The sequence below is a fragment of the Acomys minous genome (genome assembly GCF_964271855.1).
Source record: "Acomys minous genome assembly, chromosome: 15".
Lineage (NCBI taxonomy): Eukaryota > Metazoa > Chordata > Mammalia > Rodentia > Muridae > Acomys > Acomys minous.
Genome location: NC_140497.1, coordinates 69697758 through 69769846, shown reverse-complemented (window position 1 = coordinate 69769846; position 72089 = coordinate 69697758). Strand labels below are relative to the sequence as shown.

The 72089-nt window shown below is 40.4% G+C and overlaps 2 protein-coding genes across 8 annotated transcripts in view; one reads left to right on the top strand and one right to left on the bottom strand.

The window, feature by feature from the left end:
• Window positions 1-3266, top strand: part of LOC311584100 (UDP-glucuronosyltransferase 2B31-like) — a 15024-nt gene extending 11758 nt beyond the window's left edge. The window contains exons 5-6 of the mRNA XM_084758188.1: window positions 337-556; window positions 2353-3266. Of these exons, the coding sequence (XP_084614314.1) occupies window positions 337-556; window positions 2353-2632 (500 nt within the window). The 3' untranslated portion in view covers window positions 2633-3266. The remainder of the gene's footprint in view (window positions 1-336; window positions 557-2352) is intronic.
• A 13666-nt stretch (window positions 3267-16932) lies between these two features.
• Window positions 16933-47372, bottom strand: YTHDC1 (YTH N6-methyladenosine RNA binding protein C1). 7 transcript variants are annotated; one of them, XM_084760160.1, is made up of 18 exons: window positions 46952-47371; window positions 42808-42843; window positions 37226-37327; window positions 36190-36518; window positions 35655-36078; window positions 32870-32959; window positions 32331-32384; window positions 31673-31767; window positions 29837-29945; window positions 29628-29745; window positions 25029-25113; window positions 23891-24057; window positions 21392-21474; window positions 20363-20399; window positions 20227-20290; window positions 20070-20132; window positions 18459-18593; window positions 16933-17907 (listed from the first exon to the last, which is right to left on the bottom strand). In XM_084760160.1, the coding sequence occupies exons 1-18, from the start codon at window positions 46977-46979 to the stop codon at window positions 17683-17685; spliced, it is 2244 nt and encodes a 747-aa protein (XP_084616286.1). In that variant the 5' UTR covers window positions 46980-47371; the 3' UTR covers window positions 16933-17682. The 7 variants fall into 7 exon arrangements, with proteins under 7 accessions (XP_084616286.1, XP_084616287.1, XP_084616289.1 ...); XM_084760161.1 differs by having other exon boundaries at window positions 20227-20266; window positions 46952-47370; XM_084760163.1 differs by lacking the exon at window positions 32331-32384 and having other exon boundaries at window positions 46952-47372.
• Window positions 47373-72089: the final 24717 nt, after the last annotated feature.

Sequence of the window (72089 nt, the reverse complement as noted above, 5' to 3'; positions counted from 1 at the left end):
CCAACCTATCACAAGCAGGGCAGCAGTGATGACCTCACTGTTCCTTTAGAACATATCCACCTGAACCACAGTCTGTCCTTGCCCATGATGATTGCTCCACTTGGGTGAAGCTCTGCCCACTTTTTCCATTGCACACAATCCTTTTACTGCCACACTCCACCTCCTCTATGTGGTCTTCTCTTAATGCTCTGTGTGCTTGCAGTGCTCCTTGCTCTAAGACTTGAGAGGAGAAATGCAGTGTCACGGACATATAATGTTATCTAGAGAACAGTTCACTGTTTTGTGCCTGTATTAGACTTATGATTAATACATTGTCTTAATTTCCTGCTTTCCTAGGTCACCCAAAAACCAGAGCTTTTATAACTCATGGTGGCACCAATGGCATCTATGAGGCAATCTACCATGGGATCCCTGTGGTTGGCATTCCTCTGTTTGGGGACCAGTATGATAATATTGTTCGTATGAAGACCAAAGGAGCAGCTGTTAAACTGGACTTTCTCACAATGTCCAGTACAGACTTGTTCACTGCACTGAAGACTGTCACCAATGACCCTTCGTGAGTACACAGTTTCTTCACATGGTTACTAGACAAGATAGGTCCTATCTAAGGGAACAGTAGCATTCATCTGATCTTTAGCCTAATTGTGAAAGCAACAGCAGTAAACATAAAACTTATTTAAACACCATGGAGTATGCTTTACCTGTCAGTTAAGACTGTAACCACCCTATAGACTCACTGTAGAAGAAGTTTATTTAGGATATTTTGATGCTGGAAATCATTTTCTCTTGCTAAATGAAAGTACACAATTTCTACAAATAAGATCAAATTACATCACAGCACAATCAAGCTAAAAATAGGTCAATTGTTTCGATTCAATGACTAAAATATCTGAAACTCTTATACTTTGTTTCAGTAATCCTCAATCATTGCCCAATTTAAAATAATTATGCATAAATGTATATATAGATATAAGATATGCAATTACCAAATGTGAAGATGTGACATTTCCAGCTCCTTAGACATTTGTAATTTTATTATTATCAATGCTGGAAAAAAACCCTTCTATGATCCATTAGTTACAATAAGACATGAAATTCTAATTCAGTCACTGACTTTCAATACCCTACTATTCTGCTATCCCGGGTCAGCATGTATATATTAGCTGACCCCTCTGTCCCCATACATTGTCTCCCTTCCTAGATGCCAGTTACCAGTGGTCTACTTATACTTCTATGAAATCACCTCTCCTAGGTCCCACACAGTAGTGAGAATGGGCAGTGTTTGCCTTTTGGCCCTAGTTTATATGATTTAGTAGAATACCCACCAGTTTTACCCTGTTCGTTGTAAAAATGGGATTGCATTCTGCATAATGGTTGAATAATATTCAACTATGTTTTCAGACCACATTTTTCATATGTATATACCAACAATGGACACCTCATCAGTTCCTCTCCTTACCTATCAGGACTAGAGCTCCAAAAACCATGGACATTAAGGTTTCATTGCTATTATGATATTTACTATTTCTTTAAGCACATTATTAATAGTAGGAAAGCTAAACTCCGGGGAAATTCTGATTTCAATATGTCCCATAAATCCACACTCTTTATGGAGTTGCTGGTCTAAGTTGTGTTCCTGCATTCACTTATGTTAGTAACAATTCCATGCCCTGATGCAACTGAATAGCCTGAAATCCTGATTTAATCCCCAGAAACTGCATTGTGAAACAGAGAATTGACCTCAACACATTTTCCTCTGACCTCCACACATGATATATGGGGCATGCCACTTCCCCAGTGCCACAAACAAAGAAATAGAATAGATACCTATTTTTAAAGTTGAAAATTCTGCTTCCTCTGCATCCTTATAATTACTGTGCTTAGCACTATGGGTTGACTTCATGCCATTGAGTATCCTAGCTGGATTATCAGTGACCTACATCTCAACCTTATGTCATCTTGGGAAAATATGTCCCTTTCTTACAGTTACCCATATTTAACCATCAATAGTTTCTATTGAGATTTCAAAGGATGTTGACAGCATTTCTTCTCAAGGGAATCAATGTGATCATCTTCAAATTACATTGAACTGCCTCCCTTGCAGAGCTTGGAGCACCTTACATAGGTTTGCTCTGCTGGAAAGATTTACTTCCCCAGGTAATTTTTCATTCCACTTTTGGTCAGAATGCCCCTCAGATAATGCAAACCTCCAGGCAATCTTCCAAACATATCCCAGTAGAAACACCTGCCATTCTCCTACTCAATCTATTGAGACTCATGACGTTTTCCTTGAATCATCCATAGGCTTGATGTATAAAGTAAACTAATAGTTCTCAATGTTGTTGTCTTTAGCTACAAGGAAAATGCCATGCGGCTATCCAGAATTCACCATGAACAGCCCGTGAAGCCCCTGGACCGAGCCGTCTTCTGGATAGAATTTGTCATGCGCCACAAAGGAGCCAAGCACCTTCGTGTGGCAGCCCATGACCTCAACTGGGTCCAGTACCACTCTCTGGATGTGATCGGGTTCCTGCTGGCCTGCGTGGTGACTATACTGTTCCTCATCACAAAGTGCTGTCTCTTTGGTTGCCAGAAGGTTACCAAAGCTGGAAGGAAGAAGAAAAGGCAGTAGCTGCACTGGAGAGGAATAACAGATGGACCACCTCTAGGCCATTGCTTCACGGGAGGCCAGGATGGCAGGACCCTTTATCCTGTGACAACCTTTCCTCTCCTTGCCTCACTAAATCACAGTATCGCTTTCAGAATTGTAATACTCAATGATAAGTTAGAAATATTTTTGGCCACAGTTCAAAGACCTAGAAAGCACTAAAGATCAGACGATATTAGTGGTTCTTTTAAAAATTCTTCTGTGCCGCCAGAGGCAGTGGCACATACCTGTAGCTCCAGAGCTCAGGGAGGCAGAGGCAGGTGGATCTCTGTGAGTTCAAGGCCAGGCTGGTCTACAAAGTGAGGCCAGGACAGCCAGGGTGACATAGAGAAACTCCATCTTGAAAAAACCAACAAACAACAAATACTTTTTTGATGCTAGAGAGATGGCTCAGTGGTTAACAGCAACTTGGGTTTTGATGCCTTATTAGAACTGACCACATAATGATTTAATATCAATGCAGGCTAGCCCTCATTGGATAATAAATACTGAAGGGTTATTTTCTAAATTCTACATGTAACAACTCCTTCCCTCTAACATATATGTGTTTGTGGGTGTGTTATAATTTTTTAATTAAAATTCATCAGTTTTCCTTTCATCTCTCCAACCCTCCCAAGTATCCCACCTCACTTTCTTTCCAATTTATGGCCTCTGTTTCATTGTTTTATAAGTGTGTGTGTGGGTGTGTGTGTGTGTGTGTGTGTGTGTGTGTCAGAGATTCTTCTTTGGGGAGGAAAATTTCTCCCAGACCTCATTGATACTCTAACTCCCATCATGCAATGGGACTGCAACATTTCTAGTGCAATGGGATTGGCTGAGGCTGAAGAAAGAGGACTTAGTTCCTGCCAAGGGGGCACTATGGTGGCATATTCAGGCATTAACTCTTCCAACCTCTCTCATCTTGCTATATGGGTTTCTGGAAGGTCCTGAGAGACCACTGTATGCTCCATGATGATCATAGCTAGAGTGAGGGTAATAGCATTTGGTCTGTATGTCTATAGTGAAGCCACTGCTGGACTGATGTGTGTGCAGATGTTGTGGCAGAGGGGAAAGGCATTCACTGCTCTCCCACTGCCCCCCCCCCCAGGCCCTGAGTCAAGCTCTCCACAGAAATACTGTGGCTTGGGCCAAACACCTTCCTGTGTTCTCATTTCATGATCCAAGTGAAATGCGGATTACTGTTGATTGAGGCAGTAAGTTACAATCAGAGATGCCTGAATGGCATCTAATACTGGGCTCATGTTAAACATGTAATAATGATGAACCAGGGTGTCAGAGTCCTTGTTGTTTCTTTAGTAAGTCGTAATCGTTATGAGGGTAAAAAGGGACTTTTCTTGTAGAGGATCTGCATATTATACCCTGCACCCACAGGAGGCTCATCACCATCTGTAATTCCAGAGTCTCTGAAGCCCTCTCCTGGTTCCTTCAGGAACTGCATGCACATGGTGTACAGACATACATGCAGGCAAAACACTAATATACATAAACAAAAATAAATACATCTTTAAAGAGCTGCAGTAATGTATGTGTTACACTGCCATAATTTACCAGGCTTAACTTCAATTCACAGGTTGATGTAGTCCTTTAAAAATCTAAATTAGAGCTGGGTGGTGGTGACCCATGCCTTTAATTCCTACACTCCAGTGGCAGAGGCAGGCCGGTCTCTGTGAGTTTGGCCTATGGATTGTGTTTTAGGAGAGCCAAAACTATACAGAGGAACCCTGTCTCTAAAGAAAAATTTTAAATAAAAATAAAAACAATCCACTCTTAGTGACTATATCGTTCTGAAAATACTAAGCATGTGTTAGCTACAGGGTTCCAAAACTGTGTAGCTTTTACTTTTCCTTAACAAGATGTCAAGGCCTTCTGCTTTGGGCTGGTTTGAATGAAAATGGAGTGGTGGCTCACGCCTTTAATCCCAGCACTCCGGAGGCAGAAGCAGGCAGTAAGCAGGCAGTAAGTTCAAGGACAGCCTGGTCTACAAAGCAAATCCAGGATGGCCAAGGGTTACACAAAGAGACCCTGTTTCGGAAAAAAAAAACAAAAAACAAAAAACAAAAAAACACAAAAGAAAAAAAAAGAAACAATAGAAAAAGAAAGGAAAGAAAAAACATGTCCCCAAAGACTCATAGGAATGGCATTATTTGAAAAGATCAGGACTTTCCCCCTAGCCCAGCGGCCTTACCAGGCCACAGAGGAAGAAGAGAAAGACAGTCCAGATGAGACTTGATAGGCTGAGGTCAGATGTTAGGGGAGGAGGACTCCCCCTTCCTAAGGACCCTTTCTGAGAACTAGGGGAGTGGAGGAGGGAGTACAAGGGAGGGTAGGTGGGACCAGGAAGCTACAATAGGGATGTAAAGGGAACAAATTTAAATAAGTAAATAAGAAAGGAAAACAAGTGTGTAAAATTGTATATTGCAATTAAAAAACAAAAGATTAGGACTTGTGGCATTGTTGGTGTAGATATGTTGGAGAAAGTGTGTCAGTAGGTGTGAGTTTGAGGTTTCAAATGCTTGAGCCTGGCCTAGTAGCTCACTCTCCTCTTTCTGCTGTTTCCTAATCCAGATGTAGAACTCTCAGCTCCTTTTCTAGTACAATGTGCTCATGTGCGCCACCATGTTTCCTGTCATGACGATAATGGACTAACCCTCTGAACCTGTAAGGCGGCCGCAGTTAAATGCTTCCCTTTACTAGAGTCACTGTGGTCATGGTGTCTCTTCACAGCAGTGGGACACTGACCTAGACACCCTTCCAATTGGTTTATAGAACAGGGGTGCTGCTTTGCTGCTCTTGCACTCCGACCTCAGGGTCACTTCTTTTCCAAGCGACCTGAAACTGTCTTTACCTCATTCCTGGTGGAGTCCTCTCACATTAGTATTAATTTACAATGAGAAATAGGTTCACTACCTGCCTCCAGCTAAAACAGCAAACTATGTGGGAAGGGCTCTTTGGCTTTCCAACACGTTCTCTTTTTCTTTAAGACTATGCACCTGGCATGGTGGTGCACTTCTTTAATTCCAGCACGGGCTAGGCAAAGGCAGGTTGATCTCTATGGGTTTGAGACAAGCCTGGTCCACATAATGAGTTCAAGGACAGCCAGAGCAATGTAGAGACACCTTGTCTAAAAAGTAAATTAAAAAAAAGAAAGATAAAAAGGAAAAACCTATTCACCTGGTTACTGTTGTTATCATCTTTAGCCTTTAGGGACAGAGGTAAACTCTCAATTACAGGTTGTGATACTATAGAAATGCTACTCTAAAGATACTTAGGGCATTCAGGCCAGGGAGGCAGGTCGCCTAACTGAAGAGCTTCACTTTCAGAGGCAGAGAGGAGCTGGGGTAGTAGAGGGAAGAGAAACTGTAATCAGGATGTATCATATGAAAAAGAATCAATTTTCAGTGAAAGAAAACATTACATTTGAAGAAAGAGACAGTGCCTTTCAGTGTTTTTCAATGTACAAGTACGCATATAAATCCACTTTGTTCAAAATAAGATATGGTACTATTTAGTTATCATACTGAACTATTTAGAAATTCATTAAGTTTATGATAAACAGTCTACTATCGCATAATATATACTTCAGAAAATATTGTCTAATTTTCATCTCTTTTAGAAGCTTATTGCTCTATGTCTTCCATGACACTTATATTTGACATAATTAAAAATGACATCATTGGCACTCTCCTTTAAGGCCCCATCATAATGTTTGACCACAGTGAGTAACAATAGGGTGAGTAGAAAAGCACCTAAGTCATATGGGAAAAAGGTGAATAAAATTACAAAGGTTAGAAAGGCTTTCCTTTAAGCTACATACTGTGCGAGCCTTATGAATACTTAGTTGTCTTTCCCAAAACAAGGACCTTTAAGCAACTGAAAAGACAGACACAGGGATAATGCTAGTCCTGGAGAATGCATGTTGTGAGACTCTGATAGTGCTTTTTTTTTTTATCAGTGAAAACATTAAATGTTCTCTCCTCTCTCTCTCCTCTCTCTCTCTCTCTCTCTCTCTCTCTCTCTCTCTCTCTCTCTCTCTCTCTCTCTCCCTCCCTCCCTCCCTCCCTCCCTCCCTACCTCCCTACCTCTCTCCCTACTTGGTCAGGTCTTGTATATATACCAATAGTGTTGAGGTATTATGAGTAAAACATCCCTATGATTTCTAGGAGACAAGATCATAGCAGCTTCCTGGTCTTCTGCCTCTTGAGTGATATTTATCCTATCTTAAAGAACTCCCTCGGGAAAGTTATGGGTTTCAGGTTATTTAAAAAAAAAAAAAGACTGTAGCATTAACGAAAGGGATGCTGTATTTGTTTTTATTATTAGAAGCTCTTCTTTCTTGTTGGAGGCTAGACTGGATTGGAGATGGCCCCAGAGGCACTGATGGGATGTGAGCATTTTGCCCCTCACCAAGCCTGGGTAATGTCAGGCACACAAGCTTCTGTGCCTTCAGTTCCTAGGGAGTTGGCACCCTCTTCTGGTCTGTGAGAACACTGCATGCTCTCTTTATGTACACAGCTACATATGCATGCAACCAAAGCGGTCATACATAACATAAAAATAAATCTCAAAAACGCATCACCCACATAACTGTCCAATTACAAATGATGCTGCACAAGTATTCAGTGGTACCTCCATGCCACATGACTACAAGAACAAGGACCAGAGTAAGTTGTACCTTAAAACATTAAAAGTAAGGTACTTGTCTACACAGAAAGTTCCAGGCCAGCTAAGGCCATGTAGTGAGGCTTTACCTAAAAAAGGAAAAAAGGCAACCTATACAGAGTAGAAGACACTGGCACCGTATATCACAACCCAATAATGCTTGTGTCATATATATATATATGTGTGTGTGTGTGTGTGTGTGTGTGTGTTTCATTCATATATATGTGTGTGTCATTATGTATATTGTTCAAATAAAATATAAAATTACCAGAAAGTAAATATGGTTAGTAATAATTTTATGATAAGGCTGGTGAGATCAGTTAGCAGTTCAAGCACTTAATGCCTTCTCCGGGGACCTGGGTTTAATTGCCACTAGCACCAACATGGTGACTCATGACCATCCATAACTCCAGATACAGGGGATCTGATGCTCTCTTCTGTCCTCCATATCACCAGCATGCATGTAGTACACATACAAGGCAAAACATTCATATACATAAAATAAAGAGTTCTTTTAAAAATGAAATACGTTTATGAAAAACTGCTCAATTTCACAAATTATGGACATGGAAATTAATTTTTAAAATTAAGTAGCAGTATTCTCCTCTCAGACTGTAAAGAACTTTAAGGACTAATAGGACTACATAGTAAATAAGCAAGCCTCATAGACTTCTGCAAGTACAAATAAATTTAGCAGGCAATATCTATCAAAATATTAAATGACCATCTTATGTCATTTCTAGATCGCTCCTTATCTTACAAAGCCTAACTTTAGTAAAATACATACAAGAACATGCACTTTAGCATTCAAATTTCTAAGTAAAATAGGTGTTCAAGAATCAATCATTTTAGTTTAGAAATGATGAATTTATTACAAAGGCAGTCAAGATACAAAACCTGCAAAGTATGTTCAATATACATTAGCCAGTGGAAGGTGGTCTACCTAATGAGGTAAAGGGTAGGCAATTTAGTTGTATAACCATAATTCACACTAAGATGACTCCCACTTCATTCGATGGCATACACATTACAGGACAAGAGCTGCACATATAGTCTGTTGTTGACTAGAACACTATCACAAAGTACATGAAAACATTCTCCCCACTTTTAATAACTTAAAAATAATAAACGACAATAAAATGTAGACGGATGCCTAGAAGAAGTCATTGAATGAGGCCCAGTGAGGCCCAGTGAGGAAAGGCACTTGCTGCCAAGCCTGATGACCCCGGGTTTGCTTCCCTGGAAGCCACATAGTGGTAGAAGAAAACAGAGTCCTGCCGGTTGTCCTCTGATGTCCATATGAGGACTGAGGCAAAAACACTGACACACATCACACAGCTAATTTACACAGAGAAAAAAATCACTGAATTGGCTTCCTATAGGAATGAGACTGGAGCCAGGCTTGGTGGCGCATGCCTTTAATCTCAGCACTCAGGGAGGCAAAAGCAGGTGTATCGTTGTAAGCTCAAGGCCACCCTTGTCTACAAAGTGAGTTCAGGACAGCCAAGGCTACACAGAGAAACCCTTATGTGTTCATTGGGGGGGGGGGGGATGGATAGAGAAAAGAAATCAGATTGTAAAGTAAGATATTTTACATATTTTGTAGTTGCTGGGAGAAATGTTATCTTTATAGCTTCAATGTATAATTATAGTCCTTGAATTTTTTTCCAAGAGTATCACTTTGCAGAAAACAAAGAAAAAAATAACTCCTAGCAAATAATCAACCAATCTTGAAATGATATAGCTTTTTAAAAATCTGAAAAAAAAATAAAGTATAAAAGAATAAAAAAATAGAATAAACATGTGATAAAGTTGCATGTATTTGAAGCTTGCCTCCCAGATGCTATGTAGCTAAGGCTGGTCTTCAGTTACTAACCTGGCCTCCACATGCTGACTAGTGAGGTCTCAGGCATTCACCAGCATCCCTGTCTGTGACAGAACATTTGTTCAACACAGACCTTTGGCAAGTCACCCATCACCAGCTTTTGGGCCACAGCATCTGTAAGTCTCACCCATCTTCCCACAAATCTTTCCTGAGCACCTGGCCATGCTTTCATTCTCCTAGACTGCTTGCCTTCCTGTAAAAGACTCTCTGAAGGCAAATATTTTTCTATTTATGTGTCCCTCTGGTGGTTTAAAAAGAAACATCCTCCATAGGCTCAGATAATGCAGTACTTCCTGCCCCAATTGGTGATGCTGTTTTGGAAGATGATGTAATCTGGTTGGAGTAGTCATTGGGGTGAGGCTCTAGGGTTTATAGCCTCCCCCTACTGCTGGTTCACTCTGCCTCCTGCTTACAAAGATGTCATCTCTCAGATTCCTACTACTGCTGCCATACCTGCAGCTTGCCACCATGCCTATCCATCATGGTGGACTCACCTGGATGTTAACGCTACCATAAGTTACCTCTTTAAAAAATGCATTAATTTATATATTAACTTTATGTCTTGGTCACAGCCCCCTCCCCTTCTCCTCCAAAAAGGGGAGCCCCACCAACCCATGCCAACACATCAAGTCACATCAGGACTGACTGAGCGCATCCTCATCCACTGAGGCTAGGCAAGGCAGCTCACCAAAAGCAGGCAACAGAATCCATACCATAAAAAAGCACCACTCAATTCACTAGGGGACACACAAGAAAATCAAGGTGCCCATCATCTATACATGTGTACCAGGCCCAGGTCCAGTCCATGCATGCTCCTTGGTTGATGCTTCCATCTCTGCAGGCAATGGTCTAGGTTAGTGGACTCTTGGTCCTCTTGTGGCATCCTAGTCCCCGACATGTCCTTCCCTCCTTCCCCTCTTTCCATCCCCTCCCTTGCTCCCTGCCTCATCCCACTCTTCCACAGGACTTCCCAAGTTCCACCTAATGCATGGTTTGCATGGCTGTGAGTCTCAGTGTTTATATCAGCTGCTAGGTAGGGCCTCTTAAGATAGTTATGCTAGGCTCATGTCTGCAAACATAGCAAATTATCACTAATGGTGTCAGGGGTTGGCTCTTTCCCATGGGGTGGGTCCCAGGATAGCCTTGGTTTTTTGTTTTGTTTTGTTTTGTTTTGTTTTGTTTTGTTTTGTTTTGAGACAGGGTTTCTTTGTGTAGCCTTGTCAGTCTTAGACTCACTTTGTAGACCAGGCTGGCCTCAAACTCACAGTGATCCACTTGTCTCTGCCTCCTGAGTGCTGGCATTAAAGGCATGCTTCACCATGCCTGGCTCATGTCATGTTTAAATAGTATGCTTTACATCAACAGAAAACTATTACACGCTCCCACTGGAAGCACTTAAACAATTTCTGAATCTAATTCATGTATTCATTGATATGCTGTATTTTATACCTCTTTTCAACTAGCTAGTGTTTTGCTTTATTTTTTTTTTAACTAGAGCTCTTAGTTGTCTCTAGTAGAACTAGTTTTAACAATGTTTCTATCCCTCCTTATTAATATTCCATCTGTATTTTTTCCTATATTGTACCAGAAATGTCCCAATAGAGTAATATAAGTGCTTCCTTCCTCCTTGTAAGATGGTAAACAAGCTCAGTCTTGCAGTGTATCCATACACCCAACTAAAATTAGTTCATAGTGGAAATGCTTGTCAGTAATCTTTTTTCTGCATTAACTATGTTTGTGTAAGATGCGTGACATTTTTGTCAGTGTTTGTGCCTCCGTCATCATATGGACATCAGAGGACAACCCGCAGGACTCTATTCTCTTTCACCATGATGTGGCTTCTGGAAACCAAACTTGGGGTCTTTAAGTTTGGTGGCAAGTGCCTTTCTTCACTGAGCCACTGCACTGTCCCCAAATCAATGATTTCTTCCAGGCATTTGTCTGCATTTAGGTAATATTTTTATTCATTATTTTTAAGTTATTAAAAGTGGGGAGAATGTTTTCATGTACTTTGTGATAGTGTTTTAGTCAACAACAGACTATATGTGCAGTTCTTGTCCTGTTAATGTGTATGCCATCTAATGAGGTGGAAAACATCTTAGTGTGAATTATAGTTACATAACTAAATTGACTACCCTTTACTTCCATGGTGCCCTGCATCCTGATTTAATTGCAATCCTTTCCCCTCAAAGGAAATTGTGGAACAAGCCTTTAATCCCAGCACTGGGAAGGCAGAAAAAGGCAGAAAAAGGCAGAAAAAGTCTTTGAGTTAGAATCCCACTTGGTCTTCAGAGCCATGACAGCCAGATCCACAGATAAACCCTTTCTTGAACATCAAAAACCATAAACATTAAAATTGGCCACATTAAAGTTGTCTGCCTCCTTCTGCGGCTAGATTTTCCTTTTGTAACTCTGATGGTACTCTAGGGACTATCACCCTAGTTAAGACTTGTGGGCCAGATGTGCTAACTCCATGCAGGTAGCAGCCCCGAAGAACAATGAACCACCGGGATGCTTGCTGATACTGCTCAGTTTAATCTATTTATATGACCCCTTCCCAAATTTTACATGTTTCCCTGGTTCTGCCCATACTTATGAAACCTTTGCACCGAATGATTTGGAAATTTTTCTCAATGTTTCAAAAGTTCTACTGTGTTCGTTGTGCAGTGAACTTCTGGTTTTCTAAGAATTATCTTTAAACCAATTCCTTTGGATTTACATTCATTTCTTTTATTGCCAAGGACAGTGTGTCTTGTCCACTATTCTCAAAACAAGCAAACTATTCCTAGCAATTCTGATTTCCCCAGGATGTCGCCAGCCTAAGGACTATACACACTGTCTAGTCCTCAAGAAAGCCATGACAAAACAAACCCTAGCGGAGTTCCTGAGAGAACGGGACCACAGTATTGGTCAGTCCAGGGTGGATATTCCTAAATGATAGTGGTTAGGAAGAGTAAGGTGACTTATTCAAAGCAAACAAGTTTGGAAAAATAAGGCTATATTCCAAGAAATTAGTAAATTTACAATTATTAGTTACATTGGTGGAATCTCTGCTAGAAACACTGTCCTAAAATTGTGTCCTGTAGCCATGACAATGTATCTGCAGGTTTCCTACATGGACTTCTAAAGGTGTCTTCAGTATGAGTCAAAAAAATTTTTTTGAGACAGGGTTTCTCTGTGCTGTCCTGGACTCACTTTGTAGACCAGGCTGGCATCGAACTCACAGCGATCCGCCTGCCTCTGCCTGCTGGGATTATAGGGATGCTAAGGTACTCGCCTTGCGGAACTGATTCCTGGAAGGTTTGTTCTTGTTCTCCCTAACCTCTTTTTCCTCCTGTATAGGATAGCTGGGTTGTATAATAAAGTCAAAAATATAAGAAAACAAGAGCCATGTGTGCTCCACGTGGGGCACGATGGGTTCTGTAATTTCTAATAGTATGAGGAAAGAGTCAAATTTCAAAGATAGAGAAATGCTGTTTCTGTGTATCAGCAAGATCGCAACTATCATTGCAAAACTCCTTCATGTGCTATACTTAAGAGGGAATTTTCTATTTCTTTGTTCTTTTATTATATTTCATTCTTAGAAGGATTAGAAGAAACGCTGGTAAGATAGGAAAACCAGAAATGTCGGTAAATTCTATCATTTTGTAAAGAATTACTGAAGAGATGGGGAAAGTGCAAAAAAAGCTGGAAGGGCTGAAATAGGAGAAAGCACCTTTGGTTTAAAAAAAAAAAAGTGAAGAGGGTGAAAAACCAGAGGAAAAGGAAGGCAGACAAAGAAAAGGTTCGTTGGAGGAAAATGTCCAGATGGAGGACACCTGCAGAGTCGCTCAGACACCTTCAGCTTTTCCAGTCACTGTAAGAAACGTTCCCACTCAAAATGGTGCTCAGGGTTATGATGAAATGGCATGGCGTCCTATAGACATGAGAGATTTAAAACATTTTAAGGAATCCATCATCAAATATGGTAAACACTCTGCCTTCATTAAACAAATGTTAAACTGTTGGACCACGCAGCATAGACTTGTTCCTCAAGACTGGAAAAATTTAGTTTCAGCGGTATTAGAAGCAGCACAACAGCTACAGTGGTTATCATGGTGGCGAACTGTAAGAAAATAGGGCAAGGGAGATAAATATTAATAGAGATCAATTGAATGGTGAAGGACCATATACTAACTTAAAAGAACAAATTAAATTCTGAAGATAGAGTGATTGAACAGTGTCCTATTGCAGCCTTGAGAGCTTGGGAGCTGGTAGAAAAACCTGGGGAAACAACCATTCCATTTACTAAAGTATTTCAAGGACCCGGAGAATCCTTCACAGAATTTTTGCAGAGATTAGGATCTACTATGATAGAGTGTTACCAGACTCTGAGACCAAACAGGCATTAAAACTTATAATGGCTTGTGAGAATGCAAATACTGAATATAAGAGGGTACTCAGACCATTAAAGCAAAGAGGAGCTCCATTAGATGATTAGGTAAAGGAGACAATTAAAATTAACTCTCATGAGTATCAAAACAGTATGGCAGGACAAGCTATAGCCAGAGGACCCAGATATCATAATATCCAGTGATTTAATTGTGATAAAATTGGTCATGTGCTAAGAAACTGTAGAGATAGAAATCCCAGCGCAGAATAACGAGCGCAATGACCCAGAAGAAAACATAACTTGTAGGAGAGAACAAGGTATTTCTGGCCATGATGGTAATTAGATGCCAAGACTTCCAGGGTTCTGTAGACACAGTAGGAAAGAAAAACATTGGTCTAGGGATTGTCAATCTAAGAGATGTGCCCGGCAATATCTTTCTGAAGGAAAATGGTAGGAGGGGCCCACGAACAATACCAGCTGAATTCCCCTGGCCAGTTCAGAAGTTAATAGACCCGCAGGATAACGGGAATTGAGTATCAGAGACCTAATGCATGCCAAAGCGGCAGAACAGCCTTGGATCTGGCTTCAGATATGTCTCTTACCCTATCTCCACAGGATGAATGTTACAAATTGAGTACTGCTGTTTTCAGTCCTTTGCCTTCAGGCCCAGTGGGAACGGTTCTAGGAAATGGGCTGACTTCTCATGGTCTCATTGTGCATCCTGGTATTACAGATGGGGATTGTAAGGAGGAAATAAAAATCATGGCGTGTATGAGGGGGAGAAAAACCACAAGGACAGAGAGAGACCCAAGGACAGTGTCCCGGGAAGAGAAGAATGCTGCCATGGGTTAGATGGAGAAGCACATGGCTGGCATGGATGGAGATTTGGCCCGGATAAAGAACATTAGCAAGTATTTGGGATTATGGATGGGAAGTAGCTTGATAGAAGTTATTAGAAGCACATGGCATGGGAGGTAGTTTAGAGGATTAATGTCAGCCCTGACCCAGGTTAATATAGGCTATTTTAAAATATAACAAGTGTCTGTGTCATAATTGATTGCTAGCCGTGCATATTGATAATACAGAGAATAAATTAAAAACATTGTCCATTGAAAAACCCAAGCGCCAGAGAGATGGCTCAGCAGTTAAGAGCACTGGCTGCTCAGCCAAAGGTCCCAAGTTCAATTCCCAACAACTACAGAGATCTCATGTGTCTTCTGATGCTGCTATGCAGTGCATATATACAAAAATAAATCTTTAAAGAAAAAGCTTTTAAAGCAAACAAGCACCCACCTTCAATCCCAAACAGAGCCAGGTGGATCTCAGGTTTTATAGCCAGCCTGGTCTACAGAGTTGAATTCCAAGACAGCCATGGCTATCTGGTTAGACCGTGGCTCAAACAAAACAAAACTTTTAGAATACTCAACACTTTGAGGGACTGGGTCAAGATAAGGTCTCAATACACCCAGGCTGCCTTTGAAATGATGGCAATCCTTTGTCTCAGGAATGTTAGGCACCAGGAGAAGCTAAAACCCAACAAAGCATCTAAAGCCATAAACATCTGCTCATCATTTTAGAGATTGGCCTAATCTCTACTTTTTCACTAAGTAACTTAGTAACTTTACTCTCTGAACCTCCTGTGTGTTTAATGTGATTTACAACCCCATATTACCATCAGGAAATAACTTTACTGTCGTACAACTAATTTCTGGGGGGGGGGGGGGGAGTGCCATGCGTGGTGGTACACACCTTTAATCCTAGCACTTGGGAAGCAGAGATAGGCAGATCTTTGTGAGTTCGAGGCCAGCCTAGTCTACAAAGTGAATCCAGGACACCCAAGACTACAAAGAAACTCCGTATGTAGGGAGGGGAGTAGCATTTCTGGTAATTGCTTCTAATGAAATTATTTGGGGGTTAAGGGCTTGCAAATTGGATAGACATCACTAGCATGTATAACTTACTGATGGAATAAAAAATCCTAAGTGGTCTCCGCAAGCAAAAACAAAGAGATGAGAAAGACTTAAGACAAAAGAGCAAAGTGGACAAAGAGGGAAGTGGAGTAGTGAACAGAAAGTTATCAAATTATTAATTTAAAAATTAGTGACACCAGGCTGGAGAAAAGGCTCAGTGGTTAAGAGCACTATCTGCTCTTCCAAAGGACCTGGAATCGATTCCTAGCACCCACATGGCAGCTCACAACTTTATGTAACTCCAGTTCCAAGGGAACTGATACCCTCACACCAATGCACGTTAAATATTTTTAAGTGACACGGGGCTAAAGAAATGGCTCAGTGGTTAAAAGCACTGCCTGCTCTTCCAACGGACCCGGGTTCAATTCCCAGCACCTACATGGCAGATCACAACTGTCTGTAACCCCAAGATCTGACACCCTCACACCAATGCACATAGATTAAAATTATTTAAAAAATATTTTAAATGACACAACTTAATTTAACATCAACTAGTTGTTTTATTATACACAGCGCCAGCACTACAACCCTGGTTTCATAAGAGTTATATACTATTTCAAGTCTATCATCCCTGCATATATTTACTGAATCTACAGGCTTTAATTCTGACATTGGTAAACAGAATTGTGACTCTATAGGAAAGTATGTGGATGTTGTCAAAGTAACACTTTTTAAAAATTTTTTGTTATGGATACAGGATCCTTCCACAGTGCATGCCTACATGGCAGAAAAGGGCCCCAGGTCTCATTCTAGATGGTTGTGAGCCACCATCTATGATTGCTGGAAACTGAACTCAGGACCTTTGGAAGAACAGCCTGTGCTCTTAACCTCTGAGCCATCTTCTCCCGCCCCGAAAAAGTGATACTTTTAAATAGCGAGACTCCTGTGTTCTCTGCAAGCTTACAAAGGACAAAACGCAAAACCATGTGTTGACTTTGTACAAACTCTAAATATGAAATTGTCAAAAAGAAAACTGCCAAATTTCATATTCACAAAGCTTCGTCACTTTTACGCATGCCAAATTTCAGGTTCAAATCAAGAAATTAAAATGTAAAAGGAAGGAAGGAAAGAAGAAAGAGAAAAGAAAATTGTATAAACTTTTTCTTGTGTGGTTTACTATGTTATAGAATTGTTACAAAAAAGGAATGACCAAAAAAAAAAAAGCGAGAATCCTAATGAAACCAGAAAACTGTGAAAAAATTCATCCACAGAAGAGGAAAATATAAAAGCCTACTATGGATTCAAAAATATCAGATACACAAATAACAAGCTAAACTACTAACACAATCCCACTCCATGGGATTTTATATATTAGAGAACGAACAGTAGTGCTTATGCAGTATAAAGCTGGTAATCAGACAAGGACATAAAGCAAGTATCAATTTTTACTAATTTATTTCATACAAAACAGTAGCAATGTTGAATGTGGGGTTATCTTCTGCTGCCACACACGCAAATTGTGAACATTCCAAGCCAATGTACAGTTTAGAAGGAAGGCTAAACAACAGCATCAACCATGCTACTGAACATAGGAACTTTTTATTTAAAAAGATTAAAAATTAGATAGCAATGTCTTCTTAATATTGCTCTCATCATTGAAGACTTAAAAAAAATGACTTTATAGGTTTAAAAAAAGAGGGAAGAGGAGAAAGCAAGAGGCTGCTACAACACTGCCGTATGGTCAAACCCTCATACTTCTTGATAGCAGCAATATTTTTACTGAACCGTGTGCAGCTACATGTAAAAAACACAAACAAACAAACAACAACAAAAAAAAACAAAGCAAAATACTATGGCAGTTATTGATCAAGATCCAAAAGAAAGAAAACAAACAAAGTAACTCTAGGATGAATACACTGTAAAAAGAACATTTATGAAAAATGAATCAATATCTACATTCTTGGACTGTTCCATTCTGCCCCAATAAGAGTGTCAACTGTCAATTGTGCATTTTTGGCGGATCTGAGTTTTCCAGTTCTTATTCTACTGCATGCTTGGAACAAAGGTGATAATAAATCCTTCTACACAATGAGCTTTAAGTAGACAGCTGAAAATACATTTACTACTTGTAAACACACACAAAAAAAATACAATATTTTTATCTCCAATTAGTGCCTCCAAAAGCATGTTATCTTCGATAGCGGCCTCTCTCTCCTCGGTCTCTGTCCCGATCACATATTCTTTCTCTTTCTCTTTCTCGATCACGACCTCTGTCTCGCTCTCTGTCTCTTCTGTTATCTCTAGGGCGGTCTCGCTCTCGCTCCCGATCTCTTTCCCGGGGTCTACTTCTCCGACCACTGACAACAGCCTGTGTACGGCGAAGAAAATCATCCACCCTCATATCATAGTCATGCTAGGAAAAAAAGAGAAAGCGGATCAGCGAAGCAAAACTTTGTATGGAATTTATGAGTCCTTACAGTTGTCTGGTCAAAACAGAAATGAGAAAATACAACCATTAATTCATGGAAACTAAGTGTGGCACTTATCAGCACTAACTGGAACTTGTGTCTCTTCCTATAATTTCCTATTTAACATGAAGACTTTTCCATCTGATTCTTTAGTAAGACATAATAAAAAAACCGACTCCGTCAGAGCCATCAAACTGATCACTCACTCCATTCCTACAGGCTACACACTAGCAATTATGCTAAATATGTTCTTTTTTGCAACACATCTTTTCCGGTCTTTCAATTCTACAAAAGGAACAGCGAACGGCGAAACTAGGAAATCTTAGGCTCTATACTTTCTTACAATTTATTTATTGTTAATAGTAATTTGAGGAATTCAACAAAATACAATTTGAGAGTATGATAAATGCACACTAAAATCTATTGTGCCCAGATGTAAATCACCTACAGAAACTCTAAGCAGCCCCCTCACACCTCTGCCTTCTTGTGCACTTACTACTCGTTTATCTCTGTATCTTGCTTCATGTGGCACAGGATGGTGTCCTGAGTAAGGGGGGTGGGCTTGAGGAGGTGGAGCATGGTGCTGGTAGTAAGGATGGTGTGGGGGCTGTTCCATTCCCGGGTAAGGAGGCTAAAAGAGAAAGATTATCTACATAAAAATCTACCAAATATCCTCAGACAAATTCATTCTTAGAACCCATATTCTCAAATACAACCAATCCCAAGCAATTTCACCATTACCACTCATATACCTTGAAAACATTGTTTTCCAAAATAGCCTTATTGTTAAAGTGAAAATATGCATAGCAAAGGCGTACTCTAAGATCTAATGAGTTTCTCAATACTTTTATCATTTAAATTCTAACAGAAATTAAAAAAAAAAAAATAGGGTGCTTACTAAAACCAAAGAAAGCACTAATCCTAAGCATTTTATACTTATTTGGCATTTTATGTAGCAAATTTATATTAATCCTAAATTACAGAAAAGAAAGCCAGATTCCAAGAGGTTAAACAACTAGCCTACAGTCAGTCACACTATAGAAAGTGTCATAAAACAAGTGTACACATAGCTAAGATACAATTGCAGTGCCCTCGCCTCTAAAGTCAGTTAACTCTCAAATCTCTCTCCAAAATCAAGTACAAGAACTAATAAAACTTAAAAAACTGTCAGCGGTTGAGATGGTTCACCATGTAAAAACAGCAGCTGCCAGGCATGATGACCTGAGTTCAATCCCTAGGACTTGTACCTCTGTGTATGTCATGCATACGCCCACAGAAACACCAATAATTAAGTGTGATTGTAAAGTGCCATTATAAAATTAATAAAGGGCGCAAGATACATTACTTGAGTGTCAAGTTCATCTTCCTAATTCAGACTCAAAGAATTTTCAAATTTAAGCTGTATGTACAGGATCATGTAAAACTTGCTTCAAGTGGATCCAAAGGAAAGTTAAGTCCTAGGATCACTTAAAAATGAAATGGGGAAACAAGAAGCACAGAGGTGATTCCGCAACCAAGTTTCACTTCTTGGGATCTGTTTCCAGATAGTCTGGACATCTCAGAATATACCATAAGAACATCAAATTTCCTTGAAAACAGAAAAGGAAAACTCAGGATTCAATTCACTCTTATTTGAAATTTATACTAATTTTCACACAGGTACAATTAGAAACGTTACATGAATTTAGTCAATGTATCTTCTGCATGGCCCTACTAATCTGACACCTTTTGACTGAAGGTTAAACTATATGAAATAGACAGAATTGTTCATTTAGCAACATATATGCAAAGTAAGCACACTTCCTTATGCAAACTACTCAATATCTGTCTGATAAGCCAAAGAATAAAGGAATGGCCAGTGAACTTTATGAGTGAGGTAAACAGATGTTATCATGAAACTTGGTCCACGTGTTAAAGAAAGATGAGAGAAGAAATGTAAACACCCAGGGAAGAGCTTATACTAAACGCTACCATGGTATGCTTTATACTTATCTACGTTATGCCCTTAATTATTAGCATAAACAAAATTAACTAAATTCTTTCATCTTAACCAATTATTTTAAGTCTTTTCATGGATACAGTAATGCAGAAACAGAGCAATACAAACCATTCCTTGCCAAGGAGGTGGTGGTCCCATGTTATGAAATTCCCTCACATAATCATTGTAGGACTAAAATAAAAGATATTGTCAATAATTAATTAAAATGGATGGAATACAAAACAAATCAGACCCTAACTTTAAGTATGCAAAATTTAATGCTTACCCCATTTAAAAATACATCTCGGCGAACTCCTGAAAATCGTCTGTTGGGAATAAGATTTGTGAAACTAAATTCAGGTAATTCATAAACTAGCTCCAAGAATGCAATTCAAAGCTAAGCAAGAGTGAACCCAACTTACCTGTCAACTTCCTGGTATCGAGGATCCTTTAAATACCCTGTTCAAACATCAAGCATTTTAGTAAATCAAATTTTATGTTCTCACTATGGCATTATAATTAAACCTTCCTTACCCTTGTTTTAATTCTTCCCTTGACAAATATACTTTAAAGGATGTTATCCATCAACTACTACAGAGGCTTTTCCATGTATCATGGAAGTTATAGGCAGAAGATCAACTTGAGTGCAACATCTGAACTTGAGGACACTGAAGCAGAATGGCTTTAAACAATGTTTACCTTTCACCTTGACAACTTACAGCTAAGTTTTAGAACATGAAAACTCAAATGGACACAAAACTGTCAAAGCTGCAAAAATGAGCATATGTGTACTCCAAGAATCAAGTAACAAAACAGGTGTTTACTCCATATCTGGCTTCTTTAGGAAGGATACAACAAACTGCTATAATAAAAATGTCTGACTAGCCCTGTTTCTGGGGAAAGGTGCTTCCAAAAACCCATTTTGTTATAAAACACAAGAGTTATAATACTAAACAAAACCAATTACTAGAGTTTTACAGGTGTGTCAGTGATTGTAAATGAAATATACCCCCTTTTAATCCCTATGAACACACTAGCTGAAAATTTGCACTTGAATGACAAGCCAAGTGTTTACCATCGCATATCAAAATGGTGACTTTTTTTTAAAGGCCTAATTTCTATTTTGATTTTCAATTACTGTTGTATACTACGGGAAACCCTGCGCATCATTGGGAATAGAAAACACAACAAAACAGGTCACTCTTTTCCTACATCTTACACATGAACACATCAATTTCCAGTTTTGCAAAGCCAGCAATTTCAAGTAATTAATAAATTATGACTAACAACCTAAACACAGTAGGGGAAAAACTATTAACTATAACTAGTAATGATTTCCTACGGTTTAAAGTAATCATGTCCTAAATGTTCTTTACTTTTAAACCTACTAAAGCTTTTAGTTGTTTTAATGATTTTAAGTCAAATAATCTTCAGGATTATAAAATATTAACCTGGTCTCTGGTGAAACTCAGGGGGATAGTCAATCCTTGGTTTCTTTCTGCTGTTATGAATATCATAATCTTCTGGTCGACGCCTACACAAATTAGACACATTAGAAATTAAACGAAAAACAGCTGGTAAAACAAACAGCAAAGCAAGAGTTTTACAGAGTTGAGTACAAAGAATAGCCCAGGGCCTCCTTTTCAAAACAATTTATGTTTAAGCTCTTAAATATTCCTCAAAGGTAAACCTTACAAACTACTGGAATAGATCTCCCTGTAATTTCACACTATGAAACAACCTCAAGGATTATCTAAATCAAATTGCAAACCACTTTAGTAGTCTACACATATATGTGCAGTTCTGTAACAAGCCAGAGGTTCCTGAATGTCACCATTCTGGTGAAAACAGAAGGAAAACCATACCAGCAATTATACAATAGTTAAGTCTAAAATTTATATAGATACTGTAATTTTAGATTCAATCTAAACAAAATTAAGAATGCCTTAAAATGATGCCTCTGCTTTACACAAAACTGTATTTCATAATTATACAGAAAGTTTTCAATTTAATGAAGCTATGTTAACAAAGTTTTAAAACTGTTAGATATTTGAAAAACTAAATCTTCCAAACATTTATTCTTTAAATAACATTAGTAATTAAGGAAATTTTTTCTAGAGACAATGCCTTATAAAATGGCTCTCAGAATTGTCATATAATAAGTTAACATAAAACTAGCTCAAAGTTTAACTTTAGAAAGTGCTGTTAATTTGAGAGGGCTGCTCTTCACTGTCTTTCATAAACGTTGATAGCTAGTGTAACAATACAGCATAAAACACACTTTACTTAGCATTTAATAAGAACTAAACAAAATAAAAAGTTCCAAAACATTTAGGGAATAAACATAGGTTTTTTACTATTAGTTTCAAATAATAGTATATAATAACCTGGCATCAATAGTTTTTCAGCTATTTCTCTAAATATTGAATGTTTTCATTAACTTTTTATAACAAATCACTCAAACTGCAAAGCTAAATCCAACAAAACCAAGTACCGAGCCCCCCAACAGAACAAAACAGTTGCATCTACAATAAATAGTACTAAGAAAATTAAAAGCTGGTTTATAAAATAAACATACCGCTTTCTTGTAGTTTGGGGAGTGCATTTACGACCGGTATAAAACATGATAGTAACAGTTCATATAGTAGTCCAACTACTGACTGTAAGCCACAAACATATATGGAGGCCCTGGCAGGCTTGAGAGGAGGTGAGGTGGTGTTTTAAGTATAGTTTGCAGTCCATTGCAAAACTGAGGAAAAACTTCACTTGTATATACTGTATTGCACTGGAAACCTCTTAGCTTAAAACTTCAAAAGACATCTTGGTGATCAGTCCTTTTAGGCCAAAGTAAGGGGCTCTGCCAGGTTTCCTCCTACCTACTCGACAAAGTCCTTTTTAAGCTCAAAGAAATGGGACTCTTGTTGGATTATCTGTACCTACCACAGGTTGTTTCCACCAAAAGTAAACTTAACCAAAGGTTTCATCCCATCAACCACACATCCAATAGTCTTTAGTAGAATATTTTAGATTTAGCTGTATGCAAAGCTATACAGGGGAAGGTGTTGGGTAGAAGGGCTTAAATCAGTTCTTTTCAAAGACTTCTCTCCAATTCTGTAACAAGTTAAACCCCCTTTTCCTGGAAAATGCTGTTAAGTTCATAAGGTAGTGATCAATAAGCATGGCGATCCTCTAAAAAACACTTTAGTCCACAGGTACTGCCAGCATCTGGAAAAGTTGTAAACAGACACAGCAACAGCCCTTCGTTTTGGTTTGTTGCCGGGTCTCCCAGGGCCACTTGATCCCCTTTGGAAAGAACCTATTGTTTTCAGAAGCTCAGCAGGATGTATGAATTCACTGGGCACATGTTACAGAATATGTGGCAATGGGGTTAACACATCACGGTGATAAAATTGCAAACAGTCCCAAATAATGCTCCTCTTGAATATGAAATAACTTAAAACATTTTATCCTCTAAGTGAGGCGTCATCTTCTCAAAAAACATTAGTGATCCTTTATAAAAGTCCCATATGTGATAAGGCTTATCCAGAGACACACCTGAAAGAAAAGGCTTTTTATAAAATATTAACAATTTTTGCAAATAAAGACTTCCTCCTCTTCCTCTTTCTAGCCTGTTCTTAGCAACAAAATGCCTACCTCATTTCACTTGCGTACTGTATTCTCTGAGTACTATCTAGTCTAAACTGGTCATCACTTGTTAGTAAATTATTTTTTCTGCATTAGGAAAGATCCCCATTTTCCTCTTGAAAAAAATGACTGAGACCAAGGTGACCATGTGAAATCCTCAATGAAGCCACAAATTAGTCCATGCAGCTTGATTTGAGGATTTTCTCTTTCTTCTTTACCGCAGGACAAACTTTTGACGAATCACATTCCTCCATCATGTTATCCCGATACATGTGCCTATTATCAGTCCAAAGAACGTTTCTAACCTTCCCACATCCCGGACTGGTTCTCGACGGGATGGACGTCCTCTTGATCGAGGCTGAGAATGCATTCTTCTCTTGTGACGCATTTTATGAATGAGCTGATACAAGTCAATACTTTCATCAGGGGGAAACAGAAGACAAAGCTGAGTTCCACATTCAAGTTCAATTTCCTGGAATAGTAAAGCAACAATTAACAGACAAAACAGAATCTCTCAAAAGAACTAAACACTGATTTCTCAAAGACTTTTTCCCAAGGAGGTCAAACATGAGATTCTAATAATTTACAGGTTTACAGGAATCCTTCCAAAGTGAACAGTAGAAACAGGCTCTCATCCAAAGTGCAGCTGCTTAGAACACGTATTACCCTCTACTCTAGTCCATTCTATGAAAAGAAGTATTTGTGTAAAATACATACCTGTGTCATTCATCTTAAAACAATGAAGAAAGAGTATGTCTGAGAATCAGAATTGAAATACCTACAGAGGCAGTCTAACCTACAAGCTTATACAAAATTGTTACTTTTAACTATCGACACTTTTACTCATAAGTAATAGGAATAACATAGCTAACTGTTGGTACCAAATCACATAAAGAAGTTATAAGCACCGAAAGTTTGGATTTATTTTAAATCACTACACGTTTAATTTAATTTGCAGACTTTAAAAAGGTGTATACATCTGTTTTTTCAGTGAGCAATTTTCTATTCAGGAAAAAAAAACAGACACATTAATGCTAATTCTAAAACTATACCATAAATTCCAAAACTTTAAAAGAATTTATGAGTGCTTGCTTCATCAGCACATTTACTAAAATCAGAATGGTTTGGACAACAATATATACCCCTTGTGAAAGGAAGATGTAGATTTATGAAGCATTCCACATCTGAAATGAAAAACTACAAAAACAGGGCCATTAATCTTCTATTCCTTTCCCTTTGGTTTTATTAGTGAAAACACCATTTACCTGGATACCAATATTGTTAATAGGTATCTTACTAGTCAGTCACAATCACAGGATTCAGAAATTACCGAAAATATTCTCCATTTTTCACAAATTATATCTTCCAGACAAAGTGTTAAAGTATCCTTTAATGAAGGTCTATAAAAACAGCTGATTAATGTAGCTTAAAAATTAAACAGACCTGTCCATCACGTCCAATCTTTACTGGCTTATGTTCATTCCAAGGATTGGTGAGATGAGCTGACTTAGTGAAGGGTAGTTCACGCCTAAATATAAAACAGTGTATATTATTCTTCTGCAAAATCTTTTTCCAGTACTATTTCAGTAGTCAATAGATTACCTGTGAATGTGACAAAAATGTAAAGAACCACTTACACTCGTAGGGTGTAAAATCACCTACCGAGAGCTCATTTAAAACCTAGCTTTTTCTCCAAAAAAATCTAATACTCTGTTCTTGAAAATTCCAAAAGAACAAAAACAAAACAAAAAATTAATACAGGTTATTCTTTAGGTTAAGAAGAATTACAACTTTTGTGAATCCCTACATTGAAAATACTTTAAAGTCAAAAATACATTTACTACAATTTAACCTACCAAACACAGCTTATCAATAGATCACAATTATGGAATATGGGTTATTTATGAAACAAGCATGTGTCAGCTAGAAACAAAATATAAACCAGGTCTGGTGGTGTACACACACTCAGAGAGGCAGGGGCAGGTAGATGGTTATTGAGTTTGAGGCCAGCCTGGTCTACAAAGCGAATCCAAGTCAGCCAAGGCTAAATAGAGAAAACCCTGTCTCAAAAACAAAACAAAAGGAAAAAAGAAAAAAAGAAAATGTAAAGCACTGGTAAGACTTCAATTATCTGCCAGGCCTGGGGGTGCACGCCTTTAATGCCAGCAGTGCGGAGGCAGAGGCAGGTGGATCACTGTGAGTTCATGGCCAGCCTGGTCTACCTAAGCTAGTCCAGAACAGCCAAGCCTACACAGAGAAACCCTGTCCTGAAAAACGGGGGGGGGGGGAATTCCATTACCTGTCTCTAACAAATACCAAATTAATGAACCTACAATACAAATTTAAGTATCCAAAAGATAACCTACTGTTGGTGAAATAATTGGTATAGTACTACATGCTTAAACTTTGTTTCAGAAGTAGGTAGAGCTCCACTGATATCTGGCTTTATCCTTTTTATTTATTTATTTTATTTATCTTCCAAGTTATCAGTTTAAAACATTCACCAAGCCAGATAAAGAGGCACACGCCTGTAATCCTAGCTCTCAGGGAGGCAGAGGCAGGAGGATCTCTGTGAGTCAGAGGCTAGCTTGGTCTACAAAGTCCAGGACAGCCAAGGTTACACAAAGAAATCCTGTCTCAATAAACAAAGCAAAGCAAAACAAAAAAACAAATTCACAGAACTGAAATCCTAGAGCTAACAAAATACATTTACAGACCAGTTTCATTTTATCACCAAAGTATTAACAGCAGAATACCCAATATCCAAACTATTGGTCTTTACCAAAGCTGTCTCAATAAACAAAGCAAAGCAAAACAAAACAAATTCACAGACCTAAAATCCTAGTGCTAACAAAATACATCTACAAATTACTTTTATTTTTATCACTGGAAGTATTAATAGCAGAATACCCAATATCCAAAGTAAAGGTCTTTACCAAACCAAACATTATCATTTAAGGCTATGACTTTTTAGAATCATCAGCCATAATTAGACTGAAGAGACTACACATTGCTAGAACGTAACAGACAACTGTGATGCGCCATAGGAAAAAACAAAATTTAGCATGTATATAAATAACATCATCCTTGATCCATGCACCACACTACCTGCTCAACCAGCTACAGAATAGGGATCTAATCATTTTTTAAACAAATAAGCTATGAAAGGTGTTCATAGATGGCATTGTCAATGTTCAGCGCACCAGAAAATATGGAAGAGAAGTCCCTCTGTAGGGGACAAATTCAACAGAATATAAAACAGTGAAGCCTTTTATGTGATAACATTTGGCTATTAATGCTAGAAAACACAAGTAAGTTATTTGGAATAAATGACAAAGAATTGAAAACACAAGCAGGTTACTGGCAATAGATGATAAAGAGCTGGATAAATGGGCATTTCACAGATTACAGTGTTATTCTGAGCTTATTCCAGGTGGCAACATGGTCACTTTAACATTCCTCCTTTCTTATTTGTAAAAAGCAGTCATTCTGTTCCAATTTCCATATGCCTGTTACGTGACTGAGTTACTTGGGATTCAACAAACTTACAATGAATTTCAGGACTAAGTATTTTTAGCTGAGAGTCTAATGTGAATCTCATTTGTTTTTGTTTTTCATGACAGGATTTCTCTGGCTGTCCTAGACTCACTCTGTAGACTAAGCTGGCCTCCAACCGATCTCTGCCTCTGCCTGAGTGCTGGGATTAAAGGCGTATGCCACCACCCACGGCTGAAAGTAACTTAAAAAAAAAAATCTGTGTCAACTAAAACAATAATCTGTCATCCAATTTTCACAGCATGTGTGCATGTATGTGCATGTGTCCTAGAGTTCAAACTAGGTCCTTCGTTTCATAACATGTACATGCTGAGACATCTCACCAAAATTTTAAAGTTTGTATTATAACTTAAGTAAATTATTTTCTAAATAACTACATACGTGTAAACTAGGGAGGGAGAAAGAGTTACCAATATCACCACTAGTCTCATTTCAAAGCACTGTAATTATAATTTTTAATTTACTGTTTCTACATGTTATGGCATGGACATTTTGCAAAACAATGTATGTAAGAGACAAAACTTACTTTACTTAACCAATTTTATATTTATTTAACAAAATTTAAATGCCTTTTAATTTTAACTATAGAAAGTAATCAAAGTCGTGGGCTGGAGAGATGATCCAGTGTTCAAAGTCGTGGGCTGGAGAGATGACCCAGTGTTGAGAGACATTCTGAGTTCAGTTCCCAGCATCCAGAGTAGCCGGCTCATAGCCAGCTTAACTCCAGCTCCAGGGAAACTGATGCTCTTCTGGACTCTGGCACCTGCACTCACACGTGTACGTGTACACGTACACACACACACACACACACACACACACACACACACAAATTTTAAGAAATATGAGTCAGGTGTGATAGTGCCTGTCTTTAACTCTAACACTTGTTATGCAGAGTCAGAAGGATCGCTCTGAATTTCAAGGCCAGCCTTGTCTACATACTGAGTTCTAGGATAGCCAGAACTATATATAAATCCTGTCTTAAAATAACAAACAAAATCAAACAATTAAAATTTTTAAGTCTTTGAAACAAAAGCTATTTGTATAGCCTTTTTGTTTCTCTATTTAAATTCAAATAAATACAGTATTTCCACTTAGTTTCATGAAGTCCTGGCTAGCACATATGCAGTGCAGGACAGGATGCAGAACATGTGCAGTGCGGTACAGGATGCAGTGCATGTGCAGTGCATGACAGGATGCAATGCATGTGCAGTGCTGGACAGGATGCGGTGGATGTGTAGTTCATGACAGGATGCAGCGCATGTGCGGTGCCTGACAGGATGCAGCGCATGTGCAATGCAGGACAGGATACGGTGCATGTACAGTGAATGACAGGATTAAGCACGTGTACAGTGCAGGACAGGTTGGAGCACATGTGCAGTGCGGGACAGGATGCGGTGCATGTGCAATGAATGACAGGATACAGAGCATGTGCCGTGGGGGAGAGGATGCAGTGCACGAGCAGGGCATGACAGGATGCAGCGCATGTACAGTGCAGCACAGGATCCGGCGCGTGTGCAGTATGTGACAGGTTGCAGCGAATGCGCAGTGCGGGACAGGATGCAATGCTCACATAACATCATGGCGTATTTCCATGTGCCTCCTTTTGCCAGTCTACTTTCATGAACAGAAACAGTTTTCCCTCTTCATTTGGTTTTCTCAGTCTCAACTTAATATGAAGTTTGACCCAGCCCTTAATTCAGTGATGTTCCTGCCTGAGCCCCACAGACCTGTGCCACCAAGCTTAAGTTTCCTTATTTTTACCAATGCTGCTAATTCCTTTGATTTCTAACAAAATGAAGCTATAAACATAATCCATATAGTCCATTTCAGATATTTAATGTTAAATGTAATAAATGACTTTTTCACTTGGTTAATTAGCCTTTTCTGTACAATGACTCGATTTGGTATGAGACTAAAAGTAGTGGTAATAATTTATAATGTAAAAATTCATCACTTTTCCTAATAAACATAGTTAAGTTTTTTGGGTTTTGTTGTTGTTGATTGGCTGGTTTGGCTTTCCAACACAAGATTTCTTTGTGGAGTTCTGGCTGGCCCCCAATGCAGAGATCTATCTGCCTCTGCCTCCCCGTGTGCTGGGATTACAGGTGTGTACCACCAAGCCCTGCTGCATAGCTAAGTCTTAATGCTATTTAAAACATACCACAAAGCAGATTATAAACAGTCCCCAAAATTGCTAAGACAACTATTTTGTAATGAAATAAATATATCAGATCTTCCTAGCAAGCACATTTCTCCTCTTAGCATCCTATATTAGCTTATAAAGGCAATGAACTGGTAAGGTACATGGTTTTTATTTAAAACACAGTAATGCCTAGAACGCAAGGAGGTCTAAGAATAAGGAACCCTACCACTCTGCCCTCCCCCAAAAGAGTACAAGAGTCAGAGAGTATCAAACTACTACAGAACTCTTACATTATTCTCAATCATTGAAAACATAACAACTTTCTCTATACTAATGTAATTTACCTGCAAATCCAGTCAATTTTAAAGACGCCTCCAAGCATTTTTGCACTCATTCCTGCCGGAAGCACCCAATGTATAGGAGATCCGCCATGGTGTGATTCTGAAGACAATCTGGCAAAACCTAAGAGAACCACAATATCACAAAATAATTTATTAAGTGTTACTGCAATTATTTTTATATACCCAAAATAACAAATTACTTTTATTCTTACCTTGAAATTTTCCACTTTCTCTGACAGAAAATATTAAGATAACACTCCTTGCAGATCTGAATGCCAGATTTAATTTCTTCTCATTTACAGGCAATGTAGACCATACACCCTATAGAAATAATGCAAATATAAAATTAAATACAAATCTGTTAACTACAGTGATTAAAAAAAGTAAACATTACTATGTTGGTGTTTGAAATTTAAGAAACCCGTAACAGAAAAGTCTTTTTTCCTCTTTTTGGTTTTTTCAGACAGGGTTCTCTTGTAGTCCCGGCTGTCCTGGACTCACACTGTAGACCAGGCTGGCCTCAAACTCACAGAGAGCCGCCTGCCTCTGCTTCCCGAGTGTTGAGATTAAAGGCATCACTACCATGCCTGACTCAGGAAAATGCTGTCAAATGTAAAAATAATTTGGATGTACTTATCTGATAAAATATGAAGAAATAATCAATTTTACAGAACTTAAACAAAGGAAATTGTCGGGAAAATCTTCTACAATTACTCTAAAATCAAAATGATTTAGGTATGTGTTACTGAAAAGTGAATCATAGCTTCTGTCTTCCTAAATTGAATAGGTGTGCCCAACCACTTTTTTTTGTTGTTGTTGGTTTTTTCCAGAGACAGTGTTCTCTGTGTAGCCTTGGTGTCTTGGACTCACTTTGTAAACCAGGCTGGCCTCAAACTCAGAGATCCACCACCTCTCTGTGCCTCCCAGAGTGCTGAGTGCTGAGATTACAGATGTGCACCACCACGCCCGGCTCTAATCACATAACTTAAAATGGCTTATCAGCAGTAAAACTATAAATGAACAATGTCAAAATTCTAATTTTTCTAATTCAAAATTTTTTTATGTAAGTTGAAGAGTTTCGGTTTGGGTTTTGTTTTGTTTTGTTTTTGTTTTACAAGACAGGGTCTCTCTTCTATGTAGCCTTGGCTGTCCTGGAGTTGCTTTGTAGACCAAGCTGTCCTCAAACTCACAGCAATCAGCCTGCCTCTACCTACCGAGTGCTGGGATTAAAGATGTGTGTCACCACACCCAGCAAAGAGATCTTTATTTAACTAGAGCTGGAGTACAATCATTGGACTCCTAAACTAGCTTCAACCATTTAAAAAAAAAAAAAAGACTAAAGACAAAAGTAAGTTAAGGCAAAGCAGCTTTCATTTTCTGGGAGCAATCTGTAGTCTTTTCCGTGTCAGGGCTTCACTGCATCAGCTAAACCCACTTCAGCTAAAGATCAGTATAAATAACTGGCTAAGCTACCCGCTGACTGTTACTTTCTCTTTGTAGTTTTATAAGTAATCACTGACCCAAGTTAGAAAATATTTAATACCAACTGAAATATGGGTAGGGTTGTGCACATTCTGATAAGTTGAAAATATTACTTGATTCAAACCAAGAATTTGAAACTATTATAGTAACTGGTATAAAACACAAATGTACTTTTTTTTATTCAGTATCCTCCAGCAACTGATAAACCTTCTGGTGAAAATTGAGAGTCGTCTTTTAAAGGTATGGCTTTCCCTTCTTTCTAAATACAGGTGACTGTACTTAATACAGTAATAGCTCAATACAAAAGGAAATATTAACAAACACATCTATCACAGTATAAATGTAAATATTACAGCATAAAAACAATCTTCAACACTGTACTATGATTTCTAGAATAAAATAAAAAAGTAAATTCATGCCACCACCAGGTTTCCTTATTTGCCACAAACCAGATTTGCAGTGGCAACTGGGGAACTCAAAGAGCATCTTAGGCTACTGGAGGGAACTTTCATTTGTAACTGCATTTCATCCTTTCAGGATTAGGACTGTTTCAATAGGGCTAATACCTTAGCTTTGGCAAGAGACACGTTCTCATGGTTGTTACTCTTTATGAGGAAAAATCTTGCATCCTGAAGCACATACTTGAGTTTACTGGTTTGATCTGAAAAAAAAAAAAAAAAAAAAGAAGAAATCCATTTTTATTAACCATGGACAGTACTACATATAAATGTGCCAATTATAAGAAATTAGCCCTCCAAACCCAGCTAAACAGGAAAAACTTCAGTCACCCAGTCAGCCTAGAAAGCTCAGGCACAACAGAATAAAGCAAAGGTAATGAGAGAGAGCCAGCACTCTGCAGGGCAGCTTCACCCAGCAATGTTCCGGTATATCAGACCTATGCTAAAGTATGACAATAGCTTTAAGTTCTATAAACTTTTATCAGATTCATTTAAAGATTGATCATAGACTATCATGCTGTTAAACATACATCCAAATATGTGCCAATCATTACATTAGAAACCAAAATGGTTCTGCCTACAATTATTAAAGATAGGCAATAGAAAGCAGACACAAAGATTTCTTTCAAGTTTATAATCTTTTCTCCCTTAACACGATGTATCGGAACATGATCACATTAAAAACAACTATTAATGGAGAACCAATAAGATAAAATAATGGCTTTATGGAGCATGCAATGAAAACAATTTCAAATTTAAATGATACCTTTTCGGACAGCACGAACGGAAGATGATAATTTCTCATGCTTCTTTTCTGAACCTGTATTTAGCCAAAGTACATTTGTTCAGATTGAGCTTTAATAGATGAAGACAAAATTTCTACAGTCTTGTCACATAAAATTCTCATTCAAGACAAATTAATTCTTCCTGGGGCACCCACACACAAAAAAAATATTTCTCAATGTGTACGAGTGTTTTGCTTTTTTAGCTGATTTTTTTTTCTTTTTTCTTTCTTTTTTTTCTTTTTCTTTTTTTGGGATATTTGAACAGTTTCCCACTCAGAAAACTAGTCACTGAATCATCATCTTCCAAGAGAAAAAAAATGTGAAAATTGAAAATTTCACTGAAGCAGTAACAGAACAGATTTAAAATAAGAAAAAGCTTAGTCTCTCCTAGAATTATTACACTAAACATGCCAAAAATTCAGTACTAATGAAAGTCAATAATTCACACTGAACTACAGCCTCCATACTTCCTATAGCAAGTTACAGTCTCATCTACGATGCTAAAATTAAGTGGGATTACCTGCATATGACTCTGACGCAGAACTGCCACTTCTATCAAAAACAATGGGTGATATGCCTCGAGCTCTCTTCCTTTCCTTCTTTTTCTCATCTAAAACAAAAACCCAGACAAGTTTTTAAAATATCACAATACAAAAGAAGCTAGCATGGGTATTTCAAACGAGAACTTGTCCTGGATCTAGTCTTATTATCCAGCTCTTAAATATGAGTCATGTTTCTTTATCTTCCCACTGGTCAACTTCCTGTCTCATTAAAACAAAAACAGAAAAAAAAAAAAAAACAACAACAACAAAAAAACTGCTAAAAAGTATGTTTGACCCTGTCACACATTTCAAACAATAAAAGCACATAAACAGAAATCAGGTCCTTATTCATCAACTGCTTTATGAAAAAGTTTTATGCAAGAGAGGGAAATTTGTAAAGAAAATAATTTTCTTCAATAAAACCTAGTATATATTGTGTATGTGTCAGGCAGAGCTGTACTAAATCCTGCTAATTGTTTGAACTACACTACCATCGTCATCAGAAGTCTTATTGTGATGTACTCAAACAATTGTTCCGACTGGAAAACACACGCACATGAACATAACCAGAAATTGATTCCCCATGTCTGTGTTTTCAATTCCATTTCACCGCTGGCATTCTAGATCGTTCTTTTTGTATGCCACTAAGGTCTTAATGGTAGTCCATGTATTTACTTAAGAGAATGGGGGGGTATATTCAGTACACAAAAAAGGGTTCAGGTTATATATTATATTAAGAATTACATCAAGCTTAATTAGGAACGTTATAAATGCATGAGAACTGAAACTGAATTAGCTCGCATGTCCTTTGTCACTGCGGTCATTACTGGGAGATAAGGAATATAAAAAGAATAAAATATTTTTGTAAAAACAATGGAAATCTTAAAAAAATTATCAATGGTCACACTATATATCAGTTAACTACTTTAAAAAACTAAATTCTTTTCTCTCTTAATTCTTAGAGCAGACTCATTAAGATTTACAAATAGGAAACCTTGACAAAAACAAACAATAAACAAGCAATACTGAAGTCCCACATTTCCTTAGTTGCAAGACACAGTTTGAAAGGCAGGCCTTCAATCTAGAGAATCCAAGAATACAAGACCTATGCTCTGTTCTTCCTGGCAAATGAAAAAGAGATTTTTATAGATTTTTGTTGTTTTCTGATAGCATTAATACTTACTATGATGTGCTGTAATACAAGTGTTGCAGATTGCCCATGACACTTTTATTAATGTATGAAGCAAGAACATTCTGGCAATTTTTTAGTAATGGCACCACGAACTTGAAAGCCAGGTGGGTCATTCTAGGACTGGCTAAACTTCTGCGGTGGGGGGTTAGGGGAGGAGTGTTTTAATTATTACTACTACACCTTTTTCCAAAGCTGTAGTATGTTTTTAAATTTTTCTTCCCTAAACATTTCAAGAGTAATTCCTTAGCCTGAAAGAGCAATGTCTCTTATAGCTGAAAATCACTCACAGAGATAATGTGGTGATGGTGGTGGGGCAATCAATGCAGAACATCTTGCCCAGCTGAATTTGTAGCATAATGAAAATCTCTTAGGAAAATAAAGTTGTTTTTTTTTTAATCAACCAGTGAGTTCTTTTATAAATTACTAAAAATTCTGAGAAAAGGTAAATTGGATAAAGTAGAATCTAGAAAAGTAGTGATACTAAAACTAAATGTGGCCTGATATTTAAAAACTAGCATATCTGGGCTGGAGAGATGGCTCAGAGGTTAAGACTTCTGACTGTTCTTCCAGAGGTCCTGAGTTCAATTCCCAGCAGCCAAAAGGTGGCTCACAACCATCTATAATGTGATCTGATGCCCTCTTCTCACTTGCGGGCATAATACAACTATCATATCCAAATAAAAAACTTTCATAGTGACCCCATTTTTCTTTCAAGCAATTAAAAAACAAAACAAACAAAAAACCCTACTAAAAAAATTACCTATGTATCATGTCTTAAGTAGATCCCAATAAGCAATTTTCAGAATTCAAGGTAGCTCTTTTAAAACAGTGTATTAATAAAAATTACTGACTTGTAAACTGATCCTCTACCCTTTCAATTTAAAATTTTAATGCAAGGTAATATGAAGTACTTGGACTACAGTAACAGGTTCATGTAAGAATGTAAAAATTAAAAATATTTCAGGTCCTAACCTTTTCAACAACCACATTATTTGATCAATACCCCAAACATACAATTCCTTTAAGAAAATTTCCTCTAGTCCTAGCTACATGCGGTTTAACCCATCTCCAAAATAACTGAAGATTCTTCACATCAACACTTTTTGGTTTTGCTTTTGAGACAGTGTCTCCTCAAACCCCTGATCTTCCTGCCTTACCTTCCCAAGTACCTAAGATCACAGGCTATCTCAGTCAACTCATATGCATAGAATAAAAAGATAATCTTGTGCTTCAGAAAAAAAGATTGTTTTGGCTCTACTGCCACATGTTGGCAATTAAAGGGCATTCTACCTAGTAGAAAAGTATCATGTGAATATACATCAAAGGCCTAAGTTGATTGTTTCCAATGATAAATGTTTCCAATGTTAAAACCTGTACAAATAAATACTTTTATATATACTAAAACAATTCACAGCCAGGAAACACCCTAACTGAAGTTTGTGAATGTTATTCTAAATTATTAAAATTCAGGGACCCATAACCAACTATAAAAAATGAAAAAAAAAAAAAACCCTTATCATGTCCAAGCCCCCTAAAAGGGGAAGACAAACTGTCTCATGAAAACATAGTACCTGATCCATCCGTTCCTGAGCCAGATCTGACAGATCCATCTGTGAAGGAAACAGACTCAGAACCAGAATCACTGGCCTCACTTCGGGTGTCGTAATCATTCCCCTCTTCCTTCTGATCTCTCTCATCCTGTTCATAGTCTTCCTCTTCCTCCTCCTCCTCATCTTCCTCCTCCTCCTCTTCCTCCTCCTCTTCCTCTGCCTCTTCATCCACTTCCTCATCATCATCTACATCATCGTCTACATCTTCATCTTCATCTACATCTTCTTCCACTCCTTCCTCTTCGTTCTCCGTGTTGTTGCCCTGTTCGTCAGAAGAACCACTGCTCCCTGTCTCGTGGTCAGACCCATAGTCTTCAGAGTTCACCTCGTCCTTTGAAGACTGGCTGGATCTGCTTGCACGTCTATCAACTTCAAGCCCAATTCTCTGATGTTTAAAGAAAAAGGGAATCAGCAGTCATTAACAGACAAGGTCAAGATGAATAGAGTTCAAAGCCTCAAAAAGAACTGCTTTATTATCTGCAATAACATTTACTACCTCAGAACCATCTGGTGTAGGAGACTTGGCCCTTCTTTCAGAATCCCTTTTCCGTAGACAAGTTTTTTCTGGTTGACTCTTGTATGGGTCTCGAGAGGAACTGCTTGACAGACGTATTTTTCGATCAGCATCTAGACGCTTGTTCCTTTCAGATCTTTGATACTCTTCATTTTTATATTCTGGAACTGACTTTGCTTTTGTACTAACTATTCTTTTATTATTGCTAACAGATGAACTTAGTGGCTTAGAAATCAATTGTCTTGAATGGATGGAAGGTTTTTGTCGCTTGGTATCAGTAGATTCCAATCTTTCACTTTTTCTTTTTGATCCTTTAAAACACAATTTAAAAAGACGTGCAAAAGTATTTGTATTATTCCATTCATTTCACCAAGATTTAAAAATAACATGTATCAGGTACAGCAAGAAAAAAAAAGCAAACCAAAAAAATTCATAAAATAATTTTTACTCCAGAACAAATTTAAGCAAACGTCTTTCCAACTGCTGAACTTAAAACCCATTATTTAAAAGGTTTTAAATATTATTTTTATTATTGTACGTGCTTTCTGCCTACATGTACCTCAAGATGTGTCTGTGCCAGCAGAGATCAGAAGTGGGTGTGGGGTCCCATCTTAATTGTGAGCTGCCATGGGAGCACTAGGACTGACCTTAATTCTCTGCAAAAACAAGTGCTCTTAAAATGCTAAATCATTCTCCCATTCTTTCATCCTGTCTGTTTCCCCTCCCCTTACCCCCCAAGACAGGGTTTCTCTGTCTGGCCTTGGCCTCACAGTAATCCACCTGCCTCTGCCTCCCTGAGGGCTGCTATTCCAAGAGTGCACCACCTCACCCTGTATGTAGCCTCTTACTAGAGTACTTTTACTCACACCCATTGGGGTCTATTATGCTGAACAGTGTATTATGGGGCTTTTTGGTACAAAGTGCCAAGGTCCAAGTACAAAAACAAAGATTTTTCCTAACAAATTAAATCTCCTTTATTTAAACTGTAAATTCTAATAAAAAATAATAGAATTCTTACCTTTTTTCTCATTTTTATCTTGTTCACTCTCTGGATTATACAGTTCATCATCCTGTTCTGGCACCTCAGTCAAAATATCATCTAAAACATTAAGTTCCCCATCTGTAAACAAATATAAAAATTATCATTAACCATTTTTTTAGTACTTATTAAAAAGCATTTCAGTAATTAAGAGTGTTCATAACCTTCAAAGGGGTTTACTCAAGGACCAAACCCACTAAACCAGAGTAATCAAAGTATTAATAGGATGACACAAAACCTCCAAATACGGCCCACTTAGAAATGTGTAGTATTTTTGTGATATATACAAATTGGCAAAATATGTTTGTTTTTTATGAAACACAAAAAACTACTTCACATTATATGAAACAAGACAGATGAAATTTAGCCGTATTGGAGGCTTAACTGGAAAAGACATATCTTTCTTACTCGTAACAAATAAACAGTTGAAGAAAAAAAATGGGTCTGCATGCATATACCCACAAGGTCACTGAAGACAGATCAACTTGAAGGTAGAATAAGTGCCAGAGAGAAAATGAGAATGACAAAAGACCAACATGACAAATGATAAAAATTATAGAACGCAGTTAGGTATAAAAAGATCCTGTGTACTACTTCTGTAACTCCTTTGTCTGAAATTGTCATCAAAATAAGAATTAAAACTACTGAGACTGAGCAGGGGGTTCTCAAACTCCAGAACCAAGCCTGGCATACACAGCAAAATAAATGTTGTGCTACAGTCTAAACATTTGCAGCCTGGTAATAAAAGAGATTATTTACTTGTTCAGAAAGTAAGCTCTATCTAAATTGGCATAGTCCATGATCCCCAAAATTTAGAATTCAATTTTGTCTTCTTATCCTCAATTCAATAGGGAAATAAATCTTGAAATACATAGAAATACCAACTTAAATCAAGTATGCAGTATATGTCACAGCTCATAGCAAACACTACATCTTCCAGTATAAAAATATCTTTGCAAATTTACACTGGTAAGGAATTGTACAGCATCATAACATGATGAAACAATTACAGTAAAAACAAAGCCCAAAGCACAGTAACGTTAATAATTTCAAGTCCATATATAAAGTATGACTCCCTATCAGTCATACTGTAACACTTAACACAATAAACAAGAAAGCAAGGTTACACAGAAAACAAAAATGTTGTCTATTTATAAAATATCAGAAAATTAGTTATTGATATAATATTTGACTTCTCTGGGTACTTTGAGTATGTAGCTGGTACTTTACTTTTCTAAAATGAAGAGATGAGTTGTATTTCTTCACCTACTTGGTGAAAATCAAAGTATGTTGAGTAAAAAGGATGTCGTCATGAATGATGACAAGCACCATTTTAGACTCTATATATGGTATGAGTTAGCGGCTGGAGAGATGATCAGTGGTTAAGAGCATGTGTTAAGGACCTGTGTTCAGTTCCCAGGACCTATGATGGCTCACAATCATCCCTAAGTCCAGTTCCAGGGGAGCAAACACAACCTTCTGGCCTTTGTGAACAACAGGTACACTTGAGGTGCAGACACACAAAACACCTATACACATAAAATATAAAATGTATAACAACTGATTGGCAAATGTTTAACCATTACTGCCCAAAGCTCTTTAACAGGTCTTGAAAAGACGAAATACATTCATAGAAAACAGTAAAAATTATCGGGGGGGGGAGGGGTTGGGAGTGAGGGCCACAGATCAGTGAAAATAGGCAAATCTTTCCATCAAATAACTAATTTCAATGAGAAATAACCCCCAAAACCAGCATCACACCTCGTGTGCTTAACCTAAATATAAAAACAAAAACTATATAAATTTAGATTTCAACAGCACACCTACATCATGACTCTTTATATAAAGTAATGTTATAGTGTAACTTTTTTAAGAAACTCGAGATTGGGTACTGACTGCTGTTTTAGAAAATGTATACAAACTTTTCCAAGATATTAACCAATGCCTACTTAACATCTTACAGCTAGCATGTTAGCACTTTCATTTCTATGACAATACAAAACAATAGACAGCATGTTTTCTCATCAGGCCTTTACAGTTAAATTAGAAGCTCCGGGCTAGATAGGTGCCTCAGTAGCTAACAGCACCTACAGAGGACCAGGATTCAGTTCCCAGAACCCACATAGAGACTTAAAACATTCCTTGACTCCAGTTCCAGGTTAACTGATGCCTCTTCTGATCTCCACAGGCATAAGGCAGGCACAGACTTCCATACAGGCAAAAACAGTACTATATATAATATAAAACAAACAAATCTTTAAAAAAATAAAAAGGAAACCTGATCAAAAGTACTTTAGTGCAGATGGGTGAGTCTGAAGTTCAAGCTTTCTAAACCTACAGTTAGATGGAGACCACAACACAATACAAGTACCTTAGAATTAAATAGTAGTATGAATTTCAATTTAATGTGTCCTAAGCCTTTGCTCTGTATACCCAGCAACATTTACAACTACTTAATATAGAATACTAATCTTCTAAATGTGTTATCATTTTATTTGTTCTATAGTAATAAGCTAAGTATACAGTCTTATCAAGATATGTAACCATTGTTGTGGCTCACAAAGCCTATCCATTAATAAAATGTTTTGCTATTCCTTGGTATAAGTAACATTTTATTTTCTCTATCACTGAAGCCACTAACGTATTCACTGAAATAAGATGTATAGGAAAGAGGCTAGGAGATGAAGAAATCAGCTTATCCATCCTATGGTAACTAGGAATTGGGAAATCCAGTTTTCTGAGCTCTAACTTTTTTCACCTTTAACCAGGCGTTAATAACACACACACAATAATCTAAATAAAAATTTGAAACATACATGTGACATAAAAGAGGACAAGATGGAGGGAGCACTATAAGGACCAATGAGGTAGGGAAGACAACACACAAATAATCATTGTGTAAAGAAAAAGAAATATACTTAAACTCCTAATGAGCGTTGCAACCTATAAGCTTTTCTTACCATAGTGAGATCTTTCTTTTTTTAATTAATTTATTCAAGTTACATCTCAATTGTTTTCCCCTCACTTGTATCCTCCTGTTCCTCCCCACCTCTCTCTTTCACCCTGTTCCCCTCCGGTAGGTCTGTGACAGAAGGGGACCTCCTTCCCCACCATATGGTCAGAGCCTATCAAGTCTCAGCCTGGTGGCCTGCCTATCCTTCCTAAGTGCCACCAGGCCTCCATAAACCTTACCCACATCAACTCTTTTATAGTAACACCACAGGCTCCATCATATGTAAAGCCTGGTTCAGAGCATCAAATCTCTCAGTAAGTGTATATATGCCCCAATGGAATATGATATTGTAAGACAACATTTTTCATTATTGCTCATGTTTCTAGAGGACCACATGGGGTCTTTCCAATGTTTGGAATATGATAATAGCTGAGGCTACAAGGGTCTTAAGAATGGCTCATGGGCTGGAGAGATGGCTCAGCTGTTAAAGGCTAGATTCACAACCAAAAATCTAACAATGGCCAAAATACTTTTGGCTAAATAACATCCTGAGAAAACCCAAAATAAGCAAAGCTTTCTTGGGTCTTCTTCCACACTCACTCCCCTTTATGGCAGCTCCAGTGTGGGCTAGAGCTCTCAGTGTATCCTGTCCCAAAACACCAAGTACTAGACAAACTCAGCAACACCATCTCAGCATTTTTAGAGACAACCAATAAAAGCCTACCCAAGTTTGTAGAGAGGAAACATAACCTTTACTGCTGAGAGAAATTACAAGTTGAAGATGTTTTCGAAACTACTAAATATTTTTCATTTTACTTCCAGCAATTTTAAAAGTTACAGCTTAACAAAAAACTGGCTTAAAAAACAAAACACAATGAGCAGTGAAGTGCAGAGGCAGAGGCAGGTGGATCTCTGTGAGTGAGGCCAGCCTGGCCTACCAAGTGAGTCCAGAACAGCCATGGCTACACAGAGAAACCTTATCTCAGGAAAAACAAAACAAAACAAAACAAACAAACAACAACAAAAAACCCAAAAATCAATGAGCTTATAACAATAGGTATTATATAATAATTTCATCTGATTCTTCTGGTGACTTCATTCAACTTGTTATAAAAAGTATACTGTGCATACATTTCATTTTTCAATTTATAAGGAACTAGTTATAAAGGACTCATATTGCCTCTGGCATTTGGTGGTAAAGAAATAATTATCTCCTTATGTGATTAGAGAATAAACATATTAACTTTAGGGCTACTTTCTCTAAGGTTAATACACTTCCTATCACTCTGTCTTGACGCTTGACGTTACGTGTCAACCTGGTAACCGTGTGGGGTGAAGATACTTTCTTGTAGAAAATGAAGACATTTTCATACAGATATTCCTCAATAGGTTAATATCAAATGCATCTTTAGATTGTAATAGAATATCTGACTTTTAAAATTGCCGTTTGAGCAGGGTACAGCAGCACTCACCTGTAACCTCAGCGGAGGCAGAGGCAAGCAGATCTCTGTGAGGCCAGCCTGGTCTACAAAGCAAGCACAGGACAGCCAAGGCTACACAGAGAAACCCTGTCTCAAAATGACCCAAAAAAACAAACAAGCAAACAACCAAAAAAAAGTGCTGTTTGAATTGAGTTTTGCAGCAACAAATGTTAAGTGAAGCTTAGTTTGAGATTAAAAAGGATTTCCAACAATGTCTGAAATAACCTTAAAGCAATACAGACTTATGTGAAATGGAAAAGATATTCAACCACCTCTATTATCAAATACTCAACCAAGGTTTAATTCTTTATGTAAAACTAAAAAGAACATAGCTTTTCTCATTAGTATGCAAATGTTTTTCTTTAACAGTAAAATTACATAATAATTATTTATAAATATTTGAAACATATCTATTTTGTATACCTATATATCTAGAATCACATTAAGACTTTTTGATGAAGGTGGTCACAAGTGGTAAAAGTTTAAAAAGCCCTTTCTTACATACATTGAATATATGATGATAGCAGGACTCACCTAAGACTACTTACAGTAAAAGAAACATAGGTTGCTAGAACACCAGGTTAAAAGCTCTATAGACCTCTAATTCATGTACTGTAGAATAATCCTAATTTCTATATGATTGTGTGATTAAAGCAAACTTTTTTCACTGGGGAGTGGGAATTTGAGGCCAGCCTACTCTACACTACTGAGCTCAGCAATGCCAGGACTACACAGAGAAAACTTGTCTCAAGAAAACCAAACCAACCAACCAAACAAACAAAAAACCAAAAACCACAAACTTGTTTTCCTTTGATACATACATAGAAAACTACAGACCTAAAAATAGTTTTAAGGCATCTAAATCTATTTCAAAATTAAACTATCACAAAACATTTTATGTCAAAATATAGGCAGTGCAATAAAATTAGCTCAACAAAACTGACTTCATTCAATAATATTTCTATTTAGAACTAAGGTTCAAATTTATTCAAAGGCTATATATTAAGTCAATAAAATGAAGTGGGTTACTGTATGCTTTGTTTTTAAAAAGGCCAAGTATTTTACATAAAAACATACTTTATTTTTGTTTTTTGAAGGACTATCATTAGGGGCCCAGGTTCTCTCACCTGAAAACAACCAGCTGGAGCAGTCTTGGCAATCTTCTGTTAAAACAGAGAAGGTAACACGTCAAGACTTTTCAAGAGGTGTTCTGGGTTGTTGGTAATGAAACTACTAATACTGTCTAAACACAGGCCATGCTGGTATTTCTAATGACAAGAGCAGTATTGTCATCTGCCTTATTCTAGTATGAATATATGCTGGCAACTTATAATGCTGATGCAAAAGTCTTAAGGTTCAGTTCCGTTGGCATCAAGGCACAGAGGAACCAAAGTTTTGGTTGAGTTTATAGTCATGTATCAATGAGGTTACGTCCTGAGCAATGTGCAGCAATCCCTACATGGTTTCGGCATCTTGTAAACATCTTAACAAAATTTAAGTATCAGCGATCATTATCTTGCAAATTTTCAACATTTGCAAACTCAAATTTTATTTAAGTCAGTGTTAAGTTTAAAGGTTGCCTCAATTTTCTTAAAAAAAAAAAACTTTTTAAAGAACAAGTTAGTGATGCAGGTGCCATGGCAGGAGCCTGTAAATCCCAGCACTCTGGAGGCAGGTGGATCCTCTGAGTTTGAGGCCAGCCTGGTCTACAAAGGGGGTCCAGGTCCAGGTCAGCCACGGCTACACAGAGAAACCCTGTCTAGAAAAACAGAACAATAACAACAAAACGAATTAATTACCTCTACAGAAGGAGTCATCTGCTAATGTTTTGTATTTACATTATTTTTCATATATGAAATCACTGTTTGACAAATTGCCAGTAAACTGAGTTTTAAAGTAAAGGTACAATTTCTAGGTACAGGAAGTAAATCAAATTAACACAAACTGGAATCACCATAGAGTCTTGTCTTCACCTCAAAGAGATATTAAAAGCAACAAGGCTAATAAGCCCGCTTGTTGTAGCACTTTAGACAGAAAAAGAAGCGAGATTTTCAAATGAGCTTAGCCTTAGATGATTATGTTTTATAATAACTCTAAAGCTTGGGCGTGGTGGTGCACGCCTTTAATCCCAGCACGCAGGAGGCAGAGGCAAGCAGATCGCTGTGAGTTCGAGGCCAGCCTGGTCTACAGGGTGAGTCCAGGACAGCCAAGGCTACACAGAGAAACTGTCTCGAAAAACAAAAAACAAAAGAGTAACTCTAAACTGAAATCCAAAGAATGTAAATGACTGAACCAAAAATCTCACATCTCTACATAACTCCAGAGAGACTGGCGTGGCAGAGCAGCCTCTATCTGGGACACACACGTGACCACACAAGACTGAAGATCAAGCAGTACTATTTACTTCAGCGCTCAGCATCAGATCAAGACTTAAAGAAAACTGAGTTGTTAAATACACATTTTCAAACCTGTGCAAGGAACCACTTACTTTTTCTTCAATTTTCTTACTGCAGTTTCTACGGGGTAAAACCAAGCAACAGGATGTCCTGCAGCCACCCCCCCCCCTTTCTGCTATCATGCAAAGCACATTTATTCACAGTAGGGTAATTCCTCAAACATATTTTAGTCATTAAAAGACACTATTCTTCTAAATGTGTCAAGATTGTTTTGCCCACGTGTATGTGCACCAGGAGCAGGCCGGGCACAGGTCAGACATCGGATCCTGGAATTGGAGCTAACAACATTTGTAAGCTGACATGTGCGTTCCGGGAACCAAACTTGGGTTCTCACAAGTGGACTGAAGTGCCCTTCGCTGCTGAGCCTTCCCTCCCAGCCTGCAAACTATTACGTCCCTAAATGATGTCCAGGGACTTGGAGAGCCTTCCCATCAGTATTTTCCACCCTCCATACCACCTCATGATAGTATCTTATTACTTTACATCTCCTTCTACTACAGGAGATCCAAAATGGAGGAAGGGGATGTATACTGAATCCATACTTTTACAGAGCCTCTCCTCAGGTAACTAGCTCACAATAGTGCCAGCCACAGCATTCATATAAGTGTATACAAGCTATATACACAGCTATTTGTGTGTATATATGTGTACTACTAAAACTAAGCTATAGATTTTATACTGCCCGTGCTCAGTTATTTAAAGAGTTCAACCATGTAAATACTTAAGGCACAGAGGACACAATTACTTTAAAAGACACCTTTAAACACACCCTTAAAAAAACAAGTCTTGGGCTGATGACATGGCTCAGAGGTTAAGAGCATTGGCTGCTCTTCCAGAAGTCTTGAGTTCAATTCCCACAATCATCTTTATGAACTAGTGTCGGACTGCAGGTATACACGCAAGTGGAGCACTCATATACGTTAAATAAATAAATAAATCTTTTTTTTAAAGTCTTAGAAAACAAGAAAATTGTAATTTCTGAGTGTTACAGAATGAATTTTAAGTAGTCTCAGGAATTCCTAATGTAGTGGGCTTTGTAACAAGCACTTTAATTTCTGTAATGTTTCAGTTAACCCTCTCCACCTGGGCAAACTGCCCGTTCCCTGCTCTCGCATACTCCTTGCCCTCTTGAAGCTCCAAGTCTAGAATGTAGAAAGTTACTTACGAAATTCATATACACTTTGAGTTAACTATTCTTTGTAGAAGACACTGCAGGAGCTCCAATAAAATTCATGCAAAATGTTTACTTTAACAGAAAAGATGTGCATTCCTTCATCCTACAGAAAAATGCAGACCTGGGGCTGTGGTTCCATACTACTGTGCCTGTAAGAGACACATAACGCACAGTGTTTACCAGTATTATCAAAAAACAAACAAAAAGTCAATTGTGAAGCTTCAAACTTACTTTCTGGACAAATCATCAACACAGGAAGAGCAGAGAGCTGGTAATTTGTCCAGGTATAGAGGATTAACTGAAGCATTACAGGGACTAATGTGTTCACTACAAAGTAATACACCAAGAATTCCTGAGGCTCTTTAAAATTCATTCTGTGATTAACACACAGGAGCTGCAATTTTGTTTTCTGGCACTTGTTTAATCAAGAACTTCCAAAAATTACAGATTTATTAAAGGTCTAACTTTTTGCATGACTAAGACGGAGGTGGTTCTAGACAGGGTTTCTCTTGTGTACCCGAGCTGTCCTTGGAACACATTTTGTAGACCAGGCTTGCCTCGAACTCCAGAGACCCACCTGCCTTGCCTTAGAGGGTAACAGCTTTGTAATTTCCTGGTAAAAACATAATAAATGGTACTTAAGTTACTTAACATACTCACTTTTCCTTGTTCAACTGTTAATCGTTTTAATTCTGCCTATCAGTCATAGGTATGTGACAACGGTCAAGTGACATTAGGCACTTCCAGTAGATACTTACTAGCCCCTTGTACAGAGAGATAACCTTCATTTTAACTATAACAAAGAATCATTTGTACCAGAGAATTTAAATAAAGAAGCATAGCTAAAAAAAAAAAAAAAAAGAGCTGAGAAAGATCTCACTCAAGGCAGCAGCATCAATATCGAGATCACTCTCTAGGTTCAAGTACTGATCTGGAGCCTACAGAGGCATTTGTCCAGTCTGGAAAGTCAGTATTTCAGAAGAAATAACATTTTGTCAACTTTATCTCTCTAGGTCTCTATAATCTGCACCTATGCATTCCTGGCTGAACCTTTTGAGAGCTATGAACTCTTCTCGGAGATCAGTTACCAGAACTGGGTTTTTTTGGGGGGGGTGGGGAGTGGACGCGTTTTGTCAAGCATCTTCCTTTCCTTAGTACTCGAATAAAAAGGGGCGACGACTCTTACCTTATCCAAAAGAACAGTTAGAAGTTACTTATATGTATTTCTCGCGATTACTATTCCACCCGTATGACGTAAGCTAGTGTATCAACGCTGACTGTGGGAGGTTATTTTTCGAAAAAGTAAATCCGGAAAGTGAGTTGAGAAAATACGCATTACAGCCGCATAATCTCACCAGGAAACACGCCTGGGGAAACAGGTTAACGCATAGCAGGCCCTCTCCCAATCGCTCTCGGGGCGTCAAGTCCCGGCCGAACCAAAAGCCTTGGCCGAGAGGTTACCAGGCCCCGTGGAAGGGAGGACGCCAGGCCAGGCCAGGCCTGTCTCAGGGAGCGGGTCCCGGCGCGGCCGCCCGCCCGCCCGGCGCGAGACGCTAACCTCCAGCAGCCCCGCCCGCAGGCCACGGCTACCGGGTCTTCCCCGTCGCCCGGCCGCCCCGGGGCCCCGTCCTCTGCACTCACCTTTTTCCTCCCGGCTGTCGGCCGCCATGGCTGCCCTCCGGCTTCCGCCGCCGCCGCCGCCGGGACGCGAGTCGCGCGGTCGCCGCAGCCGCGGCCGCAGGCGCACGAGTCCGTCCGTCAGTCCGTCCGGCGGGCCGCGCGCTCCGACCTGACCCGCTCCACTCAGCTCCTTGCGCGCGCAGCCCCCCTTTCCTCCCGTCCTCGGTTTCCCTTCCCGCCTTTGCGCTCCGGCCTCCGCCTGGCCCGGGGCTTCAGCCCTTCCTTGTTGGGGGCTCCGCCACCACAGGGACAAGGGGGGGGGGAGGAGGAAAGAAACAGATGGCGACGGCGGGCGGCGCTAAAATGGAGCCTGCTTCCTGCGCGAAACAATCCCGCTCCCGAAATGCCTTGCGCTGTTTACGCTCCGTGCCTCACGCGGAACGTCACAGTGCGGAGAAGAACGGGGGGGGGGGGGAGGGAAGCGGGACGGGAGGGGGCGTGGCTTCAGCACGTCGTCCCGCCCCGCGCAGCCTGGACGTCCGGGGAACCACCCTCCTTCCGGATGCGGAAGGACAAATGATATCCTGTGTTTACTATGTCCCGGGGTTGCAGATTTACCAACGGAAATGTTTGGTAGGCCTTGCATGGTTAATGTAAAACAAAATTAAAAAGACTGCTATGTAAGTTTCGTTAAGTAGCAGTGTCTCCTGTTTCTCCTTAAAAATGGTCTTAGAGGCTGGTGATGGTGGCGCACACCTTTAATCCCAGCACTTGGGAGGCAGAGGCAGGTGGATCACTGAATTCGAGGCCAACCTGGTCTACAAAGTGAGTCTAGGACAGTCAAGGCTACACAGAGAAACCCTGTCTCGAAAAACAAAAACAAGCAAACAAAAAAAAAATTTTTCTAGGACCAGGAGTTAATATGTTTAGAGCCAGGAAGGAGGTGGTGGCCCTCCCCTCTGATCCCAGCACTCAGAAGGCAGAGGCAGAGCATCTTTGTGAGTTTGAGGCCAGCTGGGTCTACAGAGCGAATTCTAGGACTGCCAAGGCTACACAGAGAAACCCTGTCTTGGGGGGAGGGAGGGGAAGAATGTTTAGAACCTGTTCTGTGCCTTCAAGGAAGTCTGAGTCTATTTCTAGTTAAGGCAGCCAACCAAGGCTCTTTATCAGAAGATGATGGAGAACATTGAAACAAAAGATACTTCCAGAAAATAACAATGCCAAAATCTAGACTATAACCAGATCTCCGGGTACAGAAGTCAGCATTTGAATACACAATGCACAAAAGCATCCTCCAGCAGCCCAGCACTTGAGAAACAGAGGCAGGGAGATTGCTTGATTTTAGCCCACCTGGTCTACAAAGCAAGTTCCAGGATAGCTAGGGCTACACAGAGAAACAACAACAAAAAATAACAGTGGTTCAAGGTCTTCAGGGGACATAAATGGAGTGAGCCTCCTGGAAAATAGGGAGTGAAAACACCTTTGGTATTCCAAAGGGCCACTCCTATACAGTGTAAAAGCAAGCTTACACAAGTTTAAAGAGTCACACTCAGCAGATGACGGGCTCTAGTCTACGAAACACTACACATATCTGCTAACCATCACACTTTCCTCAATCCCACAACTAGAGATGTGTGTGTGTGTGTGTGTGTGTGTGTGTGTGTGTGTGTTGTGTTGTGTTTATTCCGGTCTTGTAAGAAGTGATCATCAGATCGGAGTGTGCACTCTCCTCAAATTTGTCTCTACTACTCCCTCTCACTCAGCCGTGGCCAATTTCACTGTTCCTCAACATACCCATCGAGTATGTGGATTTGTAGGGAAAAAAAATATAGTTGCCTTATCCTACCCTAAGAAGATTATGTCTGAGTCTTAAGTATCAGTATATAAAGGAGAAGCAAATGTATAATAGCTTAGAATTACCTCCTCATGCCAGATAGCTAATAAACGGTGGTTTTCAACCTTCCTAATGCTACAGCCCTTTAATACAGTTCTTCTTGTGGTCCCCAGCCATAAAATTATTTTTGTTGCTACTTCATAACTGCTATTTTGTTACAGTTATGAATCATAATGTAAATATTTTTGGAGATAGAGGGTGGCCACAGTAGTCATGATCTACAGGTTGAGAACCACTGGCTAATGAAAACTGAATTAAAGTGCCTCTGTTGCCAACTTGGGCTGTTTTGAGCAGCTGTAAAGATAAAGGTGTGTTGGTTGAAAGACATAAAATATGTTTCAAGCTATGAAATCACTGTAGTTCATTAAACCCTTTGGATGGTAATAGAAAACCAGCCACTCATTTTTATCACCTTTTATTTGTTTTGGTTTTCGGTAACGGACCTCTCTTTCTCAAAAAGTGTATGCTTGACTATCCTGAACCCCCATGATCTTCCTGCCTCTACCTCACAAGTGTTGGGCATGTACTAGCATGCTGGAGTTCATAACGCTTTGATAGAAATGATCACTTAAGCCGGGCGTGGTGGGGCACACCTTTAATCCCAGCACTCGGGAGATAGAGGCAGGTGGATCGATCGATGTGAGTTCAAGGCCAGCCTGATCTACAAAGTGAGTCTAGGACAGCCAAGGCTACACAGAGAAACCCTGTCTCAGGAAAAAAAGAAAGAAAGAAAGAAAGAAAGAAAGAAAGAAAGAAAGAAAGAAAGGATCACTTATCTTCTCTTTGCAATTCAAATTATACCTTAGGGATACCAAACAAGTAATTGGTAAAGCAAATGTCTAATAGTCAAAGAACCATATAACTAAGACATTACCATTTTACCATCACTAATGAAATAAACATAATGTAATTAGCTATGTGTAATATATTACATATTGAGAGGTCTGGTTATAGAAGTCTAGCAAAGGCCTCAGTTTCTGTTAGCTCACAGCAGGCCTGGGCCTCTATTCTTCAGAGGTGGGTTCAGCAGTCGCTGGAAATGCTGCAAAGAGTGAGCAGCCAACCAGAGACCGCCATGACCTGCCCAGAAAGAAAGATCAATTTAAAAATAGTTTTTGGGCTGGAGAGACGGCTCAGAGGTTAAGAGCACCACCTGCTCTTCCAAAGGTCCTGAGTTCAATTCCCAGCAACCACATGGTGGCTCACAACCATCTATAATGTGATCTGATGCCCCCTTCTGGCTTGCAGGTGTACATGCAGGCAGAACACTGTATACATAATAATTTTTTTTTTAAAAGACTTTCTTTAAAATAAAAATAAAAATAAAAATAAAAATAAAAAGGTTTTTACTGCTGGTGTAATTGGTTAAGAAAGATATACTGCCGATCTCGAAATCTTCTGTCTCATGATAAACTCATGACCTGGCCAGAGTAGCCTGTGCGCTTACTCAGTTTGCCTAGGATTTCTAGTTTAAATTATTATTTAAAAGCTGAGTAGTGTTCCATATGTACCACAGTTTCTTTATCCATTCTTCTACTGAGGGACACTTAGGCTGTTTCCATGTTCGGGCTATTATGAGTAAGGCTGCTATGAACATGGTTGAGCAAATTTTCTTGTTGTGTGCTGGAGCATCTTCTGGGTATATTCCAAGGAGTGGAATAGCTGGGTCCTGAGGAAGTCCTATTCCCAGTTTTCTGAGATGAGTGGGGTATGACTTTCACACGTACTCTGGTGCCTCATATTTGACCATGTCCCCTGGATGGGGAGACCTGGTGGCACTCAGAGGAAAGATAGCAAGGCTACCAAGAAGAGACTTGATACCCTATGAGCATATACAGGGGGAGGAGGTCCCCATCAGGAACAGTCATAGGGGAGGGGAATAAGGGGAAAATGGGAGGGAGGGAAGAATGGGAGGATACAAGGGATGGGATAACCATTGAGATGTAACAAGAGTAAATTAATAAAAAAAATTTTAAATGATTATTTAAGCCCCTTTTGGAATTTAAATGCTAGCACAAAGAGCCTATGTGCTCCCGAGCTCAGCAGGGGTTGCCATCCTGTCTGAGTGGTGATCCCAGCATGCTAATGATTACCTAGCGCCCCCCCCTCCCTTAGGAATTCTCCTAAAAGCCTTTAAAAAGAGCCTACAAGCTCACGTGGGGGATGCTGTATGAATGGTCACCCCAACATGTTGCATCCTGTAGAATACACACTCTTTGTTCAAAGTTTGCATTGTATTTGAGTCTGGGGTCTTTTCATCAGCATGTTCTGGACTCTAGCAATATAGTAAATAAAATAACACACTGGGTATGGTAGCACACGACTTTAAATCCCAGCACTCAGGAGGCAGAGGGAAGCAGATCTCTGAGGCCAGCATGGTCTACATAGTGAGTTCCAGAACAGCCAGAGAAACCCTGTCTCAAAAACCCAAAAAGAAAAAGAAAGAAAGAAAACAGAGACAGGAGATAGCAGATAAGCAAGAAGGAAGGGAAGAGCACTAGGCAGGGGGGCGGGGCAAGGGTGTTAGTCCCAAAAGGACAAAGAACTGCCTCTAGGTAGATAGCAAACAGACATTGGCCCATAGGCAAAAGGCGGGTTATAAAGGCAAAAGGAGAAACCCCACTTAGGATGGGGTGTTCAGTTTTAATTGGGCATGTTAATTACGTGAGCCAAAGGGGCTTTCCATTACTGGACTTCAATACTTTGATAGCTGGACCTCGGTGGTCAGCCTCAGGAGGAGGAAGTAGCCAAATAAAGGAATAGACGTTAGCGGCTAGTTTTCGGAATATGATCTAATGGTTTTTTTTAGAAAGGCAAAGGGAATTCTGGAGAAGGGCGAGGCCTGCCACAGCCACATGCCGGTGTCCCTTCAGGTGTGTCTTTGAGGTGTTGTGTAAGTGCCCTCTCCTATTGAAATGTTCCATCCTGCAGAGACATTCTGTAAGCGGGAGAAGTAAACAACTCAAACTAGCTTCAGGAAGTCATGAACCTGACCAGGTTCACTAGCTCACCTCCCCCACACCCCTTACCCCTGCCTGCAATAAAAGAGAAAGCAATATAAGCTGAGATTCACTCTTAGAAGCCAAGCTGCAAAGAAGACTCTCAGACCAGACCAGCTGCCTGGAAGAGGTTCAGACCAACTGTTGAGCTGCCTACAGCTTGTGCATTGTGTCTCAGGTTCCCAGCTTTTGTGAGTTGTCAGCCATGCTGGGGTGGGCCTTTGGTAAAAATGTAGCTGTCTTTGAGTCACTTCTGCTCCTGTAATTAACCCTTCCCCCATATCCAGTAGGGAAACCCAATGAAAGTCATTGGTTGACCAAGTTGAACTTTGGTAGTGTCTTTACTTTCTTTGGGCTCCTGGAGGTTAATAGACCTGTATACTATATTTCCCCAAGAAAAGTTTATCATATACCATGAGGGTAACTTGAAAAGATTTACTAGGAAGGAAAGAGACCCCTTATATCTGAGTGGCCCCACCACTCATGGCCAATCAGGACTGCATCTCAAGACCCTGTCTCAAAATGAAAAGGGCTCTCACTGCAGTGATAAACTATTTTTTTTCCCCACATTTTCTTTCCTGTCAGAGATTATAATTACATCATTTCTCCCTTCCGTTTCCTCCCTCCAAACCCCTCCTCGTGCTTTCAAATTCAGGTCGTTTTTTTCATGAATAGTCATGACATGACATGCATCTGTGTATATGTATAGACAAATATGTTCCCACATATAAAACCTATACAATGTTCCTCATGTTCATATTTCCAGAACGGACTGTTTGGTATTGAGCAAACAATCGGTGCGCGCTTCCCCCCAGAGAAGACTGTTCTTCCCTGCTCTCAGCATTCCTTGGTTGCCTATGGTTCTCTGAGTAGAGCGGAGGCCTCGTGGATTGCCCTATCTACTTTGGCATGTCTGTTCTTGTGCCCTTTCTCCTCATGTTTAGGCAGTCATGTTGGTGAGCTTCCAGGTGCAGCTTCCGACATTAAGAGATACAGTCTCGTTGCAAATTCCCTGCTCCCCTGGCTCACACAAGCCTCTCCACCCACCACCTCTTCCCCTTTGTTCCGCCGAGCCTTAAGTGTGAGGCTATTTTGTAGATGTAGCCATTGGCACCGATGGATTAATTGATAAGGTGAGAGGAGACGCCACTTCTAAGATATGATTTCTAGCACTGCTTCTCATTGAGCTAAACATCTGTGTTACTTAGCTAAAGGCCATGAAGTAAATAAGTCCACTTTTGTTTACAAGAGTTGAGCATGCCTCCTAACTATGATACTTTCTTGTAGTTTGCTTTTAATTTCAACAATTCAGCGTGACAACTATGATATTTGCATTAAAATTATTATCTACACACACATACACACACACACACACACACACCACAGTCTGCTGCCAGAAATCAATGCCCCCTCTGCAGTTCCTCACTCTTTTCCTCTTGCAGAGACTGGTCTGTAGCTACTTACATACATGGCTATTTAGATTTATACCTCTCTTTCCAAACTTCTGGCCCTATCTGGTGAGCAATAATTACAATGGCTAATCTTTATGGTCAAATTGTCTGGACTGAGAACAGTCCCCGGGTGGTAGTGGCACATGCCTTTTGTTGGGGGGTCAAGCAGAAGGAGCAGCAAACAGCTCTAGAATTCATGGAATACAGTCCACCAGTTAGCACACCCATGATGAGCATGTCTCAGCAAGGCAGAAGCCCAAGAACTGCGTGTCCTAAGGACTTCATGCGGCTATGGAGCACAGCTCTGCTTCTTAACTTTGCAGTTCTTATAATTCCCTTAATGTATGGATTGTGTGAGTACTATAAAGGGGGCTTCCAGCCCATCACTGGGCAGTATCACTGGCAGACGCAGTAACAACGCTTGATCTCTTCCAGGTGTTGCTGCTGGAGCAGATTAGTGATTTAACCATCACCCTTGAAAAGAACCTGCAGATGTAGATTGCTAGCAGTAACCACTGTCCTAGGAAAGAATTTGGAAAAATAAGTTGTTTAGCAAGGTTAGATAAAGTTGTTTTTGCTAGTGGGTCTGATGTAGAAAATCTTAGGGAAAAATAGACTGTTCAGCAAAGTTAGGTAAAGATGTTTTTGCTATTGGCCCTGATGCAGGAAATCTTAGGGGACAATTGAAGTTAAGGAAAAACACATTCTTAATAGTAAAGCTAGGGACTTTTTGTGGTTGGTGAGCGAAGACAATACCTCAGTTAGCACTAGCTAACGTGGCTCTTCTCACTGAAGCTAGGCTTCACCGTGACTAACAACTTATACGTATTTTTGCCCTTCGTTTCCTGATATGATTTAATAAAACATATTGAGTATATGAGCACCTTTAGGATTTAAAGTAGGAATGGCTTATTTTTATATAGAAGCTTAGATTTGTGATTCTTTTATGCTTTTTATTAGATGACTTTTTAAGATAATTGACTATTTATAACCACAAATTGCAGCCTGCCAGTAAAGAAAGGCTGGCTAAGAATTTACCTTGCTGGCTTAGTCTCTGTTAATTTATAACAAGTTTCTCAGTTGCAACTGTATGTGGGTTCTTGGAAATGACTTGGTTTTTTGTTTGTTTCTCACCCATAATACATAAAGCATTTGATCATGCGCAGGTCTTGTTTTTGCGAAGAACATATTTTTCTTACATACACTCATAGTAATCACTCACTTAAAGAGAAACGGAATATAAACACCTTGTGGTTTTTGTTCTGCTTAAAAGATCTTGCTGGGACATATAAGGTGTGGGAGAAATAAGGAAGTTGTTGGAATCTTTTTCCACCCACAAAGATGTGTGTATATGTATATGTGTATAGGCATGTGAATAAGGTTGTTGGAATCCATTTCCATCCACCATGTGGATGTGTGTGTGTGTGTGTGTGTATGTGTGTGTGTGTGTGTGTGTGTGTGTGTGTGTGTGTGTGTGTGTGTGTGTGTGTGTAAAGTAAGAGAAGCTTAAAAAGAGAAGTTTGTTGGAGCCTACCTACTGAAGTCTCTCTTACTACATCAGCAAGTGTGTGTGTGTGTGTGTGTGTGTGTGTGTGTGTGTGTGTGTGTGGTTCTTTTCACTCCTTTTTCTTTTTTAAATGCTTGCCACCACCAATGGAAGCCCCCACAGGAGCCATTCACCCTAGTGCTTGCTTACGTGGTAGCTGTAAGGCCCTGCCAAGAAGCTATCAACACTGGCCTGCCACCAGCAATTGAATTCTGGCCCCTTTGTCCACCACTATCAGTGGAAGCCTTTGCTTCCATCAGTTCTAGCCTAGAAAGTTGGCCTCAGAGAAAGGCTGCAGGGAACCCAGGCAGCAGCAAGATGCACACCCTCCCTCGGTTTTCCTAGTTGATGTCAATGCTGGACTTCAGTATTCTTCGGTAGCCTTTAATCCCAGTACTCAGGAGGCAGAGGGAGGCAGATCTCAGTGATTTCAAGGCCATCCTGCTCTACAAAGTGAGTTCAGGACAGCCAAGGCTACACAGAGAAACCCTTTCTCGAAAACCAAAGAGAGGGAGAGAAGGAGAGATCTTGGTGCATTTGTGAAAGTCATTTCTAGGAAGGATTAACTCAGGAGGGAAGGCCTACCCTGATCATGGGCAACACCACCTTATAGGCTAGGGGCTTGACTAGACTAAATGGGAGAAAGAAAAAGGCAGCTAGTAAACTGTTCCTTCATATGACTGGCCAAGTTTAGTTTCCACAGAGTAGTGGAGCCCCTACTGGAAAGGTCCCCAGTTCCAAATCGGGCAGAAACAACAATTTACTGCTTGTAGTGGCACCCACTTTAACCCCAGTGCTTGAGAGGTAGAGGCAGGAGGGTCTCTGTGAGTTTGAGACAGAATTACATAGCTTTCATCGCGTCTCCTTTTTTTCACAGCTAGCTTTTCTCTTTTCCTATATAGTCTGTCAAGGCCCCTAGCCTAAGCGCTGGTGTTGCCCATGTTCAACCTTACCCTGTTACAACAACTTGTTATAAGAACTTTGTGTTGTAAATAAGATATGTTTTTGTCCTTTACAATCAAAAATAAATAAATAAACATGAAGCAAAAACTGAAATACCAAAATTAGTTTAATAATAGTATAGTACAAAGTGAGAAATGTTCAGTTTCTCCACTTAAAAATGCAAATAAAGAACTCTGCACTGTTTGGTAGATAGTGAGCATTAGACTAACTATATGAACACTTTTCTGAAAAAATATTACAATCAAAATAGTTACTCCTATTGTGATGTGTTTGTGGATTTAACTGCTCCTCATTATTATAAACAAGAAAACAACATGGGAATCATATTATCTACTACATAGAATCATTGTGCAAAATTAGCATTACAAATTACACACACACACACACACACACACACACACACACACATACACACACACAATCTGGAAAGGAGTACTAGCAAATGGTAAAAAAAATATGGTGACTGTGACAATAGTAATCACACTTGTGTTCTTAGTATTATTACATTCCCCCAATTAAAGGAAGTCAAGACAGGGACTCAAGCAGGGCAGGAGCTGGAGGCAGGAGCTGATGCAGAAGCCATGGATGGGTGCTGTTCACTGGCTTGCTCCACATGGTTTGCTCAGCCTGCTTTGTATAGAGTCCAGGACCATCAGCCCAGGAGTGATACACACAGGAGTGGCTGGGCCCTCCCCCACTGATCCCTCATTGAGAAAAATGCCTTACACTTGGGTCTTGTTGAACCATTTTCCCAACTGAGGCTTCTTCCTCTCTGATGACTCCAGTTTGTGTCAAGTTGACACACAAAACCAGCCAGCACAACTGACTCCTTGTCAACTTGACACACAAACGCATCACTGTTAAGCCATAAACTTTCCCTTTTTTTGTTCATCACCAAGACCACACATTAAAAATATAAACAACTTTAAAAGTCACACAGTCTTTTCTAAATTTAAACGTAATTTTAGTCCATTTAAAATAGCCAATCTCTTCTAAAATCTAAAATATTTTTAAAATTCAAAAGTCTCTCAACTGTGGGCTCCAGAAAAATGCATTCTTTCTTCAAGAGATTTAAAAAAAAAATTCAGAGCTGTGGGACCTGGAAACTATGTGGGGGAGAGGGGCACAGCCTGGGACAAGAGGGAGGTTGAGGTATATCCAAACAATGAAAATCCCATCTTGAGACCAGCAGGGATAGGACATTTCCCTCCCTTCCTTGGGCCTGTAGCCACCCTTGAGGTAGTCACATAGCCTGGTGGCCAGGTTATAGGTTAAACTTCCTCTCTCCTTATACGACCATGCCTAGCAAGTACCTGGAATTCCTCTTCATGAAAGCAAAGCACTCCTAGCACCTTGGCCTCAGCCAGTGATGTACATTCAACCGCCAAAGCCTCTGTCCACTCCCCAAAGGTTTAAATGGCCTTTGTCCTCCCCCCCCCCAATTAAATGAGCTGTCTCACCGAAACTGTCTTCCGAGAAGGCTGTTTCTCGAGTTCTCAGCACCAACTGAGATCCTGCATTGCATCCAGCTAAACTTCCCTCCCTCCAGGCCTCGCTTTGTGCACAATGAGCCTGGATATCCCAAGGGGGAAGCAGACCCAGGGCATGGTCACAATCAAACAAAGCAAAAGCAAGCTCAGCTGTTCAATGTCTGGGATGCATTCATGATCTTCTGGGCTCCTCCAAAGTGCTTAGATCACGTCCCCAGCTTTGCCCTCTGTAGCACAGCTTGCCTTGTAGGCTCCAGCTCGCTCTACTCCACTGCTGTTGCTGTTCTTGGTGATCATTCCATGGTATTGGCATCTTCAAAAGGCTAGGGTCTTCTGGGGCAACTTGGGCTGCATTTTCACCAATAGCCTCTCAGAGGCTCCCTTCATGGTGCCAAGCCTCAACTTCTCTGCATGACCCTTCAATCCTGGGCCTTCCACTGCCACTGAGGCTGCACCTTCACCACTGGCCTTTCCTGGTTTCTCACAGTGCCAAGCCTCAGCTGCTGTCCACACCCCCTTCATGTTTTCAATACTGAAACCACCTGAGTAACTCTTATGATATCAAGTCTGGATGCCAACATGAGGTACAACTGTGGCTGCCTCTGGAACACAGCTCTGTCCTCTCAAGAAACACCTCCCAAAAGATTTCACCTCAGTGATGCTGGTCTTTTCTTCCTCTTCTTCCTCCTTCTTTTTGTCTTTTTCCTCCTCCCTTCTTTCTTCTCTTCTTTTTCTTCTCCCCCTCCTTTTCTTCTTCTTCTTCTTCTTCTTCTTCTTCTTCTTCTTCTTCTTCTTCTTCTTCTTTTCTCCTTCTTACATTTCTTAGAGGTATTTATTTATTTAATCTCTTGTTGATCTCTTCTTAATCACCACTAATTTCTTAGCTCTACCAAAGGTTTCAATGGTGCTGGTCTCTTGTTAATCGTGGCTGACTCTTCATCTCTAGTTGACCAGAATGACAGAATCTTTATTTAAAGTAGCAAATGGCTCTGATAGAGTCATTACATTTCCTGCTTCAATTTCACAAGCCAGGTTTCCATTTCTGTACTCCTCTCAACATTCTTATCTTCCAAGCTTCTAAAGAACGCCCACTGAGGTCTCAACACTCAAATCGTTATTCTAACCCAAAGCTCCAAAGTCTTTCCACAATACTGTCAAAAACATGGTCAGGCCTATCACTGCAATACCAACTTCTGTCCTAGGGGTTACTATGGCTGTGAAGAGATACCATGACCTCCATAACTTTTATAAAGGGAAAAAAAATCAGCTGGGGCAGGCTTACAGTTCAGAGGTTTTGTCTGTTATCCTTGTTGTCATGGTGGGAAGCATGGCATTATTCAAGTACACATGACACTGGAGAAAGAGCTGAGAGTTCTACAGCTGGATCCAGAGGCAGCAGCAAGAGAGTCCCACTAAACCCAGCTTGAACCTTCTGAGACCTCAAAGCCCACCCTTTAGTGACACACCTCCTTCACCAAAGTCATACCTACTCTAACAAAGCCACACCTTATAAGCCCCCTTCCTATGGGCCTATGGAGGCCATCTTATTCCAACCACCAAAGCATGATTTCTCTAATAGTCTGGGCTCCACTCTTCCTCTAAAGCTCCCCTTCCTTCCATCATATGGTTGCTTTAATGCTCTGTGGCCACCTCCATGTTGGTTTAACTTAGAAGACATGGCTCTTTTTCCTTCACATCTTCTTCTCCCTTTCCCTGGCAGCAGGTGAGATTTGTATCTTGCTTACCCTGGGGTTTTTCTTTTAAACCTTATTAAAGTTACCCTCCACCTTTATTTTTGACTTGGCTCTTAAATTCTTTTATTAATGAGACCAAGAACCCCAAGAGGGGACTCCAATTTCACTTATAATATGAGGCACTCGTGTGACTCTCCAAATTTTCTAATAACAGTTCTTTCTCAAAATAAGTGATCTTACTTTTTTTTTTAATTAGGAATGTTTTTTATTTGTATAAAGCCTTAAAATCTTCTCAACAGTTTCTAGTCACTTTCAACAAACTCTTCACGGTATTCCCTAGACTAATTAACAGTGTCCAACTATATTTTATGGCCTGTAAACCTCAAGTGCTCAACTAAAATAAAATAAAGAGCTTGGAGCATGGAATGGGGATAAAGGAAAGGCCAACAGATACTTTTGAAGCCACATTGGTGGTGACTGTGCTGCCAGATTTCTGATGACCAAATGTTTACGTTTAGGTTCAGAAGTGTTTTTGCAATTCTTTTTAAAAGACAGGAGATTGCAATGAAAGAATCCGAGGAACGTGCACAATCATTCTGTACAGTCAAACAGGGTGACCAGGATCAAAGCCCCATTTTCCCCCTGAGCCTTTAGTGCCTCTGTGACCTGGAGCACAGCAGGCACCATGGAACTTACTACTTAGTAGGAGGAGCAGTTCGGAGATGGAATCAAAAGCTAGCCAGCCAGCCAGATACTTAACTAGTATCAAACTTGTTAGTTATTCAGAGTCCCTTATACTGAAAAGTCATAACCTCCAGACTGCTGAAGCAAGACAGGATCTGCTTACTGAGATGCTCTGACTCTGACTCTGATCACTTGGGTCAGGTTTCATCTTGGTCTCAGGTACCCAGGCTTAAGACTTGCTGTGACTTGCAGGGAAAGGCTTCACATAAGCACATCTCAGGGTGGCCACTTCTGCTGTCCACAGTCTTCTACTTCCTTTTCCGTCTGCTAGTCCTCCTCCAGTCTGGTTCATCATCTCCTTTCCTGCTCTTGCCTTGCTCTTCTGATCTGCTGTTGTCCTTCTTTTGCTCAGAAGCTTCCTTCTTGCCTTTCTGCTCCTGCCTGTATGCCTGCAGGCTGAGTTGACCCTTCCGCAGGGGTTGCATATCAGATATCACTTACACGAGTGTCCATAACAGTAGCAAAATCACAGTTACGAAGTAGCAATGAAGATAATTTGTGGTTTGGGGGGGGGGCGTGTCACAACACAAGGGACTGCAGCATTAGAAAGGTTGAGAACCACTGTTAGAGCTTCCTTCAGTGGTTAATGAACCATTGGAATTCCATCTCTTTTACAGCCAACAGCACATTCCTGGCATTGAGAGTCTGTGCCTCCCTTTCATACAGAACAAAGATGATGGGAGATGTCAGTCTGGGCCTTCTTGGAGACATTGACAAAACCCTGGGGTGCCTCCTCGAGGATCTTCAACATTGGGCAAGTTCAGGTCCCTCTGCCTTTCTGCCATTGACCCCTCTGGGAGCCAGGCCACCTCTGCCTGCCTAGTCCTCCTCTTCAGACAGCTCTGTCCTTACCTTTCTTTTTTGTTTGTTTCTTTGTTTTGTTCTGTTCTGTTTTCGGAGACAGGCTTTCTCTTTGTAGCCTTGGCTGCCCTGGACTCACTTTGTAAACCAGGCTGGCCTCGAACTCACAGCGATCCGCCTGCCTCTGCCTCCGGAGTGCTGGGATTAAAGGCGTGTGCCACCATGCCCAGCTCTGACCTTACCTTTCTTTGACCTTTATTCATGCTCTTTTTCACAAAGATGTTCACAAATAACAGGCTGTGATGAACTCTTTAGCCTTGTGTAATAGATGGAGGAGGAGAAAAAAGAAGAGGAGGAAAAAAGGAAAGAAAGAAGCAGAACAGAACAAAACAAAATGACAAAAAACCCAGCCTCTACCTAGCAACTGAGCTGAGCAAGACTGTTGGCTGCTTCTTTTGCAGTCAATTCTGAGTGCTAGGTCACGCAAGTAATTGCTCCAATATTAAAAACAACAACAACAAAAACAAAAACATCTAACCCACAGTTCCATTTCCATTCCCAAAACAGGTGGGACAGTTGAAACCATGAGGAAGGTAGGTGCACGCCTTTAATCCCAGCACTCGGGAGGCAGAGGCAGGCAGATCTCTGTGAGTTCGAGGCCAGCCTGGTCTACAAAGTGAGTCCAGGACAGACAAGGCTACACAGAGAAACCCTGTCTCGAAGGAAAAAAAAAAAAAGGGAGAGGGGGGAGTGTGGTCAGAGAGTCTACAGTGGACATGATCTTGAGCCATGTAAGGGAAGGGAAGAGGGGAAAGCCAGACCAAGAAGCCAAGAGGGGAAATTGTAGAAGAAAAGAGCAGGGAACCAAAATGGCTGGATTAAATAGAGAAAGGCATCTGGGGAAAGAGAGGGCAGCCCAGACCCTGGGCTGGAGAAGTATAGGGTAGGGGCAGGGTGTGCAGACAAGGAGACCCTATAACAGGTAGGAAGAGAGGGATGCTGGGAGAAGCTGCTGACCCAGTCTGCTTTGGTATGCTAAATAGGCACCTCAGCCTTTTGTCTAAGGCTCCAGACCACTTAACAGAAAGCACATTTTTTTAAAAAAATTGCTTTTGAGGGAAATCGGACAATATAAACGGAAAATCATAGTTAAGCTAAGGTGGGAAATTATTTTTAAGGGTTCTGAGCTACTGTTTTTGCACCAAAAAATACAGGCTCCTTGTGAAGAGAATAGTTACAGAATAAATAGCGATTGATAAGTTATAAATCATTAAATTAATAAATGAGTTAATTAGAACTTGGGAGTGTTAGCCAGGTGGTGGCGGCGGGGCATGCTTTAATCCCAGCACTCAAGAGGCGGAGGCAGGTGGATCTCTTGAGTTCAAGGCCAGCCTGGTCTGCAGAGTGAGTTCCAGGACAGCCAGGGCTACACAGAGAGACAGTAGTACAGGTATAGTACAGGTAGCTTATCGGGTATGGTACAGTGGCAGACCGTTCCTTGAACAGGAATAAAGATATATTAGTGGGTTATTGGATGTTGGACAAACTATTTGGAATTGTCAAAACAGCCACTGTGTAATCTAGAAAGAACCTCTGCTCGCCCCCCCCCGCCCCCAATCACAGCGGGCAGTTTAAGAAGCAAAACATAAACTGAAGCAGGCAAACCTTCAAATTAGAGGCCAAGGCATACTAATCTGCCTAACAAAACAATCAGAACCCAGCTTCACAGCATCGAACAGCGCGCCAACCTGTGGCATCTGATTGGAGAAGGCAACCGCTAGTGTATCTGGGAAATGTAGTTTTTAACCTCCCACCCTCCAAGGGCCTGAGAACAGAGATAGGTTTTAAACTCCTTCCTGTAATTCCAGCTCTGAGGAGACCTAACCTGCAGAATTAGTGGAAATTCAAAATCAGACTATGTCTCAAAATCAATCAGTCATTCTTAAAACCTGATAAAAAGTGGATCATATTAAAAAAAAAATAACAACAGAGCAACATATTGTGTCATTTAGCCATTTGAATTTTAGAGTTTCAGGATTTTGCACATTTTTTTCTGTCATAATACAATAGATTCTACACAGATTCTCGATCGAAATAATTCAAGTTATTTTTTTATATCACAATTGGAATATTGTCCTCTTGAAAACACCTCTATGTGTATGTTCTACCCAGCTATGCTTGTTCCATACTGTCAGTCATGATTAATAGGATTTTCAGACGGGATAAGGCATTGAGACATTGCTGAAAGGCCTGTGGCAGAAGTTGCATACAGGCACTGGCTGTGCTATCCAACCTCAGTTGGAGTCATCTAACAGGATGTTCCTGGCTCTGGAAAGACCTCGGAAAAAACCTGAGCCAATCAGCCACCAATGTGACCATATATGGGTCTGGACTGTAACGCTGGTGGCTATTCGGCCCCAGCCTATCAGCGTATGCCCCTTGTGATTACTCCTTAGTCCATGCAATCAAATTAGAAGACAGTGCACCCTCTTAGAAGTCTCCTAGTTCCCCATCAAAAGGCCTGCAGGTCTAAACCTGGGTCACAGTCATTTTGTACGGTTGGCTGACCCCTGCATGCAAGCTGTTTCTGCAGAACAAACACAATTTGGTTTTACATGCTTTTGGAGTCTGGGGTCTTCTTCCTTCATCGACTTCTTAGACCTTTACAGAATGTTTAAAAAAAAAACTTTGAGAGGGCAAGGCGCGGTGGTGCATGCCTGTGATCCCAGCACTCAGGGAGGCAGAGGCAGGCAGACAGATTGCTGTGAGTTCGAGGCCAGCCTGGTCTACAAAGTGAGTCCAGGATGAAAGATCCAACCTAACTCTGTTTTTAAAGGAGGGTCAGAAAAAAAGACAGGCCTTGAGAAATTCCACCCTGCAGAGCCGACAGGTTTAGCTTGTACAAACAGGAACGTATCCCACTTGCCCCCACCCCAAGACAATTACCTCCATAGTTTCAGAACCACCCAATAGAATTAAAGGTCATTGTTACAAATCTGCCTTCAAAAAAGCATAAAGCTCAGTGCTTTTGTTACTTGGGGTTGCCTCTCCCTTGGGTGCAAGCGGACCGGTAAACTTCCTCTTGCATCTGCATCGAACCGGCCTCTGCTTCTCATTTGGTTGTTTCCTGGAATAGACTCTCCCGATCAGAGTCTCACAAGGACAGCCAAGGCTACACAGAGAAACTCTGCCCCCAAAAGGCAACAAAACAAAACAACCAAACAAAAACTTTGAGAGGCTTGCAAAATGGCTCAACTGTTAAGACACTTGCCGCCAAGCCTAAGCACCTGAGATGGATCCTCAGACCCCACAGTGGTAAGAGAGAACACAGCGCAAGGAGACGTCAAGTTGCTTCTGACCTCCATATGCATGGTAGTTCACAGCCACCCCTCTTTACTAGTGAATATATGTAAAATAAATTAAAATAAAATTTGAGCTTCTTTTGCTAGTGAGTTGAACATTTTTTTCATTAATTTATTTACTTACAGAGTTGAACATTTTAATTCTCAGCATAAGTGATCTATGGTTAAATCTCAAACCTATTTCTCTGTCTCTTCCTCGCTCCTTTCTTCCCTCCCTTCCTCCCTTCCTCCCTCTCATTCTCCCCACAGTCTCTCTACATACCCCTGGCTGTCTTGGAATTCATTCTATAAACCAGGCTGGTCTTGAATTTTGCCTGCTCTCTACCTCCAGAGTGTGCTGGGATTAAAGAGACCCCATCACCAGCCCTTGTTAGAGACAATGTAGCCCTGGCTGTCTTCTAGTTTGCTATGTAGATAAGGATGCATTCCTTGATCTACTGATCCTCCTGTTTCAACATCAAGTATTACTATGGGGCTAAAAACCTCCTTGTGCCTTTTATCGTTAGTGTAATAGAGGCGGCATGGGGAAAGGCTTGTTTTGTTCAATAATATATTTAGGCTTTTCGCCAGACAGGGTTTCTCTGTGTAGCCTTGGCTGTCCTGGACTTGCTTTGTAGACCAGGCTGGCCTCAAACTCACAGTGATCTGTCTGCCTCTGCCTCCCGAGTGCTGGGATTAAAGGCGTGCACCACTGCACCCAGCTTTGTTACTTATATTTAGTAACTTACAGGAAATAAACTTGTGTAGGACAGATAAACATGTTTTTGTGTTGATGCCCAGTGTGAGTTTGGTTACAGACTAGTGAGAGAGCAGGATGTTTATCCCCTTAGAAGCTGAACCACTTCATGGGGGAGCTTAGATGTTGGCAGCTGAAAACATCCTAGTAGATGTATAAGCCCAAAACAAGAGGCTTGGGAGACAGGACTTGGTATTGTTTTGGCTGCTCAACAACACTTCCAGGGGCCTCAGCTACTGTTCCGAGTTCCAGCAGCCACCTTGCTTGAATTGCAGGTTTGCTGAGGTTCTGCTGACTATGCCGGGAAAATCGTTCCTCAGAACTGATATCCTTAAGATTATTGTGTTCTTTATTCTCATTTTCATATTGTTTGGGTTAGTTGGCTTGCAATTTAGGTACGCTCTGTCAGTGAGTTCATAATAAAATATAATTGTTAAGAAAACTGAGTCTACAAACTTGTTCTGCATTCACTTTTGAAATTAGAGTATTAATATCTCAACAGATTAAGGCAAAACCTTGCTCACGAGCGTCACACTTGAACAGCTGCATTTAGAGGCTAGTTCCACTAGGTGGCAACCTGTCACCACTCTCCACCTAGTGGCAACAGAGGCTTATCGAAAGCAAGCCCTTAAAAATAGTCTCAGGGGTTTCCAGGAATTTAATGACAGGCGGATCTGGGTCCTGGGGTCCTCCTCAAACTAAGGCACCAGCCAAGGAGAATATAGGCAGTAAACTTCGAACCCCTACCCAGACCTAGCCGATGAACAGGATAGTCTCCACCGTTGAGTGGAGAGTGAGATCTGACTCTCACAGGAACTCTGGTGCCCCTTTTCTGACCATGTAGTTCCCTGGATGGGGAGGCCTGGCAGCACTCAGAGGAAGGATAGCAAGTTACCAAGAAGAGACTCACAGAGCATATATAGGGGGAGGAGGTCTCCATCAATCACAGACATAGGGGAGGGGAGAAGGGGGGAAGTGGGAGGGAGGGAGGAATAGATGGGTACAAGGGAAGGGCTAACAATTGAGATGTAATATGAATAAATTAATAAAAAAAGAGAAAAAATAGTCTCAGGGGAAGAAAAAAAGTAGTCTGAGGGATAGTGGCCCACATATTTAAAAGGAAATAAGTAAATCTTATAGGGCCAGTTAAGTGTCAACTTTGTTCTGTTAAACTATAATAAAATAAACTTCCTGTGTAAAATAAAGTGTAGATGTAATTTGCTGCAATGTTAAGTAATGAAAGGAAAGGGATTCCTATTCTAGCTAGTGAACAAACTACTCTAGAAACGTCATAAATTATTGTCCTAGCTGCCTGCTTAGCTCAGTTGTTTAGAGGGTGGTGCAAATGTTGATCGTCTTGAAAACTTTTGTGATATCAATAAATGCATCTTTAAGCTAGGCATGGTGGTGCACACCTTTGACCCCAGCAGAGGCCGAGGCCGGAGGATCTCTGAGAGTTCAAGACTGCTGAAATTGGTTCCTAAATGTGCCCTTTATGCCAGGGTTGTGGGTACATCTGTGCTAGGCAAGGCTACTGGGGGGGGGGACATGAAAAGGGGCGCTAAGGTAGCCTCCATTAATCATGGATATGGTATTGTATCTGTATTTTACTAATGGATACGATCACGTATACTGGCTGAATATTAACTCTAATGTAACACAATCTAGCCACAGAAAAATAAACACTGCATGATCTCACTTAAATGGGCTCTAAGAATGCAGACCTCATACTACTCAAGAGAATAATAGCAGATACTAGAAACAGTGCAATGTAGAAGGAAGAAAGATACGGTCACTAACAAGGAGAAAAAAGTTCTGGAGTTCTGTGACAGGGTAGAGCTTAAGAAAGTAACTGCATTGTATAGCACACAATAGTTTAAAAGGATTTTGAAAGAATTCCTTCACAAATGATAAAGATTTAAGAAAATGGGTATCCCACGAGTTGACCCAATTATGTTGTTTATTCACTTTACATCCCCTGCCGCTAACCCCTCTCTCCTCTCCTCCCAGTCCCTCCCTCTTACCCTCTTCCGACCCATCTGCCCTTCCATCTGCTCTCCATCCACCTCCCGCCCTTCTCCACAAATACAGGAGTCCTCCCACGGATGTCAGCCAGCCTTGGCGTATCAAGTTGCAGTACGTCCAGGGGCATCCTCTTCTACTGAGGCTAGACAAGGCAGCCCAGTTAGGGGAGAGGGATCCAAAGGCAGGCAGTGTAGTCAGAGACAGCCCTGCCGCGCCCAGCCCTCTGCTTTGGGTGTCCCGCATCGAGGCCCAGCTGCACAACTGTTAGGTATGTGCAGACGGTCTATGTCTCTTCCCACGCACGCCCACTGATTGGCAGTTAGGCTTCTATGAGCCTCTATAGGCCCAGGTTAGTTGATTCTGCCGGTTTTCTTGTGGTGGCCTTGACCCCCCTGGCTCCTTCAATCCTTCCTCCCCCTCTTCCACAGGATTCCCCTAGCTCTGCCTACTCTGCGTCAGTTTCCATCAGGTGCTGGGTGAAGCCTCTCTGATGACAGTTTTGCTAGGCTCCTGCCTGCAAGTATGGCAGAGCATCCTTCATAGTGTCAAGGGTGGGCTCCCTCTCAAGTCACGGGTCTCAAGCTGGGCCAGTCACTGGTTGACCCTTCCCTCAGATTCTGCTCCGTCTTTTACCCTTGTACATTTTGTAGGCAGGACACATTGTGGATCTAAGGTTTTTGTGGCTCGGTTGGTGTCCCAATCCCTTTCCAATTGGAAGTCTTGCCTGGTTACAGGAGATGCCCAGTGCAGGCTCCATAACCCCCCATTTGCTAAGAGTCTTAGCTAGCGTCACCCTCATAGATTCCTGGGAGTTTCCATTGTCTTAGGGTTCTAGCTTGTCCTAGAGTTGCTCCCCCCCCCCCCCCCCCCCGTCAATTTGTCTCTTCTGGTACTCTCTACCTCCATCCTCCCACACCACGCTATCCCTCCTGTTCCCATCCCCACCCCTCCTCCACCCAGCCCCCTCCCTTCTTCTACTCCATGCCTAATCTATTTCCCTTTAAACTTCATGAGATTCAAGCATCCTTCCTTGGGTCCTCTGTGTCACTTCGCTTCTTTGGGTCAGTAGATTGTAGCATGGTTATCCTGTACTTTATAGCTACTATCCACTTATAAGTGAGTACATGCCATCGGTGTCTTTCTGGGTCTGGGTTGCCCCTCCTCCCCCAGGACGATCTTTTACTAGTTTCACCCATTCGCCTTCAAATTTCATGATGTCATTGTTTTTAATGGCTGAGTAACACTCCACTGTGTAAATGAGGTACGTTTTCTTCATCCATTCTTTGATTGAGGGGCATCTAGGTTGTTTCCATTTTCTGACTACTCTAATAAAGCTACTGTGAACATAGTGGTATGGTGCAGCTTCTTTTGGGTATATGCGCAGGAGTGGTATGTTGGGTTTTGAGGTAGATCTATTCCCAATTTTCTGAGAAACTGCTTCTGTAAGTAACATTAGCTTTAGCAAATTCCTAGGCAACTCATGTTGGTGGCCAGTTACTAATTTTTTTGTTTTGTTTCATTTTTATTTTTCTAAGACAGGGTTTCTCTGTGTAGCCTGGCTGTCCTGGAACTCACTTTGTAGACCAGGCAGCCTTGAACTCACAGAGATCTACCTGCCTCTGCCTCTCTGAGTGCTGGGATTAAAGACATGCACCATCTGAAAGAGTTTTGAAATTAGACATTGGCTTGCTTTACATTATTGCTCTGCTTAAAAGTTATAGCACACTGCATGGAACAGCGGCTTTTCCAATGTGTGACTGTTGTGAGTGCAGATGCTGAGACAGAATGACGCTTAGCTTTTTTTGTTTGTTTGTTTGTTTGTTTTTTGTTTTTTTGTTTGTTTTTTTGAGACAGGGTTTCTCTGTGTAGCCTTGGCTGTCCTGGACTCGCTTTGTAGACCAGGCTGGCCTCGAACTCACAGCGATCCGCCTGCCTCTGCCTCCCGAGTGCTGGGATTAAAGGCGTGCGCCACCACGCCTGGCTATGACGCTTAGTTTTGCTTGTGAAGTTAACAACCATCACTTGCTCATCATAGACAATAAGTCACAGACAGGTAAGTAACTTGTCCATGACTGCAATGAATCACTACCTATGAGCTGATTAGTGTGGACTGGAGACCTGGACATATCTCAAACATCAGACACCAGAAGAGCCCCTGTGACTTAACAAAGGATGCAACAACACCCAGAATAGATCACACAAAAGGAGAGTCACATAACACTGGGGTGTGGTGGTACCCACAGACATGAGTCTTAGGAACAGCAGGCAGTGAACTTCAGCTCAGCACAGCCCCCGTCACTTGAGACCGCCCCCTCCAACTGCTCAATCCTTCGTGTAGTTCCAGGCTTATAACCTTAGCTTAGCCTTGAGCCAGCTCTGCTTTGAAAACTGTTTTGGGGTACCTTGAACAAGTTTGGCCTTTGCTTGGGGGGGGTCGTCATAAAGAACACAACACAGTAAGTTAAGGGAAAAGCATGGCATTTCACTTGAAAAATTGAAAGTAAAATTAAAGTCTGTTGGTTGCTATCTTAGTACTTATTTCATTACTAGTCACTGTTAGGCTTAGGTTTCAAGCCTGCACAAACGCACTGAGGTGCCTACTTAACATAAAGTCAACCTGGCCACCAGGTTCTCCCAGCATCCTGACTGGCATGCCACCCCAGCGCTAAACTTCTCCAGCCCAGGGCCTGGGCTGCTCTTCCTCCAGATGCTCTTCCCTGTATAATCCAGGCTTTTGGGTTACCCTTCCTCTTTGTGTCTTCTGGTTGCTGCTCCTTCCTCCCCACCTCTCTATAGCTCAGAGTCATGTCTATTCTGGACTTTCCCAGATGTTTCTGCCTCTGCCTGTGTCCCCTTTTTCCTCCACTATATCTACGACCAGTCATGTCCTTTCGTTTTTTCATTCATCTGGTACTGAAACCCAGGACCAGTCATGTCCTTTTCTTTTATTTATTTTTCATTCAGTCACAAAAGAAGAAGAAGAAGAAGAAGAAGAAGAAGAAGAAGAAGAAGAAGAAGAAGAAGAAAAGAAAAGAAAAGAAAAAGAAAGAAAGAAAGAAAGAAAGAAAAAATCCTTCAGCTAATTTTTTATTTTGGTAAAATTTTCCAAAAACAAGACTTGAAAATATTTTAGTTGCATGTATGTAAACTGCTTTTCAAGGGCTGGGATTAAACATTTGCCATGGGCTGGAGAAGAGATGGCTCAGAGGTTAAAAGCACTGGCTACTCTTTCAAAAGTCCTGAGTTCTATCCCCAGCAACCACGTGGTGGCTCACAGGCATCTATAATGAGAGATGGTGCCCTCTGCAGGTAGGACAATGTGTATACAATAAATAAATAAATCTTATAAAAAAAATGCCACCATGTCTGGCTCCTTAATTTCTAGCTCATATTAAATTTCCAATATCTCATTCGATATTGCTAGGATGATAAAATTGTACTTCCTCTTTCTAGTCCAAACCTTATAGCCTCTCTTATCCAACAGAGGATGGCATACTCCATTTTTGCAAAATGCACCATAGAAGTATTTCGTAAAATATTCATTGCCAAATGGCCCCGACACCTCCACTTGTGGATATGCAAAATTTCCTTAAGCATGCTTTGATATTTCCTTACTGTCCCTGGACAAAGAAAGTATCTTAAGTGATTTTAATATTCAAGAAAGAACATCGGTTTAGAGCAAGAGGATAGGCATGAGAGTTTTCATGTCTTTATTTACATAATGCTCCGTCATCCTCTGACTTCAATGTAGTGGACTTTAGTGTATAGTGGACCAGAACAACCCTGGCTCACTTTGTCTTGGCTGTTACTGTCCTCATTTGGTTTTGTGTGTTAATCCTCCTTAGTGATCCCCAGACCTGAGGCAGGCACCTCCTACCCCCACCATATTCCGGGGACAGCAGCTAGTTTGGCAAAGGCGGTGTTCTTTTTAGACCTCTATACTAAAGCACATAAGCTACACATGTAAGCACACAAGCAGACCAGGATGACAACAAGCCGAGAATTACTCTCATTTCCCCAGGACTTCCATGATTTCATTCTTAAAATATTTCCTAAATTATGTGTACTCATTTGGCACATTTGAGAAGAGGAAAAAGAAAAGTAGACGGAGTGAAGATGGACGGCAGTTAACAGGAAGGCGGACTCCACACTGCTTAGGAAATAAAAACGAGAAGAAATCTTGTTTAATAGAAGGAATTCTGGGGTAGAGTTACAGAGGGTGACCAGAGAAGAACAGCAGCTGAAGCAGAAAGCAGAGAAGGAGAGAAAACTGCAAGTAAGGCAAGGCTAGAAACTTTTCTGTTTTGTTTTGGTTTGTTTTTCGATCAGGGTTTCTTTATGTAGCCTTGGCTGTCTTGGACTCACTGTTTAGACTAGGCTACTCACAGTGATCCACCTGCCTCTGCCTCCCATGTGCTAGGATTAAAGGTGTGGGCCACCACCTCCCAGCTTTAGAAACTCTTTTTTTTAATTTTAATTTTATTAATTTATTCAGATTACAACTCAGTTGTTATCCCATCACTTGTATCCTCCCGTTCCTCCCTCCCTCCTGCTTTCACCCTATTCCCCTCCCCTAGGTCTATGACTGAGGGGGACCTCCTCACCCACTATATGGCCATAGGCTATCAAGTCTCATCTTGGTAGCCTGCTTATTCTTTCTTTGAGTGCCACCAGGCCTCCTCACTAAGGGAGGTGGTCAAATACGGAGCACCAGAGTTCATGTCAAAGTCACTCTCCACATAACTGTGGAGAATTCTCAACAGAGGAATATTGAATGGCTGAGAAACACTTAGAAAAGAAATGCTCAACGTCTTTAGTCATCAAAGAAATGCAAATCAAAACAACTCTGAGATTCCATCTTACACCCATCAGAATGGCTAAGATAAAAAATTCAAGTGACACCGCATGCTGGCGAGGATGTGGAGAAAGAGGAACACTCCTTCATTGCTGGTGGGCCGGCTTTAGAAACTCTTAAACTCTACCCTAGTGACTTACTTCCTCTAGCAAGGCTCCACCTCCTACTCAAATGGCACCACTGAGAACCAAGTGCTCAATTCCATGGCAGGTGGGGTGGGGTGGGGCGGGAGTGCAGTCTCCCATTCAAATCACCACAGCCAGGGATTAGTTTGTGTGCGCACATATCTGGGGTACACATACTTTAGACTATGGATGAAACTGTGACATAGAAGACCAGGATGGGCTGGAATCTCCCTTCCATCTCTCGTAACTGACAAACCAATGTCCTATGTCTCCTTTGTCCCCTTTCAGGAAAGTCAGACTCCCTAACATGTTAGATTTTGTTTTGTTTTGTTTTGTTTTGTTTTTCAAGACAGGGTTTCTATGTGTAACAGCCCTGGCTGTCCTGGGCTTTCTTTGTAGACCAGGCTGGCCCTGAACTCAGAGATCTGCCTGCCTCTGCCTGCCGAGTCCTGGGATTAAAGGCGTGCACCACCA

Coding starts and splice junctions, on each gene's coding strand:
- YTHDC1 (XM_084760160.1), bottom strand. CDS start 46,979: ATGGCGGCCGACAGCCGGGAGGAAAAAG. Junction 29,946..31,672: donor TGTCTCTTGCCAAAGCTAAG/GTATTAGCCCTA, acceptor TTATTTCTATAG/GGTGTATGGTCTACATTGCC. Junction 20,133..20,226: donor GAGATGTATTTTTAAATGGG/GTAAGCATTAAA, acceptor CTTTTATTTTAG/TCCTACAATGATTATGTGAG.